Below are 72089 nucleotides of genomic sequence, written 5' to 3' on the forward strand. Positions count from 1 at the left end.
TTTTTTGGTCACGCATGCGTACAGACCATTTATGTGAGTGATCCCCCCGGGGGGACATTAGAGCACATCAGATATCGAATTGCATTCTGAATACGAAGAATTCCTTCTGATATCAAATAATTTTAATTTTATTGAAATTCGCAATGTAATACACATTTTATGGCAAATAATTAAAAATTGATATTTTTGATAACAGCACTCGAAGTAAACTTTATAAATCTGATGATTTATACTTAAGGTGTATGTAGGTGGGATGAAAAGCCGACGATCAATTGAAAATTTTGACCGTCGTATTGAAGATATGGATTTTAAACACCAAAAAAAAATTAGGCCTTTTGGGGGGAAAATCCATATCTTCAAAATGAAAGGTCAACATTTTCAATTGATCGTCGGCTTTTCCTCTCAGCTACATACACTTTAAGAATATATCATTAGATTTATAAAATTTACTTCGAGGACTATTATATCAAAAATGTGAAAATATCAAATTTTAATAATTTGTCATAAAATTTGTATTATATCGTGAATTTCAAAAAATGAAAATTATTTGATATCAAAAGACATTCTTCGTATTCAGAATGCAATTCGATATGTCTGATGTGCTCTCATGTCCCACAAAATGGATGGGGTAAGTGGGACACCATACTAAATAGGCCCTAATTGGCTATTAAAATTGCATGATTTCGTCATGATTTTCTGCTATCAGGCTTGTAAAAAGTGTTCTTTTTTATGGGACAAAAAATATATTATCTCTCAATTTCTCCTAATTCTCAGCAAAAACTTTTAAATATTTGGTAATAAATAAGTAAGTTCCTCAAAGTTGGCCGCCACATCAAGGTAAGCTAAGGTAGTGTTGGTCTCAAGCATCTCCCGCAGCTCAAATACCAAATAAACTCCAATATTGAGCAGTGAAATTATAACAAACATATTTGCAATGGGGGTAAGTCACCATTCGGTATCGTATTGGTGGATTTAGTGCTGCAATGAAGATCTAGTATAGTAAGTGTCCCACTTACCCCACTGTCCCACTTACCCCCATCTTACCCTATATACGTACGTTTATAAATAAACTGGCAACCTTATATCCAATCATGAACTTTTGTGACCTATGACACAGGTCAATTAGCCCAAATCCCAACTTCCCCTCATTGCGGAAGCAGTAGGATCAAATTGGAGACCAGCATTAGATTTCTGTTTGTCATACTTTTACGGAACTTTTTCGAGTATTTTTGGTTGACTGTATGACTTTCAAGGAAGTATAAGTATTGTTTTGAGTCTATTGCTTTGTTTTAACAAAGAAATATATTAATATTGACTGGCCAAAAAGTTTACCATCGTCGCCGCACACACACTCAATTACGTGTTCAACGTAGAAAATCATTGGGGTTGTTGTTGATCTAGATAAATGGCATAGTCACGGACGCGGACACCATCAATCCTGACCCATTTTGCTGATTGATTTGTTCATATAATAAACTTGGCACTATCTTTTAAGATAAAACGTGTCCTAGACCTTTTTAAAATCCTTCTTGGATGATCCTTTTTGAAAGTGAAAACTAGTATTTTGAGACAAAAGTGACAGCTGGTGGATCAAAACAAGGAACCATTATTCAATGTTTATGTTGGACTTGTACATGAAGCTGAACAACTGGTGATAGTAAAAACACAACACAATGGAAGCCATAGCATTACATGATTTCAAAGGGACTAGCGATGGAGATCTGGCATTCAGAAAGGATCAAGTTCTCAAGGTGATTGTTGGGGGGAAAAGAATAATTTTGTAGCTTTGAGTTTTGTACTTAATTTAATTTTAAGTAAATTTTCTACATGTAATTTTTTGCAGTTTCAGGTACCGTGCTCGATTGTGATCATCGTGTGTGTCAGTGTGTATTATACAATGTAAATTGTAATGAGACAAAGTCTCCGCAGTCCGCCCGTATTAAGCGCTGCGTGGAGAATGAAATGAGCATCTTGTTGTTCATGTTGTTGGCATGGTTGTTGGTCAACCGATCTGTGTAAAGTTGAATTTATGCTACATCGCTGATAGCAATTGGTTTTTTAGCAACCGAGGTAGAGCGCTTGTGCTTCTTTTGCATATTGGTAAAAGCGTGCTACCTCATTGGTGAAATACCAATCGCTTGTTGCTCACTGATGGAGTATAAAGTCAGCTTAAGACTGTGTAATTGTTTATCTGTTTTCATGCTCTGAAGTCGATCGTGTCTGTGACAGATAACTGCACTACTTAAAAAATTAATTCTTCAGATTTCTAGGTACCCCGGTACATGATGATGATCATCGAGTATGTAGAAGAGGCAAAGTTTCTCCATGCTTTGTTTGCCCTTCTACATGCTCAATGACCAAGTCAGTTGCATGTTGTCAATCATGATGTTGATCAGCCAGTTAGCGTGATTGTGTATCATAAGAAGTTCAGTCGGGATCAAGCGCTCAATCGAGCGACCTCACCAAGGCTCGCTTAATATGGCGACTTTGCCATATGTGGCGATTAAATGCTGCCACATTGGGTGAGGTAGGCAACCATATTTTGCAATGTTTCCCGCAAGATCACAACTTAGGCAAATGATTCTTCACAAAATCTTATTTTGCCAATTTATTTTGAATCTTTGAAGAAGTTCATTTGGAATGGTGGATTCAACTGTTAACATGTTCTTCTTTAACAATTCCAGTGGAAAAATGATGTTGACTACTCACATTTTTAGTGACGTTTCACCACTACATTAGTGGTTTCATCAGACTGGCAACTCATCACATCTGACTGCTTCCTTTTATACTAGTCAACAGGAACCGTTGAGGGCGTGATGAGAAAAGGAGGGGGCCTATTCCCTCAATGACTCAACAACATCTTTGACCAACTCATCACGCCCTCAAAGGTTCCTGTTGCCTATAAAAGGAAGCAGTCAGATGTGATGAGTTGCCAGTCTGAGTAAACCACTAGTGTTGTGGTGAAACAACATGTGAGTAGTCAACATCATTTTTCACTGGAATTGTTCAAAAAGAACCATGTTAACAATTTACTTTCTAATTTCTAAAATCTCACCGGGTCTAAAAATATATTAATGTGTCGGTCTTCTGATATGGGATGCAGAGATGTAAGACTTCCGGAAAAAATGGGGCCAAAATTTTTTTTTTTTTACATTTCTGGAAGTGGATGATGATAATTTGTCATAAAATGACTAATATAAAAGAGCAAAAAAAAATTCTGTGTGGGGGGGGGTGAACCCCCACCAGGGGCTCAGCCCCATGGACCCGGTTGCACGCCTGGCCTTCGTCTAGGCTGCTCAGCTCCTCGCCTTCGGCACGCATGATTTTCAGGAAGCGGATCATTACCTCACTTACATCTCTGGTGATGACAAAGTTGGTAAAATTAAGAAAAAAAATCTCCATTTCCAACATGAAACTTCACCTACAGACCCTGGGCTGGGAAGTCACCAACAATATGTCAAATTTCCCTTGCTTGCCATTTTAAAATTGGTCCATAAATATATGATTGAATACATGTACACTCGCATGGATTTGTGGGTACAATATTGTGTCATCTACAGGATACAAATGGATAGAAAACAACCTTTCTGAAAAAATGTTATGTGAAGTGGTCATGTGGTGGTAGCGTTAATTACAGAGTTAAATATTATGTACATGTTTGTACCTTATTCGATCATATGAAAAAAAAATTATACTACATGGTTTTTTTTTCTTTAATGTTGCCTTGAATTCAGTGATTGAGCGCTTGATCCCGACAGACTTGACACATGGCTCTGAACAATTTAGAAATTTAGTATGTAAACTCCATATTAATTACATATGATAATCTTTTTTAGTATCTAGCATTTATGACTGATTAGATTTTATTCTAAGTAATTGCAAGTCTTCATGACATAGGTTTTACAATAGCTTGATGCAATTCCAATACATTGTTACGGTACTACATTGTATTGATTGTAATACAAAATCTTATTACACTTTAATTGTGACAGTAAAAAGATACATGTACGGTACCAAACAAATCATCTCAATGCGATCTCCAAACAGTCATTTAACCATGAAGATGATTTGACACCACTAAGATTTCTGGTACAGAGGAACATCATGCAAGTGTTGTAAATATTTGTGAGTTTGGTTATGGTGGATTATTTCCCACAAGGTCAAATGGGATCACGAACGGGGGGTCTTTTGGGGATATTTGGCTGAGGAGCCATCTTTGAGTCCCTGTGAAATTTTTATTTGTAAAAGCCAATGAGTGGTCTACCCTGCTATAGGGGGTCACACTTGAACCTATATTGCCTACTAAGGCAAAATAGATGATGTCTGACATCTAGTATAAAGAGGAGGGGGTCAAAAATGGGAATTTGTCATGTGCGTCAGCACGAACATACATTTTTAGATGTCTATATCAGCAAATGGGGGTGAGATACATTTTTTTTTGAGTCCAGAATCTGGTTATTTGAGTCAAAGACCCTAGATTCCAATTGTAGCTCTGTAGCTTACCCCTAGGGGAAGATATGGGTGTCTAAACTTTGAAATGTGTTCATTTGGCACATATGGCTATGATATAAGTGATTTTAAACAAAATATGATAGGGTGACCAGCCAACCCATTGGGTGAGTTGAGATGGACTGACCCTTATACTAGTATTTTGATGTAATAAATATCAGTATAATTTCGAGTTCAACTGAATGCGTTCATCATGATTAATAACATATTATAAAATAAAAAAAATCGACTATGGCATAGTCTAATAATACCGGGGTAAAGATACGTCCATCACAAAAATAATGCATTTCAGATGTCAACCTGAGTGTTGACAAACTTTATTGTTGCCTCAACTGGTACCTGTACTGGTATTCTAAAAATATACATATGTACACATATGGTCAGTGTTCGATTTTCATCTATTTTTTTGTGTAGCAAAAATTGCTACTCACTTTCAGATTTGAGTAGCAATTCCAAAATTTTGAGTAGCAGTTTGTTTTCACCATATTTTATCGATTTTTTTGTATTTTCTTATCTTCTCACAGATTACTCAATCCCAGTACCCAATGCTTAAAAAAATGTTATGCAACTGCAGTGTTGCAGACCGAATGTGGTTCAAAATTCGCACCTAAACTTCCTAAGCTGATTATCGTGTGCCCTTTCTAAACGCAAATTTTCCTTCAGTAATCAAGAGAAGTCCTACATTTTTGAGTAGAGGAAACTCACTAATTTATTAGCTGAAGCATTAAAATAATGTGAGGAATCTATGAAATCCTAAAAATCTTGTATAATTTTGGAAGATTGTCACCAAGGACACACGATATTTCCATCTCACCACTGAACTATACACCATATAAACAGTGCTACTTCTATGACGTCATAAAATTAATATGCACGTTTTTAGTTATCTGGTAATACATGGAAGTTTGTAACACAACACGTCATGGAAATAAATTTGCATACAAGGGAGGATACTGTATTTAGTTTAATGGCGTAAACATCACGATTTAGGGACTTTTGAGTCATATTTTTGTGGATTATTTTCTTGGAAATAGAATTTATGGAAACATTTTTGACTTCGACAAATGGCAACTTGCAAATGATGGTATATCAGTGTGGTTCACGATCGCAAGTAGGCATTTTTCCCCAATTTTTTGGGATCGCATTTTTTGCTACTGGTCTGTGTAGTTGAGTAGCAGTTTGTAAAAAATGACTCGCATTTTGCGATGCGAATCCAGGTAAATCGAACACTGCATATGGTACATGTAGTTAAAGAATTCAGTGTTGAAATACAGGCATGTAGCCTATAGATAATAACATCACCACTCTATCTTCCTCATCTGGTTCATTAGCTTAGTTGATAGAGCATTGGTCCAACAGTGATCTGAAGGTCCCAGGTTCAAATCCTGGAAGGTCAGTGAGTTTTTCACAGGCTGTCATTTGGCTAGTGTTAAAATATTTCTCATACAGTAACGGTACATGTGACACGGTAGTTTAAGAATATTTTTCATGGCTGTGTAATTTCCTTGAATGACTCATTGAATGTGAACTTTGACCCAAATCTATACACTTACATGTAATAGGTGTTTTTGTATTTTTTAGTGTAAAAGTGCTCAGAAGATTTGCATAAAATGACCTCTAATAACCCCTTCATGATCTTTGCCATGTGTACAGTATGTAAAATACGGTATGACAGACCGGTACAGATCACGTTTCTTTCACCAAATGCCTATGTTGTGTTTTGGCAAGTTGCCAGGTTCATGATCGATTCATACATTTTTATGATTGATGAATTACAGATTCTGAACATGCATGAAGACAAATATTGGTACAAAGCAGAACTACATGGCAGAGAAGGCTGGGTACCATCAAACTACATTGAAATGAGACCATATGAGTAAGTCACAACATGTACATAAATTACCGTATTTCGTCAAATATTCGCCCCCCCTCAAATAAACGCCCCCCACCACTTTTTTTAACCAAGATGTTTCAAAAATGCCGATATTTCCATGCTATCTTGTGTAGTAAGCTTACCAAGTTGTGCACATAGTCGATAATAGCGTCAATAATTGGCGAAAATCTGGATCAGAAACCCGGAAGTGAGCCAGAAGTCAGTGTTTCTAGTTCATAGTTCGTCATTTTAGCATGTGTTTTTAGTTTACCTAATGATTTTAATGGAAATTATCGTTCTAAAATTGACCTTGAATAATGCCCCCCTTGGGAAAATGTAATGCCCCCGGGGGCGTTTATTTGACGAAATACGGTATGTACTTTTCAAGAAACTGAAGAAAGTCTCACATCATTAGTGATGACTGTTATTGCTAGTTGCTTGGTAGCAAGTAAAAAAATACACACATGATACATTATTCTCGATACTCATCAAGCCCTGCAGTACTGCAGGTCATCTATACTTTGACCTGGGGCAGTTCTTAAAACTATCTGCATATTTTGGACACATTATTACATACACATATAATTCTATGTATAATTATAACATTAACAACCAATTTTATTTGCAACTTCCTGTGAAAGTCTAAATTTTTTTGGGGAAGGAGACCACATTTCAGGGTCAGTTGACAGGCCATGTTCAGGTCCGGTTTTCAGATAGAGAACTAGCAACACAAATTTTGGTGAAGCTAAAATGCTAAATAGGCTACAATACACTTCTTAAGATTTTGGAGGCCAAAATATGCACCTTGATTTTCCAAAAAATGCAAAAATATGTGATTTCCTGCCAAAAACACAAAATCCTATGAAAAAAAAAAAATTCTGATTCATATCCTTTAACAAGTGAGGATGGAATGACAAGCAAATAATATCTGGCAAAAATTCAAGTAAGAAAACAATAAAATGTATGCACATTATGAATTATGGTTACATTCATAATTTCAAAGCTAACAATTTAAAACATGCCTCTATAACACACCTCTTGTGACTTGTCTGTTCCTACAGTTGGTTCCACGGTAAAATCACACGAGCTAATGCTGAGGGGCTATTGAAGAAACAACAAGACGGATCCTACTTGATACGAGAGAGCGAGAGCACACCCGGAGACTTTTCCTTATCTGTAAAGTATGTATATCTGCATGGTTATTTCCAATCATTTACGGAGGTTCTGTGTTCAAAATAATTTCCAAGCTTGGGGTATTTAGACTATTTAATGAAAAAAGTAGACTAGTGAAAATCAGGGTACCGGGCACTTAATAATATTGAAATTCCTGACACAGGATCAAAAATAAATCAGTGGATTTAGTGATTGCCCTACAGTGTAACCTAACCAGAAGAACGATGATCTATATAGTGCCTACAGGGTCAGGATTTGGGCGAGAATCGATTCTCGCAAAGATTCTTGTAAACAGATTTGCGTGAATCAAAGTTGATCTCGCAAACTTTTGTAGTTAACTCAGAAGTTGATTTGCAAGAATCAAATGATTCATGCAAATTTATCAAGATTGATTCTTGCTCTGTGAAACGAAATTCTGACCCTGTGTAGCTAAACCATATTAACGAGGTATAGTAAAACAAAGTGCAACATTTTTTCTTAAAGTAGTGATGGTTGTTGATGATGGCTGTTGTTGATAGCTGTTGGTGTTGGTTGTTTATTTTTATTTTCCTCTGCCATATGTTAAGAAATAGTAACAATGCATCCAACGCCTCGTGTCCAGTAGTCTCAACTACTTGCCCTCAGAACGTTATTTATTCTAGATCACTTACTTTCTGTGTATAGAGGCCTTGCATGTGACGTATCATCCCGTAAATATGGCGGACTACTCAAATGCATTCAACAAAAGCATGATTGCAATCTACCGTGACAGTTCGTCTCACACACATAACCCTGCACTACGATCAAATAGGTTGATGACAACATTTGATTGAATGGACTGCACTCCGCCATAACTACCGTGAAGGACACGGCTCAAATCCTTTGTTTGGAGCCAATCGATAATTTCATGCAGGGCCTCTATTGGTAATTTAGGAAGAGCCGTAATTAGGAAGTCATATCATGATCATTTTCTTATTGTTTCTCAATACTTCTTGGGCAATGTTTCAAGATCTGGGACAATAACCATGGCAGAAAGTGGTTGGTGATTCTTTGTTTTGGGGGGTTTGAGAAGAGGGAAAAAACAAATAACATTCATGCTAATTTTGTTCCTTATTTGGGGCATTGGATGAGGTCTAAAGCTCTTTAACATTTTCCTAAACACCCAAAGTGATTAGAAATCTGTTATAATTAAAATTGGTTGCATTAAATAAAACCGCTACTATGTTCTTTTTCTTTTCAGATACGGTGATGCAGTGCAACATTTTAAAGTGCTACGTGACGGAGCTGGCAAATACTTTTTATGGGTGCTCAAGTTTGGCTCACTCAATGAACTTGTCCATTACCATAAATGTTCATCAGTCAGTAGAACACAGAACATTCTACTATCTCATGTTTGTCTCCCGGTAAGTCCACTCGACATTCTGTTATCCAGCTAAGTGCCAAAAACCTTAAACAGGCAAAAACAGGACAAAATTCACACAAAAAGCTAATAAACAGTAAAACAAAACTTTTAATGACTCATTCAAAATCAACATAAACTCCTCAACAAAAGTTTGGAAAGGTTTTTCTAGCATCTGTATCTCAAAGTATTTGTGACATATTCATGTCGTGTTGCATATCAATGGATAGCTACAATATTCCGCTTTACAATGACGCCCTATTTGAAACAATAACATTTACACGTATTTTTCACGGCTGAGTACACGCCTTGTGAATGTAGTGTGGTCTCAAACTGAATTTGCCAAATTGACCATTATTCTGTGCTCAAACAACCCTAGCCACTAACCTCAATAGCGGGTGGAAAAACCGCAGGCAGCCACAATAGTCAGGCACCTTCTCCTCATGCTGCTCACCGATCTGGTTACACGTTACTGTGGGATGGCATTCCATTCTTCAACAAGGATTCTTCGCAGGTCATTCAATGTGGTTTCACATGGGCTTCTCTGGCACGCACAGCACGATCAAGCTGGTCCCACAAGTGTTCAGATGGGTTGATTTCTGGCCCCCGGGTCTGGCCTGATGGCAGACCATTTTGGCTCTACTCCCATGTTCTGAAGGCAGTCGTTGACTACCGTGGCTCTGTGGGGCGAGCGGTGCGATCTTGGAGGATTGCATTAGGTCCCAGATTGTGAAGATATGGGATTGCAGCTTGCGGCATAGAATAATGGTCAATTTGGCAAATTCTGTTTGAGATCCCACTACATTCACAAGGCGTGTACTCAGCCGTGAAAAATATTATTGTTTTAAATGGGGTGTCATTGTAAAGCGGAGTATTGTAGCTATCCATTGATTAACACAATATGAATATGTTACAAATAATTTGAGATACAGATGCTTGGAAAAACTTTCCAAACTTTTGTTGAGGAGTTATTTATTTTTTGAAAATAAGTGCTAAAAACATGTATTTTACGTATGCTGTAACAATCAGGCCCAAAGGCTCATACAAAGACTAATTTCAAGTTATGCATTTTAATTTTTGAAAACCACATAATTTCTAATCTTTTTCATAACCATTTATCAAAAATAACATTTTTCCTCAAATTTTAAAATCAAATTTGACATTATTGCCATCTAGAATGAACCCAAGAATTAGGATTTAGCTATGTTTCATTTTGCAAAACAAGATAAATTTTTTGCAAAAAAATACTGCTGTATTTTTCTGGAATCAAGAGTAAATCAATGTAAAATGATGATCAGATGATATATCATGGACCGAGTGTAGTTTGTACTGACACCCTCCCAATCAAGGGAGAATACATTTCTTCTTGTTATGTACATCATTTGATTACACCTAATTATTATTGGTACTCATATTTATTGTTTTGAGATGAAAAAGGGAAATATTTATCACTTTTAGTTTTTCTCACTTTCACTTGCAAAAAGGTATTTTTCAAAGTGAAAAAGAAAATGTGGTTTTAAAAAACCATGGTGTTTTTCCATCTGCAGCAAAAACCAGCAAACCATGTCTCCTGTAACATTATACTCTCTTCCTGTAACATTATACTATCTCTCGTATAAAGTGTCATCATCACTTTAGCCATCAAGGGAATATTGCGATAGTGTAATACCGTAATTTAATCGGTGAAAGTCAACATTTTACAAGGTTATCAGAGGTCATCCAAGGTCAAATAAATAAAGATTTTTTTTGGATTTTTAAGAAACTTTGCGAAAATGACCAATAAGTTCATTATTAAAACTAGTGTCTCCATGGCAACTACACGAGTGAAATTTGCAAGTTTTACATGATGTATTTTTTTGGGGGGATGAAGTGAAAAGGTTGCTTCTCAGCCGTGAAATATGTACATCAATGAGGAATTTTAGGCCTGGCACTAAGCAGAGTGTATACCAACTTGTTCTGATTTTCAGTATTTGGTACTGATTTGACTAAAGTCAAGAATACTTATAAAATGCTGAATAACAGTCCAGGGGTGTGATTCTTTAGGATTTTTCTTGATTTCAGGATTTTTTATGGCCAAAATTTAGGCAAGTTGATTGATTTTCAGCCTGTTTTGGGTTATTTTAGCCCAATGTCATGCTGTTTTTCAGGATTTTTACTACTTTCAGGATATTTCACAAGCATTGAATCAAACCCCTGCAATACTGAAATAATACATTGGTCTATTGAAAGTGGGAAAATACTGATTTTTGATGAAAAATACTGATTTTAAGTTGTGAGAATACCAATACTGAAAGTTGTTTTAGAAGGTTGGCAGCTATGTAAAAGATCACATGTGATGTAATCAAGCAAAATCAGTTGGAACTCGGAAATATTAAATTTTCAGTTTCTTATAGGATAGTAAAAAGTAGAAAACACCATTGAAATTGAACAACCAGTTCCAAAGATATGAGCAATTAAAGAGTTTCCACAACAACAGGAAACAAAAGAAAATATTTACTCATTTTCGCAATATCTCAACATCAATATTTCCGAGATCCATCACATATAATTATGTTAATTGTTAATATTTCACAAACAAGGAGAGAGGACAATTGAATTCAATTGTTTGTGAATTGCTTCAATCTTATTACATAATTTGGTGCACAGCAGTGAATGGAATAGTCAAGAGTTCAGTGGAAGTTGTAAGGTTGTACAAGGACATTAACATGGTAATGTTATGCCTCAGTAAACATCTGCATTGCAAGTGGTGTACAAAATGTGCATACTGGGTGCATCCATTGTGTAGTGTTAGTCAGAAGTCTTTATTACTAATGACCTGCATTGTTGTGGCTTTGATTTATTTAGACCTCAAGTAGGCAGTGCTTCTATATTGGTATTTTAAAGAGATGCTGTTTAATTATAGAGCAAAATAATAATGCTATATTATTGTAAGTTGGTTATACACTTGCCAAAATATGAGAACCAAAAATCAGAAAATCCCATTGATTTACTTGCAATTGACAACCTTCAAGTGTGATAGATAGCAGTTTCTAAATTTACTTTATTCAAAAACGATTTTGTATGGAGTATTTTTTTTCACTCTGAATGAACAAAATGAGAGGGGGTCCAAGCTTCACCCCCACCATTGTTAAATGGTGATGAATCCCTAAATGTACATCTTATTTTGTGATTGGGGAAATTTGTGGGAATTGTTATTGCAAACTCAGGCTGATGGTGTGGTGGTTGGCACACAGTGTCTTCGACCCTATATCTTCATGGCAGGAATCGCCATGGTAGGTTAAATCCACAGCCACGATTAGCCATTTGGTTCAAACCTTTAAAGCTCTTTTAAACTAATAATTAGTCGAGGGACATAACTAAGGCTACTCACAATAGCCGGGTAATCGATCTTGGTTGTGCGTGATTAAGCTTGTATACCCCATTGAGGTCAATGGTCATCGACTTTTATACTGCCTACAGTGAGTGCAGCTGTACTACACGCTGCACGCTGTAGTCCATAACAGGACCAACGCAATATAAAATGGTCAAATTTTGAGTTCAAAGCGCCACGGCCAATTTTCAAAGCGCATTCTAGCGACTATCATATCTGTTCAACACGTATTTCCAAGTTTATGAGACCAAATCTGGTTTCTTGAGAAAAAAAAAATCATGACGGAGATATTCATCATTTTCTAACCGGTATCAGAAGATTTTCGTCTGATATCAAAATCGTGCATAACAATTCACGTGTATCGATCCCGTGTATTCATTTTAGTGTCCCTTCTGCACCAAATAATTATTAGCCAGGCGGTGTCGGTGTGTGGCATGCACATTGCACATAGCTGATGAGTTGCCATATTCAGCCCATGGACCAAAGTCCAATTGATTGACAGCAACCAAGCTCTGTGCATGATAAGAGAGAGTGCAGCTGTTATTTTCATTAACTCTTTCACACATGATGTATGCTATATACATTGGAACTTCTGCAAAAAGTAGTATGAAAGCCTTGACTGTTTCAATCCAGTTGCATCCCAGAGTGCATATACCTGCCAACTGTCCCTATTTAATAGGGACTGTCCCTATTTTTACTGAAACAAAAAGCATAAAAGAGAGCGATTTTACCATGTGTCCCTATTTTTGCAAAAATATCACTATAGAAATAGGAATATCCCTATTTTAGATTTTTTTGTCCCTATTTTAGATTTTTTTGTCCCTATTTGTGAGGTTTTAGGGTTGGCAGGTATGAGAGTGCCTATCCAGGGTTCATTGGCATCCACAGGTTTTCAATTAAGTGTAGGGGGCTACAGGTCTCGATTCCCCCAACGTTCTCCCGACTGGGTTTATTTCCCCTGACTGACTGACAGAAGTGAGGGTGCTGTGCCTCCCCGGCCTTGCATATACGCTACTGCCAAGGTTGAACAGTAAAAAACAAACCCAAAATGCATTTCTTGTATACATCCAGTATAAACATCTTGATAGTGTTGGAGTTTATAGGCTAGCATAAATGACCAAAACCAAAACAAACTGCATAATGTGAATTCATGAAATAATCTCAAGTCTAAAACAAGACTTCCTCATTGGTACATTATAGTTTCGAGTTACAGTTTGCCTGCACTGATCATGGTGATATTAATGAAATAGGTTCTAATTATAATGCACATAATGAGAAAAGCTACAACTAGGAAATTAAAGACATAATCAATGAGATTTTACCTGCACTGATTATACTGATACCACTAATTAATGAATTAAGTTTTTTACATGATTAAAATCATGTATCACACCGGTAATGAATAGAATTTAAGCTATTGTCAAAAAAAAATAAAATAGGCACAATCAGTGATTTTGCCTGCACTGATCATAATGATATCACTAATTAATGAAGTATATGTATGGCCTAAAAAAAAAAACCTAAAATAAGGGCTGACCCTGACTTTTTTTTTTTTTTTTCCCAAAACAATAATAACATTTAAAAAATAAATAAATAAATAAATAAATTTTAAAAAAAAGAAGAAGAAGACAATTTCCAAAGCCTTTGTCAAACGAAATTTACAGCTTAAAAAGTGAAGAAAAAAAAATCCTGACCGACTTACGCTACCCAATCAAACATTTTTTTTAGGCCTAAGTTCTAATATCATGTATCACGCATACAAATTACATGATCCATGAGAAAAGCGGTAATTAAAAAATGAAAGGCACTCAGTGATTTTACCTGCACTGATCAAGCTGATATCACTAATTAATGTATCACACAGGTATAAATTATATGATGCACATTAAAGGGACAATCAGTGATATGCTAAACCAGACTACCCTTAAAGACCCATTCAGTGATCCAGGCGCAAGTGTAAAAAAATTAAAATTATTTATAAATTGCTTAAGCGTGACGGATAGGTCATTCAAAATTGTCATTTGGTATTTTGAAAGTTGAAGCCCCATTCAAATACATCTAGCTAATTTTTATACTGTCAGTATATAAATTAGATTCATGTAAATGCTCTATTTTGTCTTAAATACATAGCTTTCAGCTGAACCACTAGCACATAGGCCTATATGACAATAACAAAGGTACCAACATCTAAATTTTGATGATTTTTACTATCATCCGGATGAGCAAATCACTGAATGGGCCTTTAAAGTCATCAAAATTCCGATTGTGCACTTTTTGGAACAAACAAAATGTGCTTATAAACTTAGCTGGTAAATGTAAAAACAGTTGAGTATAGATAACATATGACATGAAGGTATTTGAAAACACTTCCTACACACAGCCTACATCAGGGATTTTCCTTGTATGCACACAATCCAAGATGCCACCATGGCATGAGAATGGTATTAAATCATTCACAATGAAAGTTTTGAGTGAATTTAAAAACTGCTTATATCAGGAATATTAATCATTTGGAATATTTATGAAGTAAATGTAGTATGTTTTCCCTTACCCACATATCATCCCTTACGTGCATCTCACAATTTGCAACTTGCGCTGGGAGTTTGATATTGCACAAATCTCAATATTGTGCATACATGTAGGACATGTTAAAAGTATGTATGTGCATTTGTTATGTACATGCACAAGTGAAGCTGTTGAATTTGGAAAAGTATGATTAACATTGTTCGTCATCATTGGATGATTCTGTAATCACTTTTTTTATGTTTGTTTTCTTTTCATTCATTCTAAATCTCATTCCAGCCTGGTACAAATCCTCACAATGGTACCCAAAGTGCGCCAAAAGAGCAATGCAGAGCCAAGTTCAGGTTCATTCCAGCAGAAGGCGAGGAGCTAGAATTCAACGAGGCGACATCATCACCATCATGGAGAAGACGGATCCCAACTGGTGGAAAGGTGAATGTAAAGGAAAAGTAGGATTGTTTCCAACAAATTATGTTGACAAGATCTAATAATAATTCACATTGTGTACACACACACTTAGAATCCCGGCTAGAATGGCATCACCTTGCTGTTTTGTACATGGGTTTGACCTTTGTGTCAGGTCACATTTGTGAAAAGTCAACCATGAGGGCGTACTAGTTTATGTATTTGGAGTTAGGCTATGTGTTGGATCTTAGACATGCTAATATAATTACACAGAGCTTGTTGAGACCTAATAAACCATAGCAATGGCTTGTGTTGATGGAGATAGATTATTGAGCACAGGGATTGAGTATGATTCAAAGGCAGTATGAGGTGCTCACATGCACACCAAAGAGATTACACTCAATGAGTACCGACTCTGCCATGTTTGCATGTCGATCTTGGAGGCCAAAATAGTGTACCTCTGCATTATTTTGCCATGCACCTGGTACACTTTGATTAGAAGTGTGTACGTGCATTATGCAAGTAGCGTGTTGTGCTGATAATGCATGTTTTAAAAGTGCTACGCATGTAAACCTATGTAACACTGAAGCTTAAAGGGGCATTTCGTGATCCACAGCCTCAACCCCCCACTTTTCCCAAAAAATGTTGAGATTTTTACACCACTGGATACCTCTGGCTACATAATGTTTATGTACCAAATATTTCTTGCAGATTAATTCGTTTAGCAAAAATATCGCCAAATTTGAATTTCGTTCTGGTGCACCAGAACGAAATTACTTTCACATTGTCTATGGAGCAGTGTAATACACATAATCATGCATAACTCGCAAAGCAAAATCGGAATCAACTGAAATTTTGGAAATAAGCTTTTTTCGTGGATATCTACTGAAAATGTCATAAAAAGAGGATGCTAGGATTACGAAATACTCCTTTAAAATGTAAATTATCATTCAATATCAGGCTTTCGCTGATGTATGCCAGAGGTACATTATTTTTGGTCTCTGCATGTGACAAACCAGTATGGTGGATCTACAGTAGCGGTACACATGGTAATTCTGAGTATCTCCTCTTGGGGTCTAATCTCTTTGGTGCATGAAACAGGTGCACTGAGAACACTTAGTACTAGGGCTCAACCGATTATCGGATTGGATATCGTATTGGCCCGAAATTGGATATCAGATCGGTAGACAAATGCTATATCGATTGAGCCCTACTTAGTACTCTGTGTTTCTTTGTCTTAAGGTCATCAACTGAAGAGGTATCTGATATATCTTACTTGTGTCAGTAATAGAAAAATACCGATAAACAAAACACTGTATTGTCTGTAATAAACGCCCTCCAGTGTGCAATTTTTTTCCTAATGAAACAATCACTGTATAAGTTTAACCACTAGTTGAAATACTCCAGTCACTGCCTGGTTCAAAAAGGGCAGCTGATGTAAGCACTGCAGTTATCGGAACATCATCATTACAAAAGTGCATTTTTAAGTGCATTTTCATGGGAAATGTGATTTACTTAGTTCTTAGTTAATTTGGCAATGAATTGGGTGGAAGTTAGTTTACAACAGGTTTTATCCATGCAATATCATGATTGTGGTGTGCAGCAAACATGGCAAATACCAGTTTTAAACTTACTCACATGGTATTGCATGGATACTTCTACATTTTGGTTACTCTTTGATAACATTTATTAGAGTGAGCGTTATGGACAATATGGTACAAAAAAGGTGCTTGTATGTAGACTACCTTTCCCCTGAGTTTACAGGGTTTTTTTGTGCTGCCATGTACAAACGAATGCATGATGGTAAATTTTCAGGCTTGCAATCATTTTGGCAACAAATCAGAAAAGTATTTCTGGTACTGTGTATTTCAAAATCCTTTGAACTAGTTGATGTGCTCTTTTTGGTTGGTTGGTTCGTTGATTTTTGTCTTTTTAATGACAGAACTAGAACATACCCAATCTTTATCTGTATTAACTATTATATCCATAGTCATACTAATTGCAATAGTCTTACATGGTATGAAGCTTTGGATTTCAGTTGGAAAGGTAAATGCAATACCACTGCCAACTAAATATCCCCAAATTCAAAGGTATCTCATGTTGCCAAAATATAAATTGAATATCTAAAGCTGTTGCAGCCAGTAGAATTACAACAAGCACCTTGTTATGTTTAGAGTAGGGAAACTGATACCTCTCAAATTTCCCATTATAGACAAAACAACTTGCACTCTTTGACTCGTAAAGTTCGGTGCATTACATTCTAATCATTGATAACAATGTCAAGAGTTGTTGTTTTATTCAAATTTGTTCATCCTATTAACACAGAGAACTAAGTATTATAATTTCAGAGAAAAATGTGCCCAAAATTGGGGGCATTTTGTTCCAGAAAACATATTTACAAAATTAGGTGCTTTTTTGAAAAGTAGGTATGAGTCCTGAAGAATTTACTTCATTATATGTATTGAGAAAGTCGGGTAATTCCAGAGTAGATGTGGCACGTACTCTTACAAAATTTTTGTAGGGGATTGAAAAATGTTGTTGCCATATGATTCTAGTACAGTCCTCATGGTGAACTGACCCAAAGGTCAATCTATGCCATGTAATCACACAATGAATAAAATACAATCATTGTAATACAAATTATGTAAAATCATGTCAAGTCAATCTAAATTGTATTAGCAAGAGAGAGAGATAAAAATGAACTGTGAGAAGACGTTTCACTACTTAATTTCTTATACAACTTTGATACAAAAGATTGACACATTTTGATGGTCATTGCTTTTTATTATTATCATCATGAATATTGGTATTTTTTCATTATGTAAGGAAGTAATTTTGGCCAGGATGTATATGTATTGTTGTAAATAAGATGCGACACTTGGTCAAAGAACAGGTGTGTACATTTGTTTTTGTTGTTTTTTGTTTCTAAAGATATGTATGTTTTATTAAAAATGAAATGTCAAATGGCTCTGACAGAACTGATTGAAGATGGAATGTCGTAAAAACTTGATAGATAGCATATGTGCTTACTATTGAGCGCTGTTGAAAACATGAAATTGTACCAAAGTTTGGCGCTTTACCAACTAAGCTTAATAGGGTTGAGACACACATTTGCAGATTTACTTGTTCATACATAACTATGTGTATCAATGATTTGCTCAAAACCCTTTACACTTTTGTGGATGGGGCTCTTCATGTTTGCATGTTTTAAAAGCGCTCAGTAGTAAGCACATATACTAGCTATTGAGTTTTTATGGTGTTTTCCTTGTTGCCTTACTCGGATTACGGGCAAGCAATTCACAGTTGTATGTCCATATCATAATCGTATATCTGTTTTAAGGATCATGGCATAGCTATTTAAGCTGTCTGGTTACTGATTTAAAAGTCATTTTTCCCAAAGTAAGTACATACAATTTTACCAGATAACTGTTGAATTTGAGTGTAATTGTGCTTTCCACTGAACACAGCAAAACAACTCAGCAGACGACATTTTATATGCAACAGCCTCATCTCCAGAATCCATGGTCTGTTTATACTTCTGTTGAAAAGGATGATGGAAGGATAGATTGGGATATTTCACTTGAAAGCCATACTCCCTATGGAAGACATGACCTTTATCTCCCACACTGGTGTATAGATTTCAAATGAAGTCACCCATTCAGGCAACCCCATTTGAAATTCACACTCCCTGTGTGGAAGATTAAGGTTGTATATATCTTCCATAGGGGTGTATGGATTTTATGGATCCCATTACAACACATGGAAGTAGATTGTGTTTGAACAGTACATGTTTGAACTGTTTATAGGGAGATTTTATTTTATTTTATTTCTGTCAGAGCCATTTGTTTGCTGCTGTAATTATATCATCTATAAAATTGTGTCATATATACTTGTCTTGTATCTAACATTTTCTGCTGCTTGTGTCTATTATGCAAATTTTCTTGGTCTACCATTCAAGCAATCATGCCTTAAAATTAAATCTTAATTTATAAATGCTAATTAATATTAATTTGTGGCAGACGGCCAGATTAGGACCAAAGGTTAAACTGTTATTGCTAAAAGTGCTCAAATTTTAGGTGTTTCGATACCATATATTGCCTTAATATTTTGTATTAATGATAGAGATGATAATGATATTAATTGAATGTAAGTATGATGACTTGTGTCAAGTCTAAATCATTTGATAAGATAATATAATAGGTAGTCTTAATACAAATCAGAATTGAAGAGATTTTGTTGAGTAATACGAAGAATTCCCCCATTTTTTTCGTGTGCGTTACGTTCTTCTTATTTTATTTTTCAATTTAGAACTGTATTATCTGGAAAGAAATGAGAAAAGCGTGGCTGAGATAAGGCCAAAAAAAACATGTTTGTTTCCTGTAGCAGGTCAATAAAGTCAAATCTGCGAAATTTCGGGGTTTTTATTTTTATTTTTTTTATAATCCATGTCTTCAAATGAAAAATAAATACCTTTTTTGCTCTTGAAATGGAATGGGAATTTACAGTGGGTCTCTCCAACACACACACAAAAAAATCATATTTCTTCATATTCAAGAATATTTATGATCCCCTTTCAACCTGCAGATTAAAAAAGGTATTTAAAAAAATGTGTGATGTTTTCTCCAATAGTTTTTCACTACCCTCGTTTGTTGTGCGATGTGTAAATGTTTACTCCAGTAGTGTTTTGTATTATTTTTTGCGATTTTTTTCAGGTTTTTTCTTCTTTGAAAGTGAAAAAAATTTAAAATTCTAATGTGCAAAATAAGCCATCAAAAAGCGTAATCGCGCACACTACAGGAACAAACTTATGGGTTTTTGGCCTTATTTGTCAAAATATCGTATGCTGGATAATTTGTAAGTTGCCTTACACAAAGCCAATAGCTGATGTGATCAAGCTAAATGAGTTGTTTGGGGCTAATATGTGGCTAATATTGATTTCAAGATATAGCCAATAGTATAGGGTCCACACATAAATTCCCATTAAAACCTTTTTGAAATAAATGGAAAAAATATTGTACAAAATGTAAAAATATAAAAAGGATATGTAGCATTATTTGTTTTACACATCTAGACCAATTTATAGTGTCACACATCATTGCATTTAGTTACAATGGTTCATTATGTAAAAGGAGTCCATTTTAAAGTTGCACCTGAGTCCATAGGATAGAGTCAACTTTCCTTTTAACAAACTTGTGAATAGCCCTGGCCTACTGTATTGTTTGAGAGTTGACCCCTGTGGACTCGGATGCAACATTTAAAAGTCCTCTCTTTTTAGGGGTAAGTTGTGGACCCTGTACATGTAGTATGTTAACTCCTTTGAATTTTATTGTTCTGAGTAATACTAAAATGACCATATCTCTGGAACTGTAAAGTCAATTTGGCAAATCTGTAAAATCAGGCGATTTGAAAAAAAAGAAATGCAGAATTTTTTTTTAGTGTTTTCCGGAAAAATTCGGCGAAAATCAAATTTTTTTTCTCAAAATACCATAAAAATACCAAGTTTTTTGTTTGGGCTAACAAAATTTAATACCAAACTGGTTTTTTTTGTTCATTTAATATTCTTGCCAAAATACAAGACAACAATATGCTAAAAAATGTCATCAAATTTTGGAGTTCCTGAGATCTAGTCATTTTCATGTTGCTACTACCATGGAAACCAATAAAAGGAAAATGACCACTTATGATATGTTTAGAAAAGGACAACACAAGTGATGTATTTTGTGTGGTTGGATCACATAAATGTCGTCAATATGAATGATTCGGTTTGAAACATGTAACTCCCAGTCTTTCTGTAAAGTACACCCTTCTGTGTATCGCTTCATATTGATCTATTATTTGACTTATGCCTCATAATCAAAGACATTATATGGGAGAAGTTGGACTCTGCCATATTGCATGCCATATGAAGGGGAAAATAAATACTGTACCTCCAGATTAATTAGACCAAAAATATACACAATGTACATCAATTTAGTCCAAATGAGTGACATTCCAGTATGGCTGATATCCATAACATTACATATGCATGGGGTTATACAGAGTTCAATTTCCTCCATCTAACTTTTTTTATTGTAGTAAATACTATAGCTGCCGCGGTATGACTTAGTACTATTAATTTTTGTTGACAATTCTTAATTCCCAACTCAATTCTGTTACCCAGTAAGGCTAGCAATTACCTGTTTTGTTTATATTATACAATCAGGCTATTCCAGTTGAAATCCATACACCCCTACTATGAAAGACTACCTTAATCCTTCCACATAGGGAGGGAGTGTAGATTTCTAATGGACTCAACCCATTCAGGTAGCCACATTGGAGAGTCACACTTCCTGTGTAGAAGATTAAGGCCATGTCTTCCATTGGAGGTGTATGGATTTCAAGAACTGGAATAGGCCAGTGTACAAATGTAGAACTGGCTGCTATGAGGTCAAACACATTCAACTCGGTAATTATTTTCATGATGATTTGCTTTCGTCTGTGTACTCAGATAAATTGTGTATATTTTTCTTTGTATATATAGCTGTTCAATTCTTGATTGAATGTCATTACTGATATATATGGTTGGGAGAGATTACTAAACAGAATATAACTATGCATGTATGTTTGTGTTTGGTTTGTGGGTTTTTGTGAGGTTTATTATGTTATACATCTTATAACTGCATTGTGTTTTAATGATAGGTCTTTATTACTTTGTTCAGATTATTATTGCTTTGTCCCGACTTAAAATATATGTACATGTATACGTTTGCTTGCCTGTAGTACTGTGCAATTGATTTGCCAGTATCAGGAATGGTTTTAACAAGAATTCAATTAGACCTACCGTAAAAGTGAACATTTTTTGCTACGGTCAATGCAGCTACCCTGAAAATAAGGGAATATGATCATTTATGTATAGGTCTTTGTAAAGAAACTAAAAATCTCAAATTAGAAATCAAGTAAAGTAGTTTGAGATCGGCAAAGCATGAAAATTACACACATGGAAATTTCCACTTTTATAGTATGTGTGGTGAAGGAGACTGGAATAGGAGCTGTTGAATTCTGCAACCTTGTTAACGTCTGTGTTTCCAGAGTTGCCTGTGACTTATGATGAATGTCATACAGGTTGAAGCAGCTTTGCTATCAGTGCTCTATAGATGAAGTGGCATGTGTCTTCATACCAAACCAGTAGTTAGCAGTGACCATTGTTCTTTGCCGGACATTGTGTGTGCAGCAGGTTTTGTTGAGGACATTCTCCAAAAACTTGAAAACAGATATCAGGCAACTGTGAGGTGGTCATGCTGCTACGTGTACCTCAACCAAGTCAGTAATGAGTAGAGCAGTTTCTTACCTGTGATTATATTATATTGCTGTACCCTCATTTATAGACGAATCCAATTTCACACATTCCTACACCTCAATAGCAGCCATAGCTGGGTCACCGCTGAGTAAATCCCACCAGAAATGTGAAATGATGCGTCCTTGGCAGGAAGCGGGTTTTAATCCACCCAATTGGGCAGTCACAACACCAGTTAGGTGCGCCGGGGACCCAGTAATGGCCGACCAAATCCTGACCATGACTTGGCTCGTTGGATTCGTCTATAGCAATCATGGTGGAGCATAGATCCATTTTGAGTGGTTTCAAAGGGCAGTGCTATAATAGGTAATGATTACAGCACCATGAAAAAAGTGACATAAGCGTTTTTGTGAACAAGATGCATTTGAGAATGAACAAGCAAATAGACTTCTAAATTTGCTGTGCATCTGTCAGTCAAACATGTCTCTAGTCTGAATATAAAATGCAATCCTTCAGTTCAACGCGCTGCAATGTTTCCATTTAAGACTAGTGCATCAGTATTTGTGCACCTTAAATGATTTTAGGACTGATGAACAATTAAGTGTCGGGAATTTTGTGTCATCGGACTAGTGACATGTTCAAATAGCAGCAAATCGGACTAGCATCATAATAACTGTTGTTCCAATAATCAAGAAAGCATCCACAATTTAGTTAGCTGGACAGAGATTGTGGACAAAGTGTGTTAATATGGAAATCTGCCTATTTTAAAAAGGCAGCATCCTTTTCGTAAAGATTATTTGGTCCTTATATGGATCAAATTGTAGCATAAATATTATAGAGGAAATATATTTTTTGTTTGTGGACTTTCATTTGAGAAATTTTATTATGGCCGCAAACTGATTATTTGCCTTCTTTTGGGTGTCAATAACATTGGGAACCATGTTACCAACCAATCATGTTCAGAATTAAAAAGATTGTTGACAAATGAAGTTACAGGTACCGTATTCGTTCCAATAAGCAGTCCAGGGGCGCTTAACAAAGTCATTTTGGGAGGGCGCTTATTTATTTTTAAGTTACTTTTCATGTACCTTGTTTAATGTCATGTAGGGTTTGTTGTCACCGGTGCCTAAGATTCCAATCACTGCTTTATGAAACTTTAGCCACTTGATGGGATATTTTTCTTTCATGTGGGGTGCATTCTTAGCCTCCTTCATGCAAAATTTTTGCCCATAGTATGTGAAAATATGGGATTTTACACTAAAGTTTGGCCCTTGATTGGTGTAAAATAAATAATACACGTTTAGCAAATTGAAAATATCCTGGGTGGGTGCTTATTGGGGCATGGGCGCTTATTGGAACAAATACGGTATATCATCTCATGCCACTACATAGTTCTTTATAGCTTTCAGTTTACAATGGGGTTGGTAACAATGTTGGTAGTATTTATGACATCACACAGAATGGCTCTTGAGTATGATGTCGATATCTTATGCTCCTTTTTGTTTAACTTAGTCATGTTTAGAATTATAATTATCATAGATTAAAGAGAGGTACAGATAGCACCCTAACACAGGTAAAGTCCCCATTGTTTTTATACAGTTTTTTTTTGCATATTCATAAGAGCCCATCATACCACCTTCTTCAGCACGGCGTTGCATGTCTTTACGTATATGCATTTTAAAAAATGCGGTAATGGCTTCAGAGTGGGCATATGAGATTGACTCTCTTAAATAGATGATGCTGGAGTTTTGTCAATCGGTGCACCGTCTGTGTTTTTAGTATGTGAATTTAATAAAAGTACCTTAGATGTAAACATATGCTGCTTGGGCTCATCATAGTCAAGGACATGGTTCGTTGGCCTCTATAGTCATTGATACATATGCAGATTCTTGGATATAGTGTTATTTTCACATGGCACATTAAGAATTTGTTGTTACACAAGCTTCAATGAAAGCAATATCCTTAAATAAGTGTATCATTTTTAGAATGGATAAACAACTGACACAGTAGTAAGAGAGAATGTGAGATTAGCAGCTTTTTTATTGTAATAGATTTCAGAAAAATAAGCAGCTAAAGGTATTTTCAAATTTGAGTCGGAATGAAAGATTCCAAATTCAAGGGGAACATGAATGTTCAAAGTTTTAAGCTTTAAAATACTTATCATTAAGGGCATTTTAAAGGCATGTTCAAATTCTGCAGTTTTACATCTTACTGATATTGACCCATAATTTTGAATAGAAAATGACAAAAAAAATTGTTAATTCCTTGAGTAAATTACAATTGAATCTAGATCATGGATGCTGTTGTTCTCAACTTCTCATTTGTGGATGTAAGTTCTTACTCACCACAAGTGATCATGCTTACTAGCTGTGAGAACAAGTGCATGGGTGTCTTGGGACATGTATGTATTGCAGTGTTATGGGACCAATTGCAGATTCAACATGGCCGTTAACAAGCATCTTTGTAAAACCAGGAGGAATAAATTGCCTCAGAAACTCTCTCATGTAGATATATGAAATCAGATTTGCTGCATAGCATATATGCAATCTACCCAATTGTTTACCTTTTTTATTGTCAGCTCTGTAGAAAAAAAAAAGCAGGGCAAAAATGCAATAAAAAAAATCCCACAGTAGCATATAGATTTTCCCCACATGTGGAAATAAATAGCATTGCTCATAGCTTCTTTGCCCCATGTTTCTGTGTGAGACAAACCAATAATAATTGGTATGCAGACAAATACCAAAGGTCCGTTATTTTGGTCCTTGTGTGTGACGTGACAATTTGGTGAATTGCTAATTACTGGGTTATTTAGATTAAAGGCCCATTCAGTGATTTCCTCATCCGGACGATTGTTTTTTTACGATCGTCCGGGTGAGCAAATCACTGAATGGGCCATTAACATAGATCTCTTGCAGTTGTACATCTAGTACCATATATTCTTGCAAATCACATGACAAAATGACCCATCTCATCAAAACATTGCAGTTGTCAGTGAAAATAAAAATTTCTTAACCAAGAAAAAAATGGCATCAGACACATTGTTGTGTAGAATGTATAATATTGATAGTATGTGATAAATTACAAACTTATAGAAGTTTAAATTCCTTATTATTTTATATATTTTTTTTCATATATATTTTCTTTTATTATCTTATAAAAGCGGTTTCTGACAACTTTGTGTTTTGATGTGAGGGTCACATTTATGTGTGCAATTACATGTATTATTCATATTTTACTCATTAGTTTTTTTTTCGTAATGAATTTGTCAGATCTGCTGATAAAAATGACAAAGGGTTATATAAACCACCAAGATAACAAAAGAAGAATTAATTAAATGTTAATGTTTGATGTTAAATCATCTGAGATATTTCATAATTCTCATGGTAACTTTCTTTTGTATGTTAAATTTTCATTGATTCTAGTAAATGTTGCTTAAAGAACAAAATATATTATATATTCATATTTACCTGGATAAACATTTATACACAGGAATTTCAGTGTTTTGGCTCAACTCCTATTTATTATTTGTTGTTAACTTGTCACATATTTGGTAAATGTGCACACATAAATACATGCACATGAGTAAACTGATAAATTTTGATACGTAATTGGTCGCATGTCATGAATTGGTCATCTTTTGTGTAACATGATGTAAAATGAGTAAAATATCACCAATTTTGATTCAATTCAACACAACTTTTAATGAATACATTTTAGACCATTATAAGTATATATTTCTGGAAAGCTTATATTACAAGGATGCCAAATCAACAAAGTATAACATCATAATACAGGGTGGGTAAGAAATATACAGGGTGGGACAACAACAAAATTAACATTTTTCTTGTCATGGCGAACCCCAAATTTTCCTTTTCTGAAAGCTATGTAGCTCAAAATAAATATGGATTCAGAAAGACATTGCATGGGTCCTTCAAACAAATTAGGAAGAAAAAGTTTGGTATCCCTTGCGTTAAACATAAAGGGTGGTCAAAAATTGTAAAATAATTTGTCAATTTTCATGACATTTATCAATCAAAACTTTTTTCTTCCATTTCTGGCACTAAAACTAATAGCATAATTGAATTCCTCATCAAATTTCCATAAAAATAGGTGTACTTTTGAATAAGCAGGGTGACTCGGGCAAGAGATAGTCCATTTAGAAATGTCGGAGCATAATATGCACATTTTGCACAGTAAAATATAGGGAAAACTGTCTTAATTAGCATTTAATTAGGTAATTAATTAGTTACATCTTTTGTTACAGTTGATCTACTATGAAGTAGATCTACAATCCAGGATGATATATGTGCAATTTGAGGTCCATGCTAGTTGTACTTTTTAAGATACAAATGTTTGAAGTTTGTCATATTTTCAGGATTTTGTGTACAATCCTATGGGGCTCCCCCGACCCGGCTCCCCCGACCCGGCTCCCCGACCCGGCTGCTCCATTGACACATCTTTACATATTGAGGTATAAATCTCAAAGTTGTTGTCCAATTGACTTGGGAGTTTTTGTATTTGAAAAAGAACATAATTATCTACAAAATGACACCAAACTGTCTACAATAGGTATTTTACTTTTAGAATAAACCTGACTTGAAGTGTGACAAAAGCGTTTTCATGTTACGGCTGCTCCATTTTTGGGTGACCTATTTGTGACATGCGACCAATTGTGAACATGAGTTGATATTAGATTAATTTTGTTATTTTGTGGCAATTGATGAAATGAAATGTGCACCTGATACAGGTGTACAGGTGATATAAGTATGTATGTTACTAGTATATGCAAGGGTGTGCATAGCAGTGGCAGTGTGTCAAGGGGGGGGTGTGGGGTTACTAGTGATAGTGCAGATTACAGAATATTCATAAAATAATACAAGAGTCAGTCAAGAAGTTAACAGAACAAGATATGAGACTTCGTCACAGGTGCATGATGTTAGTATCATTTGAATGGTTGGTTTTTCGTCATGTTGTACTGGCAAGTAGCAACATTAATTCCATGTTCCTTGCGTTAGAAATCTTGCGGAGGAAGCTTACCCCATATGACTGAGAATGTCTTTGTTCATAACCAATTTTCACTTGCAAATTTACTATACACTGTTAAAAACACTGTTCAAAAGTTTAAACAACCCTATTTAATAGGTGAACTGAAAATTAAATAATCCAACTGTTTGTTTAAAATTCTTAAACAACTTGTTTAAAATTATGTTAAGGAACTGGTTGGTCATTTGTTGAAACATATAAGCAGTATTTTAACAGTGTATTGGTGATGTTAACAGTATGTCTGCATCAGTATCAATCATCTTTAATCGTCGGCCTAATGGTATAGGCTATTTGTCGATGCTCATCCTTTTTATCAGAGTTTAGCAATAAAAATACTTCTGATTTATAATGAGGAGCATTTTGCCATGACTTGTATCATGGGTACCACAGTAACTTCAGAGCTGTTCAAAAATGTTCTTGGTGCGCAACATGTAGGACTGTACGTGTAGGCTTACTCTGACAGGATTCAGTGCCAATAGGCTATTCCATTTAAAATCCACACTACCCCTGTAGAAGATTTAGCTTACATCTTCCACAGAGGGAGTATGTGTTTTGAATAGAATAGCCAATTGGGTAGCTTCCATTTGAAACACCCACTCCAGTTGTGGAAGATAAAGGTGAAGCCATAATACAGAGGGAGAATGAGTTTCAAAATGATTAACCCTCACCAATTGCATTTGAAAAACATACTCCCCCCTATGGTATATATTTCCAAAATCTTCCACAGGGGTTGTGTGGATTTCAACTGGAATAGCCTACTGTAAAGTCCAAGAAATCAATATTGCCAGCTACACCATCGGCCAAAATGATACCAAAATTATTCAAATTTTGGCACCTTGTTTTTTTTTTTAAAAGTTGTTGACTGTCTCTTGCACCTGTTTTCAGGAATCCATTCTAACGAAAAATGGTTATATTTGAAAATGGATCAATAATGCACCCATCATTATGTCAGATTTCAATTAAAGCACCATATCGGCATATTTATAAATGAGTCGCACTATATTTTGCACCCCTCTTATAAAGAAATTATTTTTGTATCATATATGTTGTAAAATATAATCATGACAATTTGTAATTAAGTGGTATATGTCTTTGTAGGTGATGTGCAGTTGTTGAGAATTTGATATTCTCCTTGGGAAGTTTTCTGGTTTAATCTAGAAACAGAAAGAATATTCTGGCTGACTGTTAAGTGTGTCATGTCAATTATTGGCATCATAGAGCTCATGCAATAAGTGCTATGTTGCCTAGATGAACACACATTTGAATGGTACATGGTTCAAGACAAAGTGTATGTAGAGGGTATGGACCCTCAGTGCCAGAGGTGACAAACCACCAGAGTGCATATCATAGGATAAGTGCCAGAAGGTCATATATGCAATAGCTGCCCTATAGACATTTGAAAATTCCTGCATTCTATATTGTACACAATCTCAAAATGCAACATCTGGCAGCTATTACAGATAGGGTTTTCTTGCCCTAAATGCCCGATACTGTATACTGGTAAGTTGTCTAGCCTCAATTATATGCAAGAGCGATGGGCTATCCAGCTTGTGAATACAGGCATGAAGGGTTACGTACCTGTTACCAAAGACTAATGAGGTAACTTGGAATGGGAAGATGTCATGTTAGTATTGAAACTAAGGTTGTTTGAAATGGTAAGCTTGACAGAAAATGATCATTTTTGATGAACAAGGAGAGCTAATGAAGTCGTATTAGCTTATCCTAGATTTACAACCAATATTTTGTTCATCATATGACTAGTTACCCCCTCCTTCAAAAAACTTGTGTGTGCCCTTGATGAGTACATTTTTCTAGTCAAAATGATCAATTTTTGTTGAAATACGTCAACTAGATACATACCGGTACTGCAGTTAGGGCTATGTCTACAATATGATAGGCATAATGCCATGTAGTATTGTGTTTGTTTCATTGTTCAGTACAGAACCGTGGTGATCGAGTTCAATTGAAATTCTCAAACAAAGTGAGTTATAAACAACTGTAGATCAGTTACAATAACAAGAAGAAAGCATGGATGGATCTTAAACAGTAATAATGTTATATAAATATCATGTTTGAACTTCAATATTGAATATAATAAAGCAAATTTTGCATTAAATAGTAGATTTTGTTTTTTATGTGTGTATTTTCCTTGGTGTATTTTTGTAGTTCACAGTCCAACCTCCCTTATCAGGATCTCTTGTATACTGAGTGATTATAATGATTTATAATGATTTATTATGATTTTATTCTGATATCCAGCTAAGTGACCTTCAAAGGAATACATGTTTTTCAATGGCATGACACCTCATTTTCATGTTCTAAAGCATTGGAAGGATGTGTCTTTAATGAGTTGAAAATATATCATATAAACAAGATACCGTCTTAAATTTTAATAATATTCTTTCACAGCAATTCTGTACCTAAATTAACTACGAATGCCCAAAGGATGGGATAATATACAATTTACAAATCAACTCCCAAGTTTTTCAGACAATTTGTTATTGGTGCGGCTGGATGGTGCAACGGAGGACATCGGATATAGCTGTTTAGGATGCGTTTAGATGCAAATTCAAAGTGTGATAACTTGTAAACCAAAGTGACGGTGTTGATTTTATTTTGGATTTGTGATGTGTGGGAGAATAGGTTTTAAAATATGAAACCTTTTTCTGAAAAGGTACTTGTATATAATAATAACAATTTAGCAAAACGCCTAACGTATTTCAAAAGTGTTACAGCTGTACCGTTTAGCTAAACGACATGTTCAGATATCAAACATCAAGCTAAACACCACTGTTTAGTTTGTCTTTAGGTTATATACAGGTATATCTAAACATATAGGCCTATAAAATAAACACAAGCTAAACATGGTGTTTTGACTGATGGGGTATAGTGTTTAGCATGCTTTTAGATACTAATTCAAAAGTGCGATAACTTGGAAATCAAAGGGACGGTGTTGATTTTATTTTGGATTTGTGATGTTTAGGGGTAGGGGTTTCCAAAAATACCTATTCGTGAAAATATGGAAAACAATATTTTCAGTTATTCCTAAACACCTTTATGTGTTTAAAAAGTGTGTACATATTTAAAAAATGTTACAGCTGGACATTTAGAACCTAAGCACATTAGATTTACATTGAAGATATCAAGGAATCTAAATATAAATACAGATTTGGGGTAAATGATGACAGAAGTGGTCCGATATTAACACATAAACACGTTAAAATTTGTTAAATTGTGTTCAACGTTAACACGCATATAGATTAATGAACATTTTCATGTGTTCAAATGTTAATAAAAGCGTTCAAATGTTTAAAAGAGTGCCAAAATATTAACACAAGTGTTATGCATGTGTGGTAGTGTTTATTATCCATTACTCTAAAACGCTAATATAAATGAACACTTGGAATTTGCAGTGTGCTAAATGTAACTTCTAAACGCTATCTTCAGTAGATAGCGAAAATAACATATATAGCTCATATAGATTCCTGTCATCTGATTGATTGAAAGTGCAGTCATTGGATTAACTACGGTGTGCCCTCAAATTGAACTATGGACATAGCATGGTTTTGATACCACCTTGGGTCTATAATCTTAACCATACCCCTCATATATAGCAGTCAATATTTGTATACTATATGCCAAAAGACTTTCTTGAAAATACTGAATGCTATTTGATTTGATTTTTTTTATTTGATTTGTTCGGGTTTTTGACAACCCTGGATAACCCAAAAAAGCCTCTATTGAAGCTTATTTCCATTGGGGTCCATTTGAACACCGGGATGGGTTGGGAACAGTCAGGGGTTAACACCCTACTCTTTTCGAAACTGGCTGCGAGATACATGTACAGGTATGGCTCTCTGCACACAGGACCGACGGCTTAACGTCTCCTCCGAAGGACGGAGTACTTTCATGGCCCATTACCCAATTCTAAATGAACCATGGGGAGAGCGGAAGTCTGAATTTAATCTTCAGAGGTTGCCAATTAATTTCAGACTTTTTTTCCCAAGTCAACTCGGGACCTCATGCACTAAAGGCAAGTACCCTAACCATTGCGCCACGCTAAATGTATGAATTACTTTCTGTATTTTATAGGCTGTCAACTAAAAGTTGGGTTTCTCAACTTTATGGGCCATGTCAACCTTTTTGAACACCAAGATCCAGAGATTTGTCCATTTTCAAATATTAACGCCATATTATAACATTTGCTGATGAGGATGCCCTCAATTTTTTTTCAAAATTCTGTTTTTTACACGAATGTACTTTAGTAAACTAACATACCCTGCAAAAATCAAGACTTTAGGTGCTGTAGTTTTGTCGAAATTTGAGATTTTGAATAAACCGCAGGAACCGCCGTTTTATTATTACGATGGAAATATTTCGTGGGGCGTACACGATGTGCATAACACAGTACGTACATGGCGTGCGGGTATCAAAAGATCCGACACAAATGAGTGGCTCGCATTTGCGACATATAAGCGCTGGTATAAATATCGATTTTCTTTGTATTGCCTTGTCTATTTGGGTCCAAATTAAAAGAGGACATATCTAACAGTGAATACTGACATTTTATACCCAAAAAATACAATTCTATTTCTTATGGAAATGTTATAATATGGCTTTAAGAGTACTGAGGCTTTTTCAACTTTTGGGGCCTCGTCGATCTTTTTCAGTCCCAAAATTTGGCTTTTTCAAACTTTCAAATTTTTCAACTATTCAAAGTGGGCCTCGTCGAGCTTTTTCAACACCAAAATTCGCCTTTTTTTTAACTTTTCTGTATTTTAGGCCTATAGACCCTCCGTGATGTAAATACTAACTTGAGCGAAAAAGAAACAAAACATCAAAATATACCATAATACTTATTTTATTAGGTCCACAATGCCATCTTCAGTAGATAGCGAAAAAGCATGAAACGTCAACCCCACCCCTTCAATGGCTGGTCTAGCCGCTGTGCCGCCCCTGCGTCTCCCCTAAATTTTAATGTTTTCGCTGCCGCCATGGATAAGTGGATCCAAGCCAGTCTACGCCAACACCTTCGTTTTTGTCCTCCTTATTCCACAAATAGTTGTGGCAAACTAGTGCTCCGTCCCCTGCTCCATCTTCCCTAACTATTGAGATATACACGTTAGCGGTAGTTAGGTTGAATTTAAGGAGCTCGTGTGGCCCGATTTCGGTAAAACCAGGAAACACTTTCTGCCATTCTCCTTCCCATTTCAGCGAATATTCTTGCGACATTGTCACAGTTTCTGGAATGTTCACACCTGTTTTGCTAGAGGCTCCATACTTGGTGATGCTAAATCGTTCTTCATCAACTCTGGCATAAATGGGTTTTCCAGTATTATTACATACATGGGGTTTTAATGCGCTGTTTCCCATTTTATACGTGATCCTTATCTGTAATAAATATATGATTTAATAATAATAATGAATATGCATATACATAGAATATAAGCTAATATATATGTAATCCAGGCTGACCAGGCACAAAAATAAACTGCCATAGGCCTGTACTACCCCCCATTACAGAGAAATATAGCACTAATATTTTGGGATTAAAAAAATAATTATCAAGTTCTGCCAAATGAAACATATCTCAATCCTAATCATTCATTTAGCACTTTAGAACTTTGGGGTGTGGGGGGTCTTGAGGGGAATCTGATTTTTTACTTGAATATGAAGGGGTGCTGTTAAGTTTTAAATGTAGGAAAAGGGGAAAATAAGGGGAATCCGACAATTTTGAGCGGACACGAGGGGGAACGCGAAACTGTTTGTAGATGTTATGTCAAAACTCCCATCCCTCCGGTCCCCTGGCGTAAATATTGAGCGGTTCCCAATGGCCTTTTTCAGGCTATGTACTGAGTGGGCCCCTTTTTCGAAAATAGGCATATGCGTTAACCGAGATGCTCCTATACTTTTCAGGGATGGTATAGGCCCATAACGGTCACAAGTATGGAAATCCCCCTCCCCAGTTATCTGTGCTGTGACTGCTGTCTGCACTTTTATATCTCACGGCTGCTGATACCGTTGTTATCTACAGTAGATAGCATTTATCGTTTAATTGCGATGTGCTGTTATTGCTTATTATTTACCTTTCCAAACTTCTGCACCTTCAAGTTATGGAGTCATTGCAGATACCATAATATAACACACGGACGACAATTCAGTGTGCAATGTAGTTTGATGTACTTTCGTCCCTTTCGACAGCTTTCTGCTCCAAAATAAACTTCAGTTTGTAGTATGGCTGTGTATAGTAATAATACAGGCATTAATTGTTCAATAGTGTTAGCGTATATGTCAGTATGTTATAGTTATATGCACAACTAGTACATGTATTCAAGTTCAACAACAATGCTTACTGAGTCGTCGTATATGATTTCTTTCAAGGTTGGCACGATATACACAAAGGAAGGCACCTGGTGGAAGTCATGGTCATGGACGCATATTAAAGCCCAATTCATATCAATGATCCCAGTCATGCCAGTGAAAGTGTAACAAAATTAAAATTGTGTATAAATTGCTTATTTGTACTTTATAAATAAATACTATCTTGAGTAGATAGCGAAAACAAAACAAAACATCAAAATTTTCAAAAACTTTCCTAGCACGCGTTCTCCTAAGTGTGTGAAATATTTTCTGTACTGTCAATAGGCCCGCGATGTTATCTTCAGTATAGAGCGAAAAACCATGATGCCGAACACTCGTGTAGTATGTGAGTTCCGAGAAATGATGCAGGCCGTAGGTGGGCTTTGCGCGCGTGTGTTCACAGAAGATGATACATGTCGCAACGGGCCTATAATGATTGACCAATCGCGCCCTAGATAACAAACAAACATGAATACAAAAAAATCAAAACAAAAAAACATCAAAATAAACTTTCCTAATATGCGGTCTTCTAAATGGGTGAAATGTTTTCTGCATTGTTTTATTAGGCCCGCAATGTTATCTTCAGTAGATAGCGAAAAACCATGATGCCAAAACACTTTCCGAACACGCATAGCTCTTTGCGAGTTCCAAAAAAATGATGTAGGCCGTAAGTGGACTGTGCGAGCGTGTGTTCACAGAAGATGATGCATGTCGCAACGGGCCTATAATGATTGACCAATCGCACCGCAAATACTAGATAACAAACAAACATGGAGTATTAAAGCTATACTAAATGACCTTCCTAACTCGTCTCATGCTAAATCTGTGATTTTTTTGTACTATTACATTAGGTCCCAAATGCTATCATCAGTATAGAGAACAAAATCTTTTCAACCTTTTTCAATTTCTGTGTATTTTATAAATAGATACTATCTTGAGTAGAGAGCGAAAAAATAACACATCAATATAAACTCTCCTCACACGCGTTGTTCTAAATGAGTGAAATATGTTCTGTATTGTTTTATTAGGCCCGCAATGTTATCTTCAGTAGATAGCGAAAAACCATGATGCCAAAACACTTTCCGAACACACGTATAGCTGTTTGCGAGTTCCGAGAAAATGATGCAGGCCGTAAGTGATGGGCTATGCGCGCATGTGTTAAAAAAAATCAAAACAAAAAAACATCAAAATAAACTTTCCTATAATTATATTAAGAAATGTTAAAATGACGAAGCTGACCAAAATTGCAATCTTCAGAGGATAGCAAGCAAAAAAAAATATTACGGCATGTCTCACCACATTTTCTTTTAGTATAAAAATCGGCACTAGGCCGAACGCAAAGCTATAAAGAAATGTTAAAATGACGAAGCTGATCAAAATTGCTATCTTCAGAAGATAGCAAGCAAAATAAAATTAAAAACAAAATATTATTAAAAAAAAAAAAAACACATTGCCTAGCACGAGTTGTAGATGATGATTCAGTACGGCGCGAAAAGGCAAAACTGCATTGAACGGGGTTGCGCGCTCAGAGAAAAATCGGCATTAGGCCGACTGCAGAGCTATAAAGAAATGTAAAAATGACGAAGCTGACCAAAATTTAAAACGGCACTTACAAAGCAGAGATTATCATCTGCCTGTTTCTCTATTTTTACCTCTTTCTTTTTCCCCCTTTTTTTTAATAGCGCAGCATATAGGCCGAATGCCGATTTTTTAATTCGGGCAAAGTAACCGTGCGAGTTTTAGGATTTTTTTCGCTATATCTACTGAAGATAGATCAAAATTAATTAAGACACCCTACAAATAGCACAGCTGCATACGGAAACCCACGTACAAATGTCAGCCGGCCGAAAATTTAACTGAAAATGAGAATGCAAAAAATTAACCACATTGCTTTTAAAAACAGAAAAAGATGAAGAGGACCTAACACTAAGGGGAAGCTGATTCCAAATTGGCACAATGCGGTTAAAAAACTGGACTTAAAAGCTTCCGTTTTGCAGAAGGGGATCCTAAGGCGCAAGGTGTCACATGTTGATCTTGTGTTGGGACGGTCTTGCCCAATCTCTGACTTGTAAAACTTGACATACTTGTAGACATCCAGATCGTAATTGTCAGACAAGGACTTGTAAAATAAACAAATATCAAGTTGCTCTCTACGAAGCGTGAGGGGTAACATACCCAGATGGCACAACCGCTCCCGATTATCCAGATCAGGATAGTGCATGATGAACTTGGTAGCTCGCCTTTGAACACTTTCGAGACACTGAATATTGTGTCTGGATGTACCACTCCAAAGGCAGCTACCAAATTCAAGATCACTCCTGATCAATGAATTATCAGGGCTTTGGTGATTTTTTCAGGTGCCTTAAAACCAACTGTGCGCATATGATGAGACCCATTTTTTTTATTGCACTTTTTTACCAATCTGTTAATATGGTCGTTCCAATCAAGTTTGGATGTGACATCAACACCAAGGTCTCTGACAGATTTGTGTTATTCATAAAATAATCAAAATTCACTAACAAACGTTTCCTTGAAACAGTAATGACAATGACTTGGCATTTTGAGGGATGAAAATTTAATTCCCAAGTATTACTCCATTGAACAAGATGATGAAGATCTTCCTGAAGCAATTTGCAATCATTGACATTTTTTACATTAATGTAACATTTTGCGTCATCCGCAAAGAGTGCAACTTTTGCATGGTGGACAATGCTAGGCAGGTCGTTGATATATAAAACAAAAAATAAAGGGCCAAGGATGGACCCCTGTGGCACTCCAGAAATAACAGGCAGCCAGTCAGAATAAACCCCATCAACAACGACCCTCTGCCGTCTGCCAGTTAAGTAAGCCCTAAGCCAGTGCGAAAGATCTGAGTGGATACCAAATGAGCCAAGTTTATGAATAAGAAGCTCATGAGATACACTGTCAAAGGCTTTTGAAAAATCAAGATATATCATATCAACCTGCCCAGCATTGTCCAGGATGGAATTAACTTCATGGAAAACTTCAACTAACTGTGTAGTGGCTGAGCGTCCTTTCATGAACCCATGTTGGAGAGGGTAGATTTGGTTTTTAATAACAGGAAAAATCATATTAAAAATAGCACGCTCCATGATCTTGCCACATATACAAAGTAGTGAAACAGGCATGTAGTTGCTGGCAAGCTGCTTATCAGATTTCTTAAAAACAGGGACTACATTCGCGTCCAACCACTGGTTAGGTAATTTACCTTCAGTTAGAGAGACATTAAAAATATAGCACAAAGGAGCAGCAATTTGACAGCAACATTCTTTTAAAACCTTAGGTGAAATACCATCAGGGCCAAGGGCCTTATTTACATTGAGATTTTTGAGAATTTTAATGACATCATCCACCTGAATGATTTGATTACCAAGATTAGCATGTTGGAAATGAGAAATAGTGGGTAGTGATGAGAAACCTTTGGTTGGGTAAAAACAGAGAAGAAGTAATTATTGAAGAGGGTGGCTTTCTCTATAAGAAGTGGAAGCAGACATGTCATTGTAACTGATAAACTGGGGTAATGATGTCGTCCTAGTTTTAGATCGAAAAAAGGACCATTAACCGCTTCGGGTTATCAGAAAGCGTCGAACCAAACCCGGCAATATATTCATCATATTTGAATGAAATCAAATTTTTCAAGCGGTTCCTTAGTTTGCGAAACTTAGCCCAATGGTTTACCGAGTCACTCTTTTTTGCCCGCTTCCATGCTGTATACTTCTTCTTCTGCAAATGCCGACCTCTGAATCTATCATACTGCAGTTACTGTCCGTTTTCCTATACACAATACACAGTGCTCTCACCATTGACGCGTGACCCCTACAAATGATCTACGTTGGAAGAATGGGCACTTGCCTAGTTAACATCACTGTGTGAAAAATAACCAGCCAATATGTTAGCTATTCTCCAAACTTCTAGCAAATATATTTCTCTAACATGACCTAAAATTACAGCTAGGTTAGATGTTCAGAAATAGTCGCACTTTTGTAAAATATGAGTGAGGGCAAGGCATAGCTAGCCAACTCCCCGTGTTAATTGAATGGAGATTTGACCGAAAATATTGGTATCGGACCGCTCACTTCTGAAGGATGCCACAAAAAACGGTACAAGCTACATTTTAACTATTCTCTGGCAATCATCATGATGAGTTTCTTATATAGTATGCCGAAATTGGGTACTGTAGGTGATTGACAAATGGTCGCACTTTTCTGATAAATAAGTGACAGTGAACATGAAATATCAGCGCCCATAAACCCAAGTTAGTAGCTAGTTAGTGGAGGCCGTCACAGGACTGATTATTGATTATTGAAGTGCCTTATTAATAGATACGCACGATTTAGGGCAAGAAAAAACAAACCGGGACACTTTTGGAGACATCATCATCATCATCATCATCATCATCATCATCATCATCATCATCATCATCATCATCATCGACATCATCATCATCATCACTTTCTACATTTTTTCTAAACAACATAGTCCCTACCGTTTTAATAAGATTTTTTCTTGAAATGCATGTAACTATAATTATTGTTTAGAGCGTGATGAAATAAAACATCACGATTTTCATCACAAAACAAATATAATGCATAAGAAATCGTTTGTTTTAGAGCGTGATGATGAAATAAAACATCACGATTTTCATCCCGAAACAAAGTAATACATAAGAAATCAATTTTTCGTGAGTGATGAAATAAAACATCAAAATTGTCATCACGAAACAAAGTAATACATGAGAAATCGTTTGTTTTAAAGCGTGATGAAATAAAACATCACAATTTTCATCACAAAACAAAGTAATAGGCCTACAAAAGAAATACATTTTTCAAGAGTGATTGAATAAAACATCACGATTTTCATCACGGAACAAAGTAATACATAAGACATCGTTTGTTTGATTGCAATCAACCGCGACAGTTCGTCTCACACACATAACAATGCACTGCGATCAAATAGGTTGATGACAACATTTGATTGAATGGACTGCACTGCGCCATGATTACGTGCACCGGTTCAAATCCTTTGTTTGGAGCCAATCAATAATTTCACGTACAGCCTCTATACTATGCAAATTAGAGTTTACACACGCTGCAGCTGGGGTAATCGACCGAAGCTTGTTGCCGTAAGTGATCGAATGCATGAGCTTATTTGCTTTACTGAATCGATTTACTGGATTAATTTCCTGTTAACTGGGTTTAATGCCACAAAGGTCGAATCGCCTTTGCCATGGACCATGACTGCATCATGTCCAACCAGGTGTTGAACTGTCTCTAATTTTAATCTTGGGTATATTCCTGTCAAGGATAGAAACAAAGATGTTAGTGAATGAAATCCAAGCATCATTTACATCAAGCATTATATACACAAGAAAAATCAGCACAACTCAGCTCAGTTCTAATTTGACTAAAGTTGGCTTTTTTTAAAATTATAAACATGTCTAAGAACTTGTTTGATACGTTCAACCTTGGTAGCAATACAGAATTGTAAAAGTTTGTGATCTGTTTGAAAAATTTACTAAGTTTATCACGCCTATAGTCCCAAACTTTGCATACTGAAAAATTCTAGAAAATCGGTACAATAGTAACAATTTTAGTGTTGAAAATCGTGTTTTACTAGAACTTGTGAATGTGATCTCTACAAATTTGAAAAGAAAATGCGAACATTTGAATGATATTTACGATTATGTGTGCATGAACAAACGAGGTCAGAACGCGGTTAGCAGTCGGATGTAAACACGGGAAAATGTGACCTATATTATATAGCACTAAATTTCTCAAAAATTAGTCGGACCTAAAATGTGTAGTCATTTTCAGAAATGCTATGCAGAATTTTGTACTAGTTAAGATGATATCAAATATATATTTCAAAGTTGGACGTAACTCGATTTATGGCCAAAATGCGACCCCTATTTAGCACGTGAAGTCTCTGGAAAGCTTTTTTGTGGTATGTACCCTTTATCTCGTTCAGCAGACAAAAACGACAACCAACGGGCATTTAAATTTGAGCTATCTGCAGTTGATAGCAAAATCACACGAATCCGACAAACACCAAAATGACATAAAACAGATAGGGAGATGTAAAAGCTTTATTTCAATGTTTCTTTCAGCGTCATACGGTATTCGGTTCTTGAGATATTTCAATTTTAATATTACCCATGTAAATCAATGCAGGAGCTCTATAGACACCGGCACCAGAATCGAGCAAATTACGGCATGTCTCACCACATTTTCTTTTAGTATAAAAATCGGCACTAGGCCGAATGCAAAGCTATAAAGAAATGTTAAAATGACGAAGCTGATCAAAATTGCTATCTTCAGAAGATAGCAAGCAAAATAAAATTTAAAAAAAAAATAATAAAAAAACCCCACATTGCCTAGCACAAGTTGTAGATGATGATTCAGTACGGCGCGAAACGGCAAAACTGCATTGAACGGGGTTGCGCGCTCAGAGAAAAATCGGCATTAGGCCGACTGCAGAGCTATAACGAAATGTAAAAATGACGAAGCTGACCAAAATTTAAAACAGCACTTATAAAGCAGAGATTACCATCTGCCTGTTTCTCTATTTTTACCTCTTTCTTTTTTTCCCCCTTTTTTTAATAGCGCGGCATATAGGCCGAATGCCGATTTTTTAAAATTCGGGCAAAGTAACCGTGCGCGTTTTAGGATTTTTCGCTATATCTACTGAAGATAGCATTTAGAGTCTCGTCCCGATTCATTGCATCTTTCTAGTCTAGAAGTAATGTTTCACATTATTTTCTCTAAATTTTTACTTCACCATGTAGCGGCGAGTTTTTTCTTTCTAATACATCAGTCCCGATCAGAAAGTTTAAAGCGATATTACAGACTCATCAATTTCCGCATCTGCCTGTTTCTCTATTTTTACCTCCCCCCCTTTTTTTAAATTTTTTGTACAGTAGCGCGGCATATAGGCCGAATGCCGATTTTTTTTTATTCACGCAGAGTAACCGTGCGCGTTTTAGGAATTTTTTCGCTATATCTACTGAAGATAGGCCTAGCACTTAGAATCTCATATAGTCCCAAATTAATAGTCCCAAATTAAACCAAAACAAAATGTCGCAACATTTGAAATTTTAATTTGATTCTCAGTAGATATAGCACCAGTAGGCCTAATTCGATTCGATAATATATATCTCGCAGATTAATCTCTGCTATAATTTCGTTATAGCTCTGCAGTCGGCCTAATGCCGATTTTTCTCTGAGCGCGCAACCCCGTTCAACACGAAAACCTCGCGTGGTTGTGTTTAGAACCCTGTATGTTCGCAGCCAGGATGATGACTGGGGAATGTGGGGTGATGAAGAATGAAATATATAAATATGGAAATATAAAGAGGAAGGAAACACATGCATTATATTAATTATGTTTTGTATATTATAAATTGGTAAATTATGATCACCCTGTTTATTAGGTAATTCATTGTCAGGGTCTTTAAGTAAATAAAGAAAACTTTAATGAAAATTGAGATGAATTATAAACAATGTTATGCTTTATTTTCTGAAAATAAAGGTTACACAGTGTATATTTGTTTAAGACTCATTACGAAACAAACAAAAAGTTTACCAACATTTTGAGTCTAATATGATTTAGTAGTGAGCTCCCGTAGTATAATGCTATATACTCTGTCACAGTTATTTTGTTATTTATTGATAATACATTTACAATAGATTTTCCATTGCATCATATAATAATATGGATCATCCCAAATACACGTATATATTGTATATAAGATAGAGCAACAGTGATATAATATAAACTAATATATAGTATAAGTTATACTCGTAAACATATCAATGTCAAAAAATTGTGGATAATACTTCTCCACCAATCTGAACATGCTGAACATATTTGTGTGCTTGGGATCGTCGTTGTTAAAGGATATCAGTGCAGTCTCTAACGCCTGAGGTGATTTAATGTTGCTAACAGTCCAGAAACTGAAGGCGTTTCTACTCGCTTTGGTGTATTGGCAACCATGGTAACATAATGTCTGCAGAATGCTTCAATGAAACATTTTCTGTAATATTCACATGTACATCCGTATACAAAACTACTCATACTGGAATTAATTAACAGTGAAATGCGTCCGATGATCAAGATCATATAATGTTGCCTACTGCTAAGGACGGGTTTTCCACCAAATATTCGGACTATGCTACCAATAGTGAAGGTAGTTGAATAAAAATCCCTTTAAGGGTAGACGAGGTATTGTTGGTCGAAGCAGCAAAAGAAAAATCGATTTTCATTATCTAACTCAATATATTATTGAAAAATAACACTTAGATGTTTTGCAAAAGTTTGCACAAACTTGCTTGATTTATTGTTGTTAATGAGTTATGTACGTTTTACAAAAGTGTTGTTTCAGCACTCTTGACAACATAACTCAAGAACCACAGGACCCATACAAAATTATATCTATGATATTTGAATTCTTCTACACACTCGTTATGAAATGATCAATGCAATTTTAGCCAAAGTTCACTCAAATTAGCAAGATGCTGTGAGCTACCAAATCACAACAGTTTAAAATAGTTGCTAACCTGAAAGGGAGAACTTGATCACAGATTACACATATTTAATAAAATTGCATCAGATAATATGGTTATAATAAAATATGGCTTTTATATAAGATAGAGCAACAGTGATATAATATACAGGGTGTCCCAAAAAAAAGAGGCCCCACATTGCGCCCTCTTTTTCTCCTATTTCTGAAACGTTGATCAAATATATTTTGGTATGTAAAGAAACCCTAAATCGTTAGCTTTAATAAACCAAAACAATTCTTTCAATCGGCTCACAATTTTTGAAGATATGCTCTCTTTAAGAAATGTACCCGTTTTTCACTCTGTCCACGGATGAGGTTTGGCTACATCAAAGATTTAAACGAAACACACGGTTAATGACATGGATAGATAATAGCATTAGTCTTGGGAAAGCATTCACTATAAGCGAGAATCACCAGCTAGCTTCAAACATCTTCGCAACCCAGTATTACTGCTGCATTCGCAAGTATCCGGCGCACAAGGCCTTAAGGATGGTACGCAACGCAATTAATGCAATGAGAACTAGGGCTGAAACCGGTATTCGTCACGGAGGCAACCAGGTAGAGGGCAGAGCAGCACAGTAAACTCACTTCAAAAGAACCAAAGACAAACTAAACAGCCCTTTTCAGGGCTACCTTTTATTACAAAAAGAGAAATGACTTATGTTGTCAATAAAAAGAAAGCAAGAAACAAGAAAAACATAAGTAATTGCAAGTATAGCAAAAGAAGTCCCATCCCACACCAATTTCGCCCAAATTAATGACACTTAACAAAATCCATAACCCATAAGCCCACCGGTAAAGCCCATTCCCTTAAATAAAGTTGTTATTTTATAAAGTTATCATCGAGGAATGTTTTATATTCATGCATGGTATATGCACTTTCCAATCTTTGAAGTAGCCAAACCTCCTCCGTGGACAGAGTGAAAAACGGATACATTTCTTTAAAAGGACATATCTTCAAAAGTTATGAGCCGATTGAAATAATTGTTTTGGTTTATTAAAGCTAACGATTAAAGGTTTCTTTACATACCAAAATATATTTGATCAACTTTTCAGAAATAGGAGAAAAAGAGGGCGCAATGTGGGGCCTCTTTTTTTTGGGACACCCTGTACACTAATATATAAGTTATACTCGTAAACATATAAATGTCAAACAATTGTGGATAACACTTCTCCACCAATCTGAACATATCTGTGTGCTTGGGATCGTCGTTGTTATGGCTATCAGCGCAGTCTCTAACGCTTGAGGTGATTTAATGTTGCTAACCGTCCAGAAACAGAAGGCGTTTCTACTCGCTTTGGTCTGTTGGTAACAGAACGTCTGCAGAATGCTTCAATGAAACATTTTCTGTAATGTTCACTTGTACATCCGTATACAAAACTATTCGTACTGGAATTGATTAACAGTGAAATGCGTCCAATGATCAAGATCATATAATGTTGCCTACTGCTAAGGACGGGTTTTCCATCAAATATTCGGACTATGCTACCAATAGTGAAACAACGTAAAGGTAGCTGAAAAGTGAAGAAAAGGATGCCAGCAATCACTAACATTCGTGCCACCTGATTTCGTACACGTGTTTCACGAGTCTTTGTAGAGCGAGTCCCCGTGGTTCCTGTGCGATTTTTAGGGTTAAGAGCAGTGATAATTCCACGGTACATGATGACATTTACGAGCATCGTCACAAAGCCGAAAGCTAGGAACACGTTCATAGAGACTAGATTTATGTCCGTATTACGAACAAGTGGCATGCAAATGCTCATCGTTTGGGGCAGGTTCTGGTAAAAGTCGCGCTGTGGCCACTTGATACAAAGTTCGGTTTGTTTGGCGTACCGGAGTGTTGAGAATGTAGCTGGAATAAGGGACAGCAACCATGTGACAGACAATACCTTGACAGTAGGCACTTTGGTTTTAAGCAGTCGATGGCGGATAGGAAAACAGACAGCAAGATAACGATCAAAAGTCACCAAAGTAATAATTAATATAGACGCGTAGTATGTAAGAAACGCCGGTCCATAAATTAAAACGCAAGTATATTTGAAACGAAACGGCAAGTTTTCTTTGATAGGCGAATTGAGGATACCAAAAGAATAGTAGATAATGTTCAGAAACAAAAACACAGTATCTGAAACAGTTAAGTTTGCCAGGTACATGTTGACTACATTCTGCATTCTCGGGACTCTTGCTAGCATGTATAAGAATCCAAAGTTATTGATGACACCAATGGTGAAAATTGATTAGATATGCTAATAATAATTGTCTGTGATAATGAGTTCCCTCAATCAGTTCATAAAGGCGTTAAAATAATTACATACGTTGTTGTTGTTGTTCGATATTGCTCCTTTCAATGATGAAATTAATTTGCATGACGTAGAAGGTGACGAACCATCCTGGAATCGTCCGACACCATGGTCACGTTTGACACTCGGGCAGCTAAAAACCATGTTACAACTTTCCCAGTGCGTTTCAACTAAACTCAACCCAGAAAGTATCGAAACGATTATAGATGGTCAGATATACCGGGAACTGAAATATATAGCAAAAACTTATTTAATGTACATAAAGCGCAGCTTTCTCCTGCCCATTTTGATACCTCTTTTGTTGCTCTACGATATCATTTGGTCGAGTTATGGGCGCTTGAGTGGCTTCAAGTCGGATTTTGAAAGTTGCACTTAGCTCCTATTCAAGACCTTAGACGACGAATCCAGGCAGTAATAGACAGTGATGGTGGGCACACCAAGTATTGAGATGTCAACAGAAAGAGTTCATGAGATAAGTCAGAGATAAGTAAAGGGTAGCAAGTATTGAAGTTGGAAGTCGAAGTCGAAGGAGTAAAATAAAATAAAGTAAACAGAGCACATCGGTGTCCTTTGTCTTGATGGGGTGTGTGTGTGTGGGGGGGGGTGTGCGGGGGTGTGTACACGACGAACGCATTTGGCTTAAATAGGAGCTAAGTGCAACTTTCATAATCCGACTTAAACCCACTCAAGCGCCCATAACTCGACCAAATGATATCGTAGATCAACAAAAGTGGTATCAAAATGCGCAGGAGAAAACTGCGCTTTATATACAAATAAGGTTTTGCTATATATTTCAGTTCCCGATATATCTGACCATTTATAATCGTTTCGATACTTTCTGGGTTGAGTTTATTAAATTATAACAACCCAAATTCGAGCCCTGTCATGATGTGAACCTAATATTATAATATACTAGTAATCTAGTGTTTAATGTAGAAAAGAAATCCGAATGAGGGTGCAACAGATGCATCGTGAGTATTATTACAGTATATACTAACAATATTTCCGAGTCTAAATGAGCGTTTTGGGTTTCAAGTTTAGTCTTGTATAACATGCAGGTCGATTTCCCTTAAACATGCTAATAGCAAGTCAATCATTGATCTTCTTTATATTAGTATGTTTGGACACCAGCATGAAATTCTAATTTGAAAAGCAAAATGAACTTCTCACTTCTTACAATTGATTTGTCCGTAAATATGAAAACAACATGGAGTAGAATGATTTTGATTATTAAAGTAAATGTGCGCAAACTAATCAGTAATTAAACACGTAAAAGTTCCAAATAATCCATTTTTAGGTGTGAAGCAGATGTTTTGTAAAACAGTAAGTGCCACTTTATTAATGAGGTGAGCGTAGAAGTAACACCAATGCAACACAATGGCGTGAATGTTGTAATGCATATCCAAACCACGTTGTCACAAACAGTTAGTATAAGGACATTAATGAAAGAACAGTAATGCATATCTAACACCATACTAATTATTGAAGTACAAATATGTATATTTATCTTCTTTTATTTAATGAAGTAAACAACGCTTTCTCCAGCATTTTCTGCATAGAATCTCCAAGAAAATGACGCAGGCCTTTTTTCAACCTTTTTTAATTTCTTTGTATTTTATAAGTAAATACTATCTTGAGTAAATAGCAAAAACAAAACCAAACCATCAAAATAAACTTTCCAAACACGCGTTCTTCTCAATGTGAGCATTTTCTGTACTGTACGTCCGCAATGCTATCTTCAGTAGATAGCGAAAAACCATGATGCCAAAACACGCGTATAGCTGTTTGCGCGTTCAAAATATACTCAAAGATTTTTCTACAGCCTGTCTCAAAAAAAATTGTGCAAGTAAAAAGCACCCTCTATGGCAATTAGAGAATACCGTTGTGACATAAGGCTTACACCAACGTCACGGGCGCAGTCTTAGCTGTTAAATGCCGTTTGTTTTGTTCAATTTGCTTGTTCCAATTTCGACATATGTTTATTTAACAACGAAAGGGTAAAATCACAATTGTGCCACTTTTACTAGGGAAGAGAGCTGTACATGTAAATCAATGATAGCTGATGTTGATGCGTCTAGTGCACTCTTCCTTTCGGGGTGAATGCATTAGACGCATCAACATCAGCACGCGTGCATTATTTTGTCTAATATCTCTCCCAACAAGTAATATAATACGCGTTCATTAACCTATAACATGTATAAGTGCGCAATATTTGTTTGTCTTTTCACATGTCTTAAGTGACTAAGAGAACAGCATTTACCACGATAAAAATGTATTTAATTTTTACAGCAGAATGTGAAATATTTATTTATCTTTTAATCTCTCTTAAGTGCAAAAAGATAATCATCATTCCTGCATCATGATAAAACAATAAAAACAGTGAAAAAATTGTATTGTGAAATTGATGCATTCTTTTGATTTCACGAAGGAGCTCTTGATAAAACTTACTGCTATCACTGATACATGTAAAGCCCTCTTCCCCAGTAAAAGTGGCACAATTGTGATTTTACCCTTTCGTCTTTAACTAAAGCACAGACCCTAGAAAGGGTCTGTGACTAAAGCTATCTCGAGATTAAAACAAGCAAATTTAACAGAACAAGCGGCATTTAAGAGCTAAGACTACGCCCTTGACGTTGATGTAAGCATTATGTCACAACGGTATTTTTAAATGCCAGAGAGTGCGCTTTTCACTTGCACAATTTTTTTTGAGACATGCTGTATAACACTCGCTTTGCGGGCATTAAAAAAAGGTCATTCGGCCTAATGCTGAAATATCAAAAAAGATAAAAACAGAGAGACGTGTAGATCCGAAACGTGATGAGTCTATAACATAGTTTTAAAAATGCCTGATTGGGACTAATGTACTAGAAAGAAAAAATATCCACTACGTACTGAAATAAAAAAATATAGAGAAAATAATGTAAAACATGACGTATACAGTAGAAAGAGATGATGAATCGGGATGAAATGGTAAATGCTATCTTCAGTATAGCGAAAAAAATAACATGAAAAACTAAAAATATACTCAGACAATGATCATTCGGCCTAATGCTGAAATATATATTTAAAAAAAGCTAATAACAGAGAGGCACGTAGATTCGGAACGTGATGAGTCTATAGTTTTAAAAATTCTGATCGGGAATGATGTCGGTACTAGAAAGATAGAATTATCCGCTACGTAATAAAATGAAAATATAGAGAAAATAATGCAAAACAGGACTTATTCAGTAGAAACAATTGACGAATCGGGATGAGATTCTAGCTACTATCTTCAGTAAATAGCGAAAAAAAACATGAACAAAAAATATACCCAAAGACTTTCTTAACACTCGCTCTGCGCGTACTAAAATGTTATTAGGCCTAATGCTGATGAGCATTTTAAATTTTAAAAAGGTAAACAGAGAGACATGTATCGGGACTGATGTTCAAGAAAGAAAAAAATATCCGCTACGTGATGAAATAAAAAAATACCGTAAAACCTCGTCTACAAGCATATATAGTGTTTCTGATGAAAGCTAAATTAATACGATACATGCATAAATATGCCAATACATGTACAATAGATTGGTATTACAATAATACTTGTTTGTGTATGTTTGGATCTGTATTTTATTTGCTCAAACTCCATAATGGTGCCTGGATTACATTAGCTTTCGTTAGAAGCACTCTATATGCTTGTAGACGAGGTTTTACGGTAGGCCTATAGAGAAAATAACGTAAAACATTATATAATACAGTGTGATGATGATTCGGAATGAGGCGCAAAATGCTATCTTCAGTAGATAGCGAAAAAAACATGAAAACAAATCAAAACATACCAAAAAACTTTCCGAACACGCGCTCTGCGCTCATCAAAAAAAATCTCCATTCGGTCTCATGCGGAGCTATTAAAAAAAGCTAAAACAACTTTTCTGGGCGTTATTGACATGGTCGTTAGGAAAAATAAGTTTCCTGTAACTGTAATCTATTTTTTATTTTGGCTCCCACTAGGGTGCATCAGATGCCCCTCATGTCAATGGATTCATCTGTCCCTAGTCTTAAAATGTTCCTATTGTCACAAAACTAACATGTGCCAAGTTTGAATTAATTTGGAGGTCGTCCTGGGGGGCCACCGAGAGCCTAAAGTTACAATGTGTGTTCCTATGTAGTAAAGTTTGTTGACCCCTGTACAATTCCAATTAGAAGCCGATCGAACAATTTAAAGTAGCTGCCATATCAAAACCGTTAGGACTTAGAAGCTCAAATCTTTTGCGCTTATAGTACTGATAATCATCTTCGAATCGGTGATAAAAATTAATCACCAACAAAATGAGCATGTGTGGAATTGGCACAAGCGCCCTCGATACAAAATTTCAGTGAAATAGGCATTTTGTGGTAATTTTTACCTCAAATTTTACAAATGTTGATGTCCTGGTTGTTATTACACTTTTACAAAGCAGATTTTCTGAACTTTAGATCAATATATAATACATATTAACAACTTTCAGTGTGAAATAAAGTATTATCATGATTATAGCACTTGGTTAAGACAGAAATTATAAATTTTCCCAAGAATATGGACTGTGGGGGCGCTTTTGACAATAAAACACACACAGTCATTTCTTTGGAGATGGATTTTCATCACAGATTCAAAGATGATTATCAGTACGCTTAGCTCCCAAGATTTGAGCTTCTAAATCCAAACGGTTTTGATATGGCAGCTACTTTAAATTGTTCGATCGGCTTCTAATTGGAATTGTACAGGGGTCAACGAACTTTACTACATAGAACACACATTGTAACTTTAGGCTCTCGGTGGCCCCTCAGGACGACCTCCGAATTAATTCAAACTTGGCACATGTTAGTTTTGTGACAATAGGAACATTTTAAGACTAGGGACAGATGAATCCATTGACATGAGGGGCATCTGATGCACCCTAGCTCCCACACAAGTGTGGGGCTTATGTTATCATCCAAATGGTTGGTTGGTTGTTTGTTTCTTTCTTTACCTGTCTGCCTGGTTGTTGTTTGGCTGTCTGGGCGAGAGCAAATTCATGAATCCACTGTCCAGCTCAAACGCAATAACCGATCAACTTCATTATTATGTCTTCAGAATCTTGCCTCCTATACACGAATCCGACGGGAGCTGTTTCTACTCCCACCGGCCCTTCAATTACGTTGCGAATAGGAAATTTAATGACCGAATCTGGTCAACAGAGGGCAGCAGACAACTTGAATGTTGAGAGTTTTGTACACAAGAAAACTTATCACTTTCATGAATATTTTTGAATAATGTACTATGTTTTTGTTTCATGAATTATAGCCTGGCAAGAAGAAATAAAAAACAATTAACAGAAGAGATGTGTTTTGAATACTATTTAAATGAGTTCTCATTATTCACTTATCCGAAATTCAGGGTTGTAAACGAATTATTATTTTTCCAAAACATCGACCGCCGCGGCATTCACGGCAACACAAATGAATATTGAAAGCAGCAAACCCCGATAAAATGTCACATTTTTCATTAACTAGTCCCATCATAGGCTGCATTATCTTATTATGTATTGCTAAAAAAGACCGTACCTTTTATAAATATACATTTACCTTTGTTGAGCAGTTCCTCGTTTTCGTTTATTTTTACCGTGGATTACGGTAGTGATTTTGTAAATCAAAAGAAAACCACTTCAAAAAACTTCGTCGGGCGCTTTCTGGCTTAATTTAAAATACCCCGCGAAAGATTTGGTTGTTTATTGTTTGTACCGCGCATTTTGTGTATAAATCTATTTGTGAGAAAAAATGTAAAATCAACAAAATACGATAATTCATCACTCGTGCTAATTAACTTATAACATTTTATTAATATAGAAGCCCGTGAAATGCAAAACAACTCATAGTAAGTTATAGACTATTTTATTTGACCATATTTTTGAAGATTCACAATACACCGTCCGTGCGGTTAATTTACGTCACTCCGGTTGACTCCGTAAATTTTGCACGGAATGTACTGAAATTTCCCTATGAAAACACGACTTTGGAGATCACATATCAAACTTTCATATATCCCACATGAATTTAACACCTCTTTTTATTTTAAAACAAATCCAGTTTTCACTTAACACACAAATTTGGCCGTGTGAAATGGTTTCCAAAATGAGCATCTCGTCGACCTTCCATTTTCACGATCGCACAGTAAGCTTACTCAGGTGGACTGTGTTCATGGTGTTCCAGGGTAGGGCAAACTCACACACAGTCATGGCAGTGCACAGCAAACCGTTCGTACTTCATATGCATTACATGCAGTGGTCACTGACTGTAGTTGTTTCCATTCCAGCTTATCATGTACCTTGGCTTACGTGTATTTCACTAGTATTAAAGTATGTGTTGATGTTCGCAAGTTACGCAGCCATAGGCCTACCCTTCTCGTAGCTGTAACTTTGCGAAGGGTACCCGGTAGACTTCCTAAATAGTTCAAAGGGTACTGATCGTAAATAATGTTGGTGAATTGGATTTTGCAATGTGTCGTAAGTTTACGATATAATTTTGAGACTTGCGAAGTAGTCTCAATGAATTCATCATGATAAACTCATCTTGCTAAAATGATTTACGATCAGTACCCTTCGTAAATAATAGGGAATTAATTCCGGGCCCTTTTTACTAAGTTACATGTATGAATAGTATAAAATATAACGAGTATTCATTACTTATGAAACGGAGTTACAAGTTATAATCAAATACTCAAAACTAGGCTGAACCGATATTATCCGATCGGTACCGATATGTGCATCATCTGTAAAATACTGGATCGGTTAAAAATTTAACTTTTTTGGCGAAGTTAAAGCTCTTCTCATGGAATTGGTATTTGACATGGGTATTTTCTCAGGGTGGGTGCACTAGTCCCAAGATTCGCTAGTCCGGAAATTAAAAATGATCACCAAAATTTTGCTAGCACTCAAACTACGGCTGAACCGATATTATCGGATATGATCGGTACCGATATGGGAGTCATCTGTAAAATATCAGATCGGTAAAAACTGTAACTTTCTTGGCGAAGCTAAAGCTCGCATGGAATTGGTATTGGACGGGTATTTTTCCAGAGTAGATGCACTAGTCCCAAGATTCGCTAGTCTGGAAATTAAAAATGGTCATCAAAATTTTGCTAGCACTCAAACTAAGGCTGAACCGATATTATCGGATATGATCGGTACCGATATGGGAGTCATCTGTAAAATATCGGATCGGTAAAAACTGTAACTTTCTTGGCGAAGCTAAAGCTCGCATGGAATTGGTATTTGACATGGGTATTTTTCCAGAGTAGATGCACTAGTCCCAAGATTCGCTAGTCTGGAAATTAAAATGGTCATCAAAATTTTGCTAGCATTCAAACTAAGGCTGAACCGATATTATCCAATCGGTACCGATATGTGCAACTTTTTTGGCAAAGTTAAAGCTCCTCACATGAAATTGGTATTGGACATGGGTATTTTCTCAGGGTGGGTGCACTAGTCCCAAGATTTGCTAACTCCGGAAATTAAAAATGGTCATCAAAATTTTGCTAGCACTCATACTAGGGCTGAACCGATATTATCGGATATGATCGGTACCGATATGGGAGTCATCTGTAAAATATCGGATCGGTAAAAACTGTAACTTTCTTGGCGAAGCTAAAGCTCGCATGGAATTGGTATTTGACATGGGTATTTTTCCAGAGTAGATGCACTAGTCCCAAGATTCGCTAGTCTGGAAATTAAAAATGGTCATCAAAATTTTGCTAGCATTCAAACTAAGGCTGAACCGATATTATCCAATCGGTACCGATATGTGCAACTTTTTTGGCAAAGTTAAAGCTCCTCGCATGGAATTGGTATTGGACGGGTATTTTTCCAGAGTAGATGCACTAGTCCCAAGATTCGCTAGTCCGGAAATTTAAAATGGTCATCAAAATTTTGCTAGCACTCAAACTAGGGCTGAACCGATATTATCGGATCGAAACCGATATGTGCGTCATCGGTAAAATATTGGATAGGTAACAAATGTTACTATTTTGGCGAAGCTCAAGCTCATCGCATGGAATTGGTATTGGGCAGGGGTATTTTTCCAGGATTCGCTACTCTGGAAATTTAAAATGGTCCTCAAAATTTTGCTAGCATTCAAAGTAGGGCTAAACCTAATCCGTCATCTGTAAAATATAGATCGGTAAAAAATGAAACTTTTTTGGCAAAGCTAAAGCTCCTCGCATGGAATCGGTATAAGATTTGCTAGCCTGGAAATTAAAAATCAATATTAGGGCTGAACCGATTATTAGATCGGTACTGAAGCACGGTGGCCTAATGGTTAGATTGCGGGTTCGAGCCCCACCACGACCAGTGTGCTGCGTCCTTGAGCAAGATAGCTTAATTCCCAATTGCTTCACTCCACCCAGGTGTAAAAATGGGGAGCTGCTGGGGGAGGGGGAATAATCACAATCTAAGTCGCTGAGTGTACCTCAGTGTGGACTTGGTGAAGCGGAAATGATTATGATATCCTAATGGCAGCGGAATAATTGTTGCAGTGTGCTGATAATTAAGTCATGCCTAGCTGAAGTGCACGTTTATCACCAATTAATTTTTTTTTTACCGATATGTGCGTCATCGCTAAAATATATTGTATCATTTTTTAATTAGAAAGCTCCTGGCAAAGAATTGACATTTGGCAGGGGTATTTTCTCTGGGTGGTCATGAAAATTTTGCAAGCATTCCTAAGTTGGACTGAACTGATTATGGGATCGGTACTGATTTTTGTGTTATTGGTAAGATCGGATCATAAAAAAAAAAAGGTTTTTTTTTTTGAAGTGTTGTAAAAATTACTACAATTAGAAAGCTCCTTGCATGGAATTAGTATTTGGCAGGGTATTTTCTCAGGGTGGGTATACTAGTCCCTAGATTCGCTAGTCCAAATATTAAAATACAAAGTGCTCGGTATAAACACACAGTATGACCCTGACCTTAACTTTGGACTAGTGACCTCTTTCTAATTTTCTGCGAAGCACATCCTTTTTTCCAGAATAGAGAATCATATGACTAGCAAACAGTCCACCTTTTCCCCCATAATACTGCTCTATGACTCCTATGAAATCTCAATCTCTAGCCAGTATAGACCACTTGACATGTGACGTCATTACCCGGCAGTATGCGCACGCATTATGGCACTTTCCATTGTTCTTTGCCCTGCAGTGTGCGTATGCATCGTAGTTTGCTCAGGGCATGTGCATTTTAAATCTCCCACCACATTTCATATAGTACAAGAAAGCCATTGAACAGTGAAGCGGTTCGTTCGAGCAAATCGAACGACCAATCCCTCGCCTTTGTTGATAAACATTGATGTCAAGTGGTCTATACAGTACAGAAATGATTGACTTGATGAAATGTATTTCTTGTGGCACATCATAATAATGACACAATCATACACACTCGGCAAGTAGATAAAAAGTTTTATTGAAGTCTTTTTTTAAATGCTACTTGACAACATCAAAACACCTGTTTAAATATTTACTGGCCATGTGTTCTGAACCACCTTTTGGCAGAAAGCACATAGAAAAATATTTAAAAAACCCTAATATTTTGCTGAAATTTTGCATGAAACTTGGTGGAATGCAGGAAAAAGTCAGATTGTGTGGACTTACTGGACTAAATCTCATTGCACCGATAACACAAATAGTATCACCCAGACCATTGGGAGTGCATCGCTCAGTCCAAATCGCCTCCACTCCGACTCGCCGCTAGACCGACTACACAAATAGGGGTGTGTCAGTCCGAAAATGAAAAACACTGCGCTAGTCCGAAAAAAGCATGCCCTCCTCAGTCCGAAAATGAAAACCACTGCAACAGTCCGACATGCCACTAGTCCGAATCAGAATTCACTGCGCTAGTCCGAATCTGAAAAAAACTTCTTCAGAAACTGAAAACCATAGCGCTGATCCGAAACTGAAAACCACAGCACTAGTCCGAATCTGAAAAACACTGCATCGGACTAGCGCAGTGTTTTCCCGATTCAGACTAGCGACATGTCGGCCTGGCAGAGTGTATTTTAGATTTGGACTAGCGGCATGTCGGACTGGTGCAGTGCATTTCAGATTCGGGCTAGCAGCGTGTTGGACTAGCGGAGTGTCGGACTAGCAGCGTGTCGGACTATCGCCCTGTACCAGTCCATTGAATGTTGCTCACTTTATGGAAGCTACATATTCCAATTCTGGGTGAATCACCACATCAACCTGCATATTCTTTGAGCCCTGAGCCCTGCTAAACACTTGCATATTAATAAATAAATCCAACTCAAAATCAAGAGGTGTTCACCTTACCCGGGACCTTACCTTACATGTATGAAATGCAAATTACCAGATCTATACATATTCCAATATATCATATCCTTTGGCTTTATATATTAATTCTTGATGTCATGTGAATACTTTTCAGGGGGGCCGCTCAAGTATGATAGTGTATGCATGTGTGACCAAATTTTCTTTAAACACCCCTTAACAAGTTTTACCCTACCAGCAATTTAGGCCCTTATAAGGTTGATCTGAACCCTGGCATTATGGAAACTTTCGGGCCTCATAACTCTTTAAAATGTTGGTCTACAGTATATAAAAGTATACATATTTAGAATGGCAAAGACTAGTTCATCTGTGAGGTCAAATTTGGGCCAAAATGCCATTTTTGGCCCAAAATTCCCAGAAAACTAGATAAAAATATCTAGGACCCGTTTTTTTATTTTTTTGAATTTCGACAACTTTGAGAAATTTGCACCAAAAATGAGTTTTTCAAAAAAATCATAAAAAAGCCTGATTTTGGCCCAAATTTCAAATATTTTTGGTGAAATTTGTCAAAATTCAATAAAATGAAACAACAGGTCCTAGATATTTTGATCTAGTTTTTAAAAATTAATTTAAAAAAAATTTGGCCCAAGAATTTTTTTGTTACGATGCACGAAAAAGAAGTGGGCCAAAAACCATTATTTGGTACCCTAAACAAGTTGTTCAGTTTTAGAAAACTACCCTTATTCTTGAAAATCGGTGTTTTTTAGACCCTAAACGCGTCACTCGGGTACATTTGTAACTTGCCTTGCCTAAAAAAAACCCTTTTCCTTGTTTTCTTTATTTGGTCACGCATGCGTACAGTCCATTTATGTGAGTGGTCCCCCGGGCTTAAAAGTGACTTCACTATTTGTAATGTCATCTACATGTATTGATGTACATCAGTGTCGTACTATTACGCTCACTTTCCTATTCGGCGAGGATGACAATTTTGACCTCCTCACCTGTTTACAAACAGAGAGGTAGACAAAAGGCCTGTCAAAACTGTTCCGCTTGTCCAAACACTCAAGTATCAGAAGGATGGTCCACAATAGAGTGATTCACGCAGCATGAATAGGGGATTAATAAACTGTGAAGTACAAAATGTAGGTCCATGTGCTTCTTTTGTCCAATTTGCCATCAAGATTTCGAAAGAAAACAGTTCAGACCCTGAACACGATCATGTCAGAAATTAATATTTTGTTCTGGGACTGATAATTCGAATTAGATGTACATGAACCACAGCGTGTTCATTGCAATCCACTACCCTGGTCCATTACACATACAATTTTCCGCATATGGTAAGTCCACAAATAATTTGCACTCACAGTATCCATCCGGGGTATCCATGTTCCTGAACTTCACGGTTCTTGACACTTCAGTGCCAGAAGTGGGTAAGTGCAATAGCAGCCATGTGTAGATGAGTACAATATACTGTATGTAAATTGCCAAATGTTCACAGGGCAACTATTGCACTTACCCACTTCTGGCACTGAGTAGTTGACTTTACAGTGATCTCCTACAGAAAATCATTTGCTTGGACTCCTCATCAAATGAAGCTGAAAGAAAGAAAGTAAATACCAAGAAAGCACAATTAATAATATTTTTCAGAAACTTTTCATGAGAACTCCCACTTGGGAAGGGACCCCAGGTTGAGGTTTAAGGCATCTATAAATGGGAGTACTGACATGATTAAGGCAGGCAATTTTTGGTAATTTTATACCCGACTTCCCGACACATTTTTGGGCGGGTAATCAGGAACCAGAAATTGCAAAAGTAAAAATAATTTGTTGTTGTTTTGGAATGTCCCTGGACCAATTCTAGGATAATTCATGATTGACTTCATGATTGAAAATGTTTGTTTTTAATCTGCAGAGTGATAATTTGTGTTCATGTAACTCTATGATTTCAAAATGGATACAAATTCAATGCATTTTGAAATCATTATCACAAATTATCACTTTGCATATTAAAAACACTTTTTTTATTTGCTCCTTTTTTGCTTTGGCCTTATTGCCAGGCTGCAAAATAACCGCAATTGCCTTCGGTGCCCCTACCAGTTGCCTTGATGCCCTATAAATTGCTGCTATTCTTTAACATGTAATTGCCTTGTAAAATAGAATGCCCTTTCAAAATTGCCTTGCAATGGGTGCCCTTCACAATCCTTATTTTGCAGCCTGCTTATTGCATAAAACACCACAGATATTTGCTTACATTGTTGTACAAGGACTCGGTGAACAAATTGGTGAGCTTCAGAAAGTGAAATATGATAAGGTCACCATGTCCTCCGTCAAAAACCCAACTCTCATCTGCATCTGTGGTCCACACAGTGAAGAAATATCTGACTAGGGTTGTACCAGAAGTTGTTTGCTGTGTGCCTCACTCTAGACGAAATAGAAAAGAGGGTTAGAAGAGGAATTAGGAATTATAAACTATTGTACATGTGCACATAATGATCAATGTAAATGTCAATAAGGTGCCATGGTGGGTGATTCTTTTAGGCCTAAAAAATTGTTTGATTGGCGTAACCCGACCTACCCTAAAATTAGGCCAGACCCTAGACTTTTTCTTCTTCTTTTTTTAGAAAAAATTAATAAATAATTTTTTTTAAATGGAAATAAAACTTTAATTTAAAAAAAAAGAAGCATTTAATATCGAAGGCCTAAATTATAATCACAATTTACAGCTTTAAAAGTTGCATTGGTAACTTTTTATCACAGAGAATGTCCTTGAATATACCAAAAAAAAACCTACCTACCTACCCCAATTTGTTTCAAAATTATGTTACGCTAAGGCCAAAAAAAAAGTTTATCTCAAAGCTCGCGGGCGCATTTGTAAAATTGTAAGATTTAAAAAAAAAAAGAAATGCAATTTTTTATTTTTTTATTTCAAGTTTTTTCCGGAAAATTTCGGCGAAAATTATATTTTTTTCTCAAAATACCATAAAAAAAGCCGGGTATAAAATAACCACTCGTGAGCTTTGAGACAAACCTTAATTTTTTTTGGGCCTAATCAAACAATTTTTTTAGGCCTTACTTTTGAAAAACATATAATTTTTGTTCTTCATCTCTTCCACATTAACATTAAATACCTGTGGGGCAAGATTTTTTAAATCCAATCCTGGCATATATTCCCCAAATAATACCAACCCGACCCAACCCATCATGCCCGCTCGATCCCAACTGCTAACTTCATCCCGATCCGTTCTAGCTTTTAACAAATCCAAACCGAAATATCAAATTAGATCCGATCAATGTTAAATGAAAACCAAGAATGACCATTCCTGAATCCTGATCCCGTCTTGAACCGAAAGGAAGAACCCAGGTCTGTTTTAACTCGGTGAGAACTCGCCCAAATCTGGCCCAACCCGATGATAATTATATGCCTTGATCCGTATTTCATTTCAGATCGGTCCGGGGTATTTAGGGTTGCCCTGCAGGGCATTATTTAACACCACTAAAGTCAACCAAAGTGGCTCAGGGGTGGTGCAATAACTATGTGTACCCCCTGGGTCATGGGTGGTGAATTAAAGGGGGGGGTGGCAAAGATTTTTTAGCAGGCCAAAGGTGGGGGGGGGGCAAGCATTTTTGATTTTTTGGCAGGTCGATATATTGATTCTCAAAATGTAGTGCTCAGTGGAAATTTATGAGTTTATTTATTTAAGGGCAGTGCTTCACATAGGTAAACATACAGGACGTTAGTCCGACATGCCGTTAGTCCGACGCTGGCACCACTAAGTGACAGGGATGTGCAGACACCAGTTCGAAATTAGGGGTCTTTGGGTGCGAGCCTAGACACCAAAAAAAGATGCCTTTCAGAGATTACAGATTCAGACATGGCCAATTCCACTGTTGTGTTACGGACGTTTCAGATACTTGCAACTTTTAAGTGAATATCATACCGGTACCTTACATGTATTACCTGGTTGCTGTTAGGATCATGACCAGGGACAGGCAATTTGTGCGGGAAAAAATAGCAAATTGCGCGGAACTTTTTTTTTCAGCGCAAATCATGTATCCCTAAATTGCGCGGAAAGAAAGTTCCGCGCAAATCGCTTGTCCCTGATCATGACACTTTATTTCTTAGAATGATACTTGTAATGTTCAATATAATGAAGCAATTTTGTTTTGGCTTCCTTATAAGGTAGAAATGAGCGTTACGGACGTTAAGCAAAAGTGCCTGCCTTTTTGACAAATGGCCAATTCCATGCCAAAAGTGCCTTTTGTAACGTCGGTAACAAAATGTTGGAACATTATTGCTCAAAACAGGAGCATTTATTTCAAACTTGCTAATCATGCCTCCATAGATTGATGTCAGAAACATGTGTGCTATTCACTTAAAAGTTGCAAGTTGCATGTCATCCGTAACGTCCGTAACGGTGGAATTGGCCAAACGGTGAATCCTTAAATCTATGTTCAGTTCTGTGTTTGTCTTTTTTTGTTAACTGAACTATTAAGCAAGCTCTGACTCCATTCTATGTAAACATGAAAATCAAGTTTTAATACTTTGGTATGGGAGTATGGGACCTCCGCTGTTGATTCAGTGTTATGGGTGTTACATTTTATCCTAACGTCCGTAATGCTATTACATTAAATTTTAAAAAATGTCAAGGTGCTTCAGGACTCAGATTTTTTTTCTTTAACTTTGTAGGTCTGCTGACATCAATCTACATGTATGGAGGTATGATTAGCAAGTTTGAAGTTTTGAGCAATAATGTTCCAAAATTTTGTTACGGACGTTACCGTACAAGAGGCACTTTTGGCATGGAATTTGCCAGTAGCAATGTGTCGGACCAGTGCAGTGGCACGTCAAATGGCGCAGTGCATTTCAGAATCGGACTAGCAGCGTGTCAGACTAATGACGTGTCAGATTATTAAATAAACAAAAAATCCCTGACAGGTCAATTTATCCTACTTGGCAAATCTGTAGCATCAGCCAAAGGTTTTCCATGCACACAGCTCAGTACATGGTATAACTAGTGCTATCATTGACAACTGCAAGGGCTTGGCAAGGCCAAGATCTACCAGAGGGTCTACATGATGATGATGTATATGTGTGCATGTACACATATAGCCAGATTAATGATAGTCGATTGTCTACATAGCCAGATTAATGATAGTCGATTGTCTACGAAAAAGAGTTACAGGCCTATTTTACAACACTTTTATTTAATAAGAAAAAATTACACAAGCTGGAGTAGAGGTTATAGGCCTACTATAAACTGATACAGGACTCACGCCTAGTTGTTTGATTTGAGATTCTTTTTTCAAGATTGCTTGGTATGAATATATTAGGCCTATATATCCTCGTTTTCATGAGCAACATCAATACATGGAATTTGAAAAATAATTAAGCAAAACAAGTTTGACTCTTTCACTCAGGGGTGGTGAATTCTGAAAATGGTCTGCCAAAAATCGCTTGCCCCGCCCCCCTCTGGCCGTGCCAAAAAATCTTTGCCCCCCTTTGATGTGCCAAAATATCTTTGCCCCCCTTACCAATGCAAGATTTTGGGGAACCTGAATTTACAACCTTAAATTGTCTTACCATATAATGCGAGCGCAGTGAGCATGAAATTTTGCATTTGAACGTGTTCCTAACGTTTTCCTACACCTTTTTTGGGCATAATATAGAAACGGTGCCCAAAATATCCGGGGGCACTCCAACTTTGGAGGTGACGTGTATGTAGGGCTGTTAAGACCCCTTTTCAGCATCGCTGTCACCCAAAGACCCCATATTTTTTTACTTAACACATGCTCTGTCACCCAAAGACCCAATTTTTCCATTTGATCTGTCACCCAAAGACCCTTACAAGTTCAATTTGAACAGCAACTTTCATTTATAAGTTATAACTGATTTTGTTATTTAATTTGAAAAAACAAAGAATTTTGAAGCCATTTAGAACTAGAAATTCGATTTTCGAGGTTTCTGTGGTGCTGTTTCGGTTCTCACCCAAAGATTCCATATTAAAAAAAAAGGTCATGTTCTCACCCAATGACCCATGATATTTTTTACACTTTGCTCTCACCGAATGCCAAAAATCATGCTCTCACCCAATGACCTCATACACCTATATCCATTTTAAATTGAAGTGCCCCCCGGAAAAATATCTCTGCCAAAAATCGCTTGCCCCCCCCCTTTGACTTGCCAAAATCGCTTGAACAGTTTCGACCTGCCAAAAATGCTTGCCCCCCTTTGACCTGCCAAAAATCTTTGCCCCCCTATAATTCACCACCCCGGGGGTACACATAATTATTGCACCACCACCCCTCAGGTGTTGAGTTGTTAGCCTCGGGGTCTCATCATAGTCATGTACAATGAATTGACCTGTTTATACACGCCGCGCCGGACTTCGTATGAAGTAGCAAGCCATCGTCTCGTCTGTGCATGTACTAGCATGGCTACTGTGAGCAGTAAGCTTACAGTAATCTACATTCGGGACCCTACTCTATCGATCAAAGTATCATAGCTATAGGAAAACAAATATTCAAGTATCTTACCATATCAGTGAGGTTTCATAACCTTTTTCGTCACTAGCAAAGCGTTCTCGAACATGATTTTGCACTATCGATCGTGGGAAATCCCCGGTCCCCGCACTCCGTGCATCGGCGGGTATTCATGCTCGTCGAAAATTTCGCGAAATAAGGGGTGTTTTCAGATGAAGAAACACGATTCGCGAAACACACAAAAAAAGGGGTGTTTTTTCAAACCACGTGTTCGCGAAATTGAAAAAAGGGTATTTTCATCGAGCAGCCTACGCGTTTCTGCCAGAAAGGGGTATATTAGAAATATCGTTCGCGTTTTAGCGAAAATAGGGGTATTGTCGAAGGGCAAATAATTCGCGAAATCGCTAAAAATAGGGGAGGTTTCCCCTAAGAACTTCGCGAAATGAGATGCAAAAGAGGGTGTTGTAAAGTTCACCGACAAGCATGAATACCCGCCGATGCACGGAGTGCGGGGACCGGGGGGAAATCAGACTGACTGACTGAGCTTGACTGCACGTTTCACGTCGCTTGAGGTCACAGGTCATCATTAATTAGTAAACATTTTCTCGCTCAAAAGTCTTTCAAAGCCCATATTTGGTGTGTTACATTCGTATTGACTGAGTTTGTTTACGTCTTGAAGATGATCAGCTGTTCAATGTTATTGTTTTGAGCGTCAGCTGTTCGGTCCAGGCATGGGGTACCGGTCGGCCGAAGTTTGGTCGCCGCATCATCAGTTTTATTGATAAAACAATGAGTTTTTGGTGTATTTGCGTGCACGACACGTTTCGAAATTTCTTTAAAATTCAGGAATTTTCAAGAACTGCTCAAACCAAATTATGGTAAAATCCAGAAGTAAACTGATTTTTAAGAAGAAATATGTATAGTTAAATCGGCAGCTGATGGGGCTTCTTATCACAATTTTTATATTTCTTCAGTATCGGGAGATGCAATTCTGTTGGGATGCTGCGTAATTTGACATTGATATGCAATGTCGGCAGACTCGTGAAATGTTGATTAACAATGTCAATAATATTTTTTTAATATGTTTGAATGGTTCTAAAGAGAGCTACACACAATTTTGAATGATAAAATAATATTCCATTTATTAAAAAGATTGCTGCTTTTATAAAGGAATCAAAAGAAACCACACACCCATTGAGACAGTGATCTTGGTGTTTACACCATGTGCTGTTGGCGCCAAGGTCATGAAGGGAGCCCTCTATTGTCCAAGTTTAGCCATTAAAATTCCTTTCGAAGGGCCGGTGCTCCTCAACCGTGGGTGGCGCTGTTGCGTCCGCCATTGCCGGGGGCCATTTCGCGCTTGATTCAAGTTCACATGCACGCTGTATGTTCACCTTTCATCTGTTTTAAGCTATTTTAATCCCGATTTTAATCAGGTTAATACTACAATTTTTTCATGATTAGGTCTACCTTATTTTGAGGAGCTGTGGTCGGAACATTTTTGAGCATTTAGACCTACAATTATATTGATGCTCAACTTTAGGCCTGGTATGCTAGGCCTTGGGCCTGACTAGTCATTTATTTTTGGTTGGTAGGCCTACTCGGTATTGACACGGGTAGCCGACCCTAGCATAACTCGCCGGCTCTCACAACCGATATTGGCATGTTGGTAGTGTTATTATAGACTAGGTTTAACTTCAAGTCAGGGATCTAGAGGTAGGATTCATTCATGATTTATCAATAAACGATCGAAGCATATACTCGGGCCCATGGGCCTACAATAAAAAACGTAACACGTTTTGTGAGAGCAAAGCAGTGTTCGTATGGGTCATGGAATTTTGCTTTTTTCATTTTCCAGGCCTGCAAAGTCATGGAATTCAGAAAATCTCTTGAAAGTCATGGAAAGTCATGGAATTTCACAATTTGCTCCCCCAAACAAGTTTCTCTGATTAATAATATTATTTTAAACCAAAAATAAAATGGTAATTAAATTAGCTTTTTCATTTAATACGGTACCCTTTTCCGTGTTTTTAAAATCCATTCCGATTGTTAGGCCTACTTTCTAAATCGGAAAGTAAAATCACGCATTTACCGGCCAGCACCTGCTGGGTAAATTATGCACAGAAATTATGCCACTTGCCCACTATTCCGCCGTCTGAAGGTATATATTTAGTTAACTATTTAGCTATTTTGGTGCAAAATAATAGGCCTACAAGATGATTTCCGACATCGTTTTCGTTCCGACTTTCGGATCATGCATGAATGCATATTAATTTTTTTTCATTTAATAGGCCTATAGGCCTAAAAGATGATTTCCGAAATAATACTTCTGACTTTCAGATGGTTCATGCACATTTTAAAATATTTTTTATTAAGTAGACCTAGGGCCTATCTAGGGCCTAACTGCAATACACATGCTATGTCATCTGAAGGTATATGGGCAATTCCGTATGAGAGAGAGAGCAAATTCCAAATGGTGAAAATAGTTAATATCTCCAAAAACACTGTTGCCACAATATTACAAATTTGGTATGAAATGATAGAGTAGAACAATATCTTTAATTTGATGCGTATTGCAGTTATATTGAAATAATTATGTTTACTACTCAGTACTGATTTTTTTCAAAACACATGATTTTCTGCCCAAAATTTTGTTTTTGAAAATGTAAACATACAATTACATTCCGTTACCGTGGAATTGCCCATTTAGTGAAACTAAATTTATTTAGCTCTATAATAGGCCTACAAGATGATTTCCGACATCGTTTTCTTTCCGACTTTCGGATCATGCATGCACATTATTATTTTTTTATTTAATAGACCTATAGAATGATCTCCGATATAGGCCTAGTTAACGTCCGACTTTCAGATGGTTCATGCACATTCACATTAATATTTTATTAACTATCTAACTAACTATCTACACGTACATGCTTTGCTGTCTGAAGGTATTTAGTTAACTATTTAGCTCTATTGGTGCAAAATAATAGGTCCAAGATGATTTCCGACATCGTTTTCGTTTCGACTTTCAGATCATGCACGCACTTTGTTTTTTTATTTAACATGTATAGACCTACAAGATGATTTCCGAAATAATTTGTGACATGATCAAGGGAATGAGTCGGATGTCGCTAATATTGTTTTTGAGATATTGGCAAAAACAATGTTCAAATTCTTTTGTTTTATCATTGTTTTTAGCCATTGATAAATTGCTCATAACTCGGTAACCAGACGTCCGATTTTGATGGAGTTTGCATCAAAATGTAGCATTAATTTGTAAACAGCTAGAAAATGATGCAAAAAACTTCTAATTGAAATTGCCGACAAGTGACTCATCCCCCCTGATGATGTCACATTTACTTCATCAGACTTTCAGATGGTTCATGCACATAATTTTTATTAATTATCTAACCCGGGCTATCTAACTGCTACACATGCTTTGTCGTCTGAAGGTATTTAGTTAGCCCTATATTGGTGCAAAGTAATAGGCCTACAAGATAATTTCCGACATTAATATTAACCATGCATAGACAACTGGTATACATGTACATATCCAGTAGAGTTTTCTAATTAACATTAGCACTAGGTTTTTTCTTTCTTTTTTTTCTTCTTTTTTTGTTGTTGTTGAAAACATGCCCTATAACAAAACCCGATGTTAGGCCTAAAGCTTCTGGTGGGTGGTCCACCTGAATCAATGAATTGTTAGTTTAGTTTAGTTTTATTTCACCATTAAATAACTTTTACATAAGTATAGCAAAATCATATGGTAGGAGACCAAACAGAGCAGGGCTCGAACAATTTTGGCCACCCTTTACAATAAGTTAAACATTTAGGACGAAACACAATCAAAAGACGTATCAAGACATAATTATGTGCAGACAAAGACCGGACAGGACACGTGAGACAGACAATGTTGGCAATGGTTTAAGATTACTTATTATAATACATATTAATAATAATTATGCAATTACATGATTATACAAACTAACAAAATTATTCATAACGAGATAATAACTCACATTTGTACTTATTTTTGAAACTTATCAGAGTAAGTGAATTTTTGGTATTTAAACTAACATTATTCCATAGTATAGGACCTTGTCGTCTAACAGTGTTACGGGCTAAATCATTTTTAAAATGATGTGCTCTATACATATCAGATGATCTAGTATTATGTGTATGGATCGTACTAGCTTTAATAAAATAATTTGCAAAAATATCTGGTAGAAGATCATTATAAAATTTATACATGAAAATTGCTTTCTGCAATTTGTGGATATCATACACTGTGAGACTATTGAATGAAGCAAAAGGGGCGGAGTGTGGGCAAGAAAGTGAGAATTCGAACACAATCGAATTATTCGCTTTTGCTTAATGTGAATTTTGTTTAAGTTACAGTTATTTTGATCAGCCCAAATAATATTACAATAGTTAATGTGTGGCAAGACCAAACTTATATATAATGCAAACAATGTTTTTAAAGGTAAGACATGTTTGAGCCGAAATAAAATACCAGAATATTTGGACACAATATTAGTTATATATGTTGTGTGTTGGTTCCAAGTAAAGGACTCATCCAGTGTGATACCAAGGAATTTAATAGAAGAAACCTTTGAAATTGATACATTGTCAACATATATGGCTGAATTGTGATACATTCGATTGCTAAATCTGTTTTTAAAAATAATGTACTTGGTTTTATTTATATTGAGTGATATTTATTTGCTTTAAGCCAGTTGGAAATGTTACATAATTCTTGATTTATTGTGTTGATAAGATAGGTGAAGTCTTTATGGGAAGCCAAGAGATTAGTGTCATCTGCGAAAATTATAAATTTGAAAAACTTAGAGGAGTAAACAATATCATTCAAATATAAGATGAAAAGTAAAGGACCTAAAATTGAACCTTGAGGAACTCCGCAAGTGGGATGAATTAATGATGATTTAACGTTATTAAACGAAACATACTGTGGCCTATTCATGAGGTAGTTCCTGAACCACTCGAAGGCAACGCCACGTACACCGTAGTGAGTTAGTTTAGATAAAAGAATGTCATGGTTTAGCGTGTCAAATGCCTTCGAGAGGTCCAGGAAGATCCCAACACTATGGTGATTGTTATCTAAGTCAGTGACAGTTTTGTTGTATGCATCCATAATAGCCATAAAAGAAGAATGATTTGGGCGAAAACCAAATTGAGATTGATGCAAAATATTGAGACTTGAAATAAAACCATATAATCTATTGTGCACAACTCGCTCAAGAATTTTCGAAAAAACAGGGAGGACGGATATTGGCCTATAATTACAAAATTTGTGCCGGTCATCGTTCTTGAAAATAGGAATGACTTTGGCCATTTTTAACTGATTTGGGACAATGCCGGTGGTTAATGATAAATTAATTATATGAGCAAGAGGAGAAGCTATGATTGTGCGGACGGATTTAACAATATCGGGTTAGTTTATGTATAGGTCATGTAATAAAGCAAGTGCAAAAGTTTTAAAAATGCTTCGTGCATAGTTGAATATGGGAACGTGGACATTTTAAAGTGTTGTAACTTGAAAATGGAGCTTCTTTGAAAATTGTTTTGAAAAAAATAAATGCCAATTGCTATTGTCATTTTTTCAATGTGAAGGTGGTTGATTTTGAAAGTAGAGTGCCCCTTAGCATGGTTAGGGTTTTGAAGTACACAAAATGTACAATTGTATGAAAATGGTTGGTGCATTAGGCCTATATACCAGAGAAAGTCATGGAATTCTTTAATTAAAGTCATGGTGGAAGTCATGGATTTTTTTTTTGCTCATGAAGTGTAAGAACCCTGCAAAGATTTGTGCCGTCCGGACTTTTTCAAAAATCAGTGAGGGAGTCCCTTATTATTTGTTATTTATATGTTGTTTTTACCATCCATTTCTGTGTAAAATTGCAATTGCAAAGGCTTTGGCAACACATCATAAAAACGGGGAGGCCCCTAATATTTTTTGTTATTTCCCCAAAGCCCTAGGCCTACCCCTAGCTTGAAGAGAGTGTTTGCAATAGGCCTACATGTTTCTAAATGGTAAGCAAGAACTTCAAAACATGTCTTTTCATTGCAACAATTTTAGAAACAAAGAAAGGGACCAAAGAAGAAAAATAACAAAAATATTTGAAAATCTTCAAAAATCGGGCGGGGACGTTATTTATTTTCAATTGGCCTCATCGGGAAGTAGGCCTACCGCATCGGACTTTCAATTCGTCGTCGAAGAAAATCGTCAAAGACCGATAATTTTCTTGTTCTTTTGTCGCTTCTTAATTAAAAGCATTCATCATTTGCATTTTTTTAAGTTTAAAACTCTACTTCTGATGAAAATTTTGCGATATTTTATACTAGGGTAGGTGCAGGTAATATGGGACAGCAGGTAATATGGGACACCTGTTTTCATTTTAACAAAAAGTAGCTTAGAGAAGGTAAACACTTGAAGTTGATTTGTTAAGTGTTTAGAGACATCAATTGTGCTTCTAGAAATGCAGTTTTGGAGTCTGTGTATCAAACTCTTGGAAATAAATGCCAAAAAGAGTGAAATTGCCCAAAAAATTATGTCGTTTTTTTGGCCTGATATAAAATCAATGACGTCACATTTTATGATTGCATGTGTATCCAAAAACTCTGGTACTGAGGGGGCATTTGTCATTTTTTATGATCTTTAGGTGATGGGTTAAGCTTATCAGCAGGTAAAATTCCACTGACAAGTGGCACTTTCCTTTATAAATGATTATTTTCTCTGATTTTCAACTGAATGGGTGCAGGTAATATGGGACACATAGGAAATTGTGTGCATTGTCAATGCGAAAAGCAAAACTATTTAGAAAATTGAATTTTCTTGTAGAAATTTGCATTTAACATTCAAAATCATGTAACAAAAATGTTTTTAGAACAAAAGAGTAATTTTCTGAACTTTTTGATTTTCACCATAGAGATAACACAGTGTCCCATATTACCTGCACATGCAGGTAATATGGGACACTTGACGATGACGTCATTTTGACGTCATAGCGTCCAAACAAACATAAAAACAAGGTAACATTGCCTGTTTCATCATAACAATCTCTTGTGGGCATATCTTCTTTAGTTTTTATGCAAATAAGCTAAACGTCCTTAATGGTCCCATATTACCTGCAGGTACCCTATTTAAAAGTTAAAAAAAAACTATTTTCAATACACCTGTTAGGCCTATCCGCTTCTTTAAACCAGAGCTAAGCGACCGATGCTTTTTAACACTTTTCATACGGATGAAATAAGCTTTTGTTTACAATATTTAGGCCTACGCTACGGCGAAAAAAGATGCATAAATTCACTTTTTTGACAAGTAAATTACCTTGAAATTCTAGTTTTGGCCAGTCTCGAACATCATCTGCCTAAGCAGCCATGGCAATTTGATAATGGTGACAGTGAAGTGAACTTAGAGAAGCATATTCAAAGTATTGTTGTTGTTTGCCTATGCTATGCTGCACAAATGGCCCCCGTAATGGCCCCCCGTAATGGCGGCGATGTAAGAGGGCGCCCTTTCGAGAGTGCGCGGTCGGATTCGTCTATACCTTTGTACATAACCCAGCTGTCTGATAAATTTGTGTATCGGTCACCTGGAGCTACAGGGTTTTTTCATATCTGTAGCCTCTTCATAGAGTGCATAGTTCATATATTTTATGTGTTAAAGTCTTTTGGTGTGATTTTTTTGTTGTTAATGTGACAAGCCATGACCAAAAATCACATTTTTGACCAAAAATCACATTTTTGACCAAAAATCACATTTTTGACAAAAAATCACATTTTTGAGCAAAAAATACAGAAAGGAAAACGAGCAAGGTACACCAACTTGATGTGGGGAAACAAGTAAAATACAGACTAGACAATATGCAGGGGGGGGCAAAACCAGCAAATGTAGGCATAGGAAGTAAGCAAAGTTCGATAGCCAAAAATTACCAGTTCCAAGGCTCACAAAAGTGCTAAACCTGCAAAAACAACAAGAATCAATGGTAATACAAAACTGCACTAGAACATGTGATGAAAATCACTGTGCATATAAACAGACACGCTAAACCAAACATCCAGAGTAGGCACAAAATAAGCAAAGTTCGATGGCCAAAAATGGCCAATTCCAGAGCCCACAAAAGTGTCAGGAAAACAGTACACTGGAAGTGATGAAAATCACTGTGTACATAGCAGTCAAACAGTAAACGGACAAAATACAACCGACGTTTCGAGCAGATAAACTGCTCTTCTTCAGGGACAGACAACAAAATATAAAAGCAAACAACAAAACTACATGCTGTAATTTAAAAACAAATTCAAGTCAAAAACTGAAGGCAAGTTCAAATAGAACTCAGTAGCAAACAAGATAAGCTCAGAGCAAAATAAGCATGTTTTACTTCAATGAAGCACAGTTTACTACAGTGAGAAACTGGAAAGCATTATGTAAACTAGAGCGGTTCTCGGCTTTCGCGGTTCTCGGCATTCGCGGTTCTCGGTAGTGTGGGTTGGTCCGTATCTGACGTTTCTGTTCAGAACCTTGTGTGACCCTCCCCCCCCCCAGAAAAAAATCATCCGCCACCACTGGTTATAACAAGGGCCTTGTAAATGCAACTGGTGAGACAGAGCCTCCCATGACGTTTGTGTTTTCAGTCTGATTTCAGTTCCCTAACAGGTACAAAGTTTACGCATTATCATTAGGCCTACCAAGTATTGTATGTCCTATAATCTCTTATGTATGACATGGATCTTTACCATGATTGTGCAAGCCAAAAAATATCATTTCAATACCCCAAACATGCGTTAAAAAAGACCATGTTTTACACATGCAACCTCAAGTTTAGACATATAATTTAATTTGGCCTAAACCCTCATGCACGGGAAAAATCATGCCGCCACCATTGGTTATGACAAGGGCCTTTTAGGGTGCACACCAGTAAATAACCCCCACTGACTTTCTGTACAGACAGGGGCCGGGAAAACAACTCAGTTCTTCAAAACTTCCCCTTTCTGCAAGCAGAAGGTCAGATGACGACATCCATTGTAAAATTAATATATGGATTTCAGGATTTTTTTTCCAGAAATATTGTAAAAAGTTCAACCTATAACCCATACAGCTAACGCCACCTCACAAACAGCTTGGTGTTTCTGAAATGTAACACATTTTGAAAGTCGTCATAAAAAGTCGGATCCTGCTAAATTTACACAGACAATCTAATTTACAGGCCTAAATGAGGATTAAATATGAATCGGGGCCTAATAGTTGCCTTTTAAGCCTTTTCTAATGTATTACATTAAGTCATATTGCACATTTCCTCGTTTTAAATACTGTTTTTTTCCCTTCCAGGGTGTAGCTAGACTTCTCCGTACTCCACTTGCCAATTGTGCTTCTGGCTATTGCATTTAAGCTTAAAACTCTGATTATTATTTGTGCACAATTGATAGATTTTCACATCTAATCTTTTCAGTCACCGTACTCCCTCTGTTTGTTAGCTTCCCAAGTGGACTACTGACTTTGGATTGCGGATAACTAAAATTGGTCATGATGTAATGCATCTTTAAATGAATCTGGCTTGTGATTGGTCCCCCAGATATCGTTATTGATTGAACAAATTCATCAGGATCGGTAGAGTAAACTAGTAAACCAGAGTTCGTAGTATCTGATCCAAGAAAATGCACTTACTGTGTACGTTTCAACAACGACTGTTGTCTTTGTCAACACTTGATGAGGAGTGACTGCAATCTACTGACAACCAACGCTAGAGGGATATGTAAAATCAGGCGGTTTTTGGCGATTTTAGCCATTAAGCCCCCCCCCCCTCCTGGAGACGCCATTGCAAAATCAATGGAGAGAAACTATACTACCTTGTTTCTTAATAAAATGTAACGGGGTACATCAGGCAACTATGAGAGCCAAAAAGGCCTCAAATTGAGCAAAGAAAGACATTAATTTTCACGTGCATTTCAACCAAGACGCTTCATTAGTTGTGTTCGCCCTTAATGTCATATTATCATGACCGTTTTATTTTGTTTTATGTTAAGGGCTGGGGTATGAACGTTTGGACAGTATTTATTGTGGGACATTAGAGCACATCAGACATATCGAATTGCATTCTGAATACTAAGAATGTCCTGATATCAAATAATTTTGATTTTTTGAAATTCGCAATGTAATACACATTTTATGACAAATCATTAAAAATTGATATTTTTATAACAGTCCTCGAAGTAAATTTTATAAATTTAATGATACATTCTTTAAGTATATGTAGCTGGGAGGAAAGGCCGACGATCAATTGAAAATTTTGACCTTTCGTATTGAAGATATGGATTTCCCCCCTTTTTTTGGGAAATAAAATCCATATCTTCAATATGAAAGGTCAAAATTTTCAATTGATCGTCGGCTTTTCCTCCCAGCTACATACACTTTAAGAATATGTCATTAGATTTATAAAATTTACTTCGAGGACTGTTATATATCAAAATTTGAAAAATATCAAATTTGAATAATTTGTCATAAAATTTGCATTATATCGTGAATTTCAAAAAATG

General features: G+C 36.4%; 1 protein-coding gene and 2 long non-coding RNA genes across 4 annotated transcripts; 1 reads left to right on the plus strand and 2 right to left on the minus strand.

The window, feature by feature from the left end:
• Positions 1-1144: 1144 nt before the first annotated feature.
• On the plus strand, positions 1145-19492 carry LOC140151053 (growth factor receptor-bound protein 2-B-like). The gene is made up of 5 exons (XM_072173253.1): positions 1145-1751; positions 6288-6385; positions 7444-7563; positions 8775-8937; positions 15106-19492. Exons 1-5 carry the CDS (start codon positions 1674-1676, stop codon positions 15277-15279), a joined length of 633 nt encoding a protein of 210 aa, XP_072029354.1. The 5' UTR covers positions 1145-1673; the 3' UTR covers positions 15280-19492.
• Positions 19493-32392: 12900 nt separating this feature from the next.
• Positions 32393-33974, minus strand: LOC140149867 (uncharacterized). Of its 2 annotated transcripts, XR_011858756.1 has the most exons (3): positions 33901-33974; positions 33634-33785; positions 32393-32938 (listed from the first exon to the last, which is right to left on the minus strand). It is a non-coding gene; the product is annotated as an uncharacterized lncRNA (long non-coding RNA). The 2 variants fall into 2 exon arrangements; XR_011858755.1 differs by lacking the exon at positions 33901-33974 and having other exon boundaries at positions 33634-33891.
• Positions 33975-55537: 21563 nt separating this feature from the next.
• LOC140151054 (uncharacterized) lies at positions 55538-61675 on the minus strand. Its single transcript, XR_011858888.1, has 3 exons — positions 61593-61675; positions 57310-57479; positions 55538-56654 (listed from the first exon to the last, which is right to left on the minus strand). It is a non-coding gene; the product is annotated as an uncharacterized lncRNA (long non-coding RNA).
• Between the last annotated feature and the right edge of the window lie 10414 nt (positions 61676-72089).

Source organism: Amphiura filiformis, chromosome 4 (genome assembly GCF_039555335.1).
Source record: "Amphiura filiformis chromosome 4, Afil_fr2py, whole genome shotgun sequence".
NCBI classification, from domain to species: Eukaryota; Metazoa; Echinodermata; class Ophiuroidea; order Amphilepidida; family Amphiuridae; genus Amphiura; species Amphiura filiformis.

Coding starts and splice junctions, on each gene's coding strand:
- LOC140151053 (XM_072173253.1), top strand. CDS start 1,674: ATGGAAGCCATAGCATTACATGATTTCAAAGGGACTAGCGATGGAGAT. Junction 6,386..7,443: donor ATTGAAATGAGACCATATGA/GTAAGTCACAAC, acceptor CTGTTCCTACAG/TTGGTTCCACGGTAAAATCA. Junction 7,564..8,774: donor GACTTTTCCTTATCTGTAAA/GTATGTATATCT, acceptor TTTTCTTTTCAG/ATACGGTGATGCAGTGCAAC.